The following is a 70,329-nucleotide window of genomic DNA, read 5'->3' as shown; positions in this document are numbered from 1 at the left end:
CATGCTCCACTGTGCATCTGCCATATCGTTGGATGACGGGGCTTTCCGTTCCTCAATAATAGCTTTTGATGTCAATAATAACTGTTTAAGATGGTCAGTGAACTTGGGAAGCTTTCTCTTTGAAATGGTGGAACTGATTTTTTTTTTGGCTTTCTCAACTATTCTCTCCTGCTTGTATGCGCGGTAAATACGTTCACCATTTTCAATACATTTGAGAAGCCGTACAGCATCCACTTTGTCAACGGAACACTGACCGTCCTGTGTATGGGTTCTGCCGTTCAAGTACATAGTCCAACAGCATTTCTACATTGTGGTTGAAAGAGTGAGGACGAGTGGCGCTCAGTGAATGCTGAAGATGACATTCTGTGTGATCCATTCACTAACCAATCTTGATAACACTTGGCCAAAGTTCATCATAGAAAAAACGTGTTACCACTTAAGAAACCACATACAGGACTCAATCATGATAAAACTTTGTAAGAATATTTGTATTGGTAGTATCACGGTATTCTTAAAGTTTGGATTAAGTGAGATAAAGAATAATATAATCAAGTCAACTTTAGTTTGAATGGTTTCCTTCACCATATTATCTCGGCATAAAATAAAACCGGGTCAAGTGAAGTTAAAAATATGGTCACTAGTTTCAATATTGGGCAATTGTTATACCACATGATTTGAAATGACCTATTCAAAATACGCATTACACGAGACTCTTTTATTCAGTATTCACATTTTTTGAAGTAAATCACTTAATAGTTAAGTTTAAAGCGGTCTCAATTGCATTTAACAATGAAACTACTAACGCGTAACGTACATCAAATACTCCATATGCTATTTTAATGCATATTTGTCGTAGCTATATATAAAATTCTAACAATTCAATGACGTCACTAAATAGTGGACATTGTACTAAGAAGGGTGAAGTACTGAAAAATATAGTTCACGTGCTTGAACCAAATCAATCAGAATCGTGTTAGAATCGAAATAATATTTTTCTATGATGGTTTGTTTTCGAATAACCCACAGTAAGTTGTATAGATGCTTCGCACTCGTGATTTAATTCCTACGCATCTATACTCCTTACTGTGGGTTATTCGACAACAAACCATGATAGAAAAGTATTATTTCTTAAGTATACCACCACGGTTTAAAACTCCCAGTACACACTTATGATCGGGTTTATATATACATCAAAGCTATTATACACTATCGAGCTGGCGTTTTACATATAGGAAATGTATAACCATTTTAGTGTATAAAAGACACAAACAAATTCCATGTATACAACAATTTTCTGCTTTACTAATAATATTCACTAAAGATTGATATGTAATAATTTTACAACAATGAAGACTATTCATATCTTAAACATCAATTATATATATATATATGTGTGTGTGTATATATGTTTTATGTACTCATATTTGTACCTTTATATTTAAACTTATACTTCTTAGTCTTTACCTTATCGCGCGAATAAAACACGTACAAACCTATGACTGAGAAAAATCGAGCGTATAGTGTATGCGTATTCGACATAGTTATCAATGTGAACATTAAGCATGATTACGTTTATCACCAATCTATTTCCCATTGTAACTGTCGCTGAACGTTCTGTTTGCTCAACTTTGAACTTTTAAACTTAATTCGCGATATGTAAACATAAAAAGTATTACATAACAGAAATATGATAGCGATGCATGAAGTTATTTACTGGCGCGAAAACAAAAAGGATTTACAGTTATGGGTGGACTCTTAACCATTACAAACCGTTCTTAAACAAATCACATTGCATAACAAATTAAATTAAGACACGCAAATTATAAGTCATATTTCTATGTACGTTTGAGCGAAATGCATTGCTTTTTTGTATAAGTGACACGTTTATGAGATGTGCTTGTTTTAATCAGAGACAAGTATTGTTCGCTTTGGCGCAGATGTCATTTTACTCACACATGTGCAGCGTAGTTAAATTGAATAATGACGCACACAATCTCAAAGACGTTTTCAATTAAATTGTGTTGCTATCAACGACGCTTTGCAAGCGTCCTTATCACCAAGATAACGGGCCTCGCGACAACTAAACAATGTCCATCCTATGTCCAGCCGTTTGGCGTGTTCTGACTCAAACAATATATGAAAATATAAATTCACCTTGAAACACCAGAAGAAGTAGGTTACATAGACGTCGAAATGCGTAACTTGAACAGAAAGAACTCAGCAAATTCGACATGTGATAAAGAAAAACGTATTTTTTAAATAATTAGTCATTGACCACGTTTTATAAATGAATGATGTTTAAATATTGTATCAAAAGTGGGATATTACCTTTCGTGTGTTATTGCGTGTTCACAAAAAGTTGCTCAACGATAATTAACACTGAAGTGACAGAAACGTGCTACAGTGACTAACTAAAATCATACTGAAAAAGGGGAGCTCCTTCCACTCAAAATCCGCACACGGTTAACAAGCTTTAAACGAAAGAAAAATGGACAGATTAGGCGGTGCAAACACGATTAAATACAAGTACATTAATTGCCATTGCATTATTTCAAATAATACTGACGTTAAATTCATATCAGGTTGTATCAGAAAGATCAAACGGACCAGGCGTGAAGATTGTTTTGCTATATATAAAATAGCGACGTAGCATACAATGAACACAACATGTCAACCTCACGAAAGCCCACTATTTCCAATTAAAAACATACGATGCAATTCTAAAATTAATTTAATTAGCAATGTACTGTTCATTAGCTATAATTAAGAAAACATCAACAGGTTGTGTGTTCGCATCTTGAATCATACACCAATCCCCTAAATAAAAGCATTAAATACATATTATTGATATTCTAATAAGGCAAGTAATGCTCAGCGATCGGTCCGATTTCAGCAGCTATAATTCAAAACACATTTCATAACAGTCAAGAAAATGTAAAATGGTGCAATAATGTCTTTGTATGAAAACACATCATTTAAAATTACATATTTAAGTTACGTAAAGAAAGTGTTCATTTCATGTAAATATACTGTCGCTGTACAGTAATATGTACATTACGGATGAAACCATAACCATCATCCAAACATAGTGAGAACGATTTTTTATGAAGTCTGTTGTTGTTTTTCATAGCAAGGTGCACAATAAAGTATGCAGCATTGTATTGCTATTGTTTACAAAACAACTCAAGGATATTAAATTAAATATATATACGTAAACTGTAAAGAGTACAACAAACATTACCGTGATTTAGAACACGAAATGAAGCACACGACAATCACTATTATACAGGAAAAGTTATTAAGATTTAAAATATATCTGAACTAGTTACACTGAATAAAAAAACTAATAATACTAATAATAATATCAAGTATAAAATGTTTCACAAACATTACAAACCATTCTTTGAACAGGTGTCAATACTATATCCGCTTTCACTCGGTTATAGTTTGGACAGTTTCACTTAAAATAAACCTGTAATATTATGTAGCTCACTTATACGTTCGCTTTTGGTGTAAATGTTGCAATATGATAGGTAAGGTTTACGTCATTGTGAACGCAGTCTTGCAATATTTCATAGATCTGTCATGCAATGGTTGAATGGGTTTTACGCATTGATTCAAAACCATTTAAGATCCTACTACCTTGTATACGTAGATAAAACATTAAATACATGTCTGATACTGTTTCTTAATTAGCCTGTTCAAAAGGACGTATTATTGGATCATTTTCGGTCTTAGTCGGGCAGTTCGCGGCGGGCGGCAGCTTCAAGGAAAATAATACCCGCTCAATATTTCAAACAGTACAATCCCGAAATTTGGTGAAAATGCATGTGGAAAAAATAAACTAGGCAAGTTAAATAACCAGGCAGATTGCATGAAGGACTCAATAATTATAACATAAAAAGCAGCATACACATTATCCGCTCTCTATCTTACATAGTTTTAATTTTATCATCTACAAACATTGATACAGTTTGTATGAGCATTATATCTTAGCCAAATCTGTTTACCAGCCAGATCGTATGATGGACTACTAAATTAGGGTTCACATTCGCCAAAATAATGTAGCCAGCTTTTTAATAATTGATTTCCGATAAAAATCTTGTTTGCATGAACGCGTCTTGATGAAACTCTAAATAGTAAGATTGAATAGACTGAATATGAGGCTCGTCAAGGTCAAGGTCAATGTCATTTAAATGTTATTTACATGCAAACCTAGCATTCGCAAGTACTTGGGCCAGTCAACATAATTGTCAAGGTCACTGTTGCTAGAAATAGAATGTTTCTGCCTAATTACTTGAGTTTCAATGGAAGTCTGATGACTAAATGGTAAATTTGGGTAAGTCTGCATACATAACACTGTCATGTTTCTTATAGTCTGTATGTATTTATGTAACATCATTTCTTCAACATAAAAATATATCCTTCCGATGTCTAAGCATGTCTATCTTATTTTTACGATGCTAAGGTGAGCTAACTGGGTTTCGTTGTTAAAGTTATCTGACTTTGTATTAACTTATGCCAAAATGTCTTTCCCACAAATATCATCATATAAGGCATATAAATAAAAACAAAAGCTAATTTGAAATAAATACAAATATTTCCTGAATATTTCCTGAAAGATACTGAACTTCAATATACTATATCTTATTAAGTAATCTGAATACGCAACCTATTGTAGACAGTTTTAGCATACAAATTTGCTACAGAACATAACAACTATTATTTAACAAAAATACTTCGAATTTCGTCAAACAATGTTTATAATATGATTTGTTGTTTAATAACGTAAACCTTCTTTTTGTATGGCAAAATAGAAGAGACGTGTGGAACTGGAATAGAACAAACAAAGAGTTAAAATAGCTAGTGAGAACAAGGGTATAACTCTGCCAGTATGTTTTATATAAATCAACTACGAGTATTGTAACCTTGAAAATGTCGATTGTGTATAACTCACACTTTTATGAGATATGAGATATGTATAAACATCTTATAGCATTTATCTGTCAAAATTAATTTCCCTTTTAAATCACACAAACGCACTATTAACAGATTTCAGTTAACACTTTATTCATGTAGGAAGTGCGGAAACATTCAACAAACTTTAGACATATTAATCTAAGACACAAGAAGTATTAATAAACAAGGCATCACACTCAATTTACATAGAACTGCTTAATCACGTTACAATTAAAAAAGATATTATGACAACATTAACATTAACTTATTGAAAGTTGATATTTGCAAAAGTTGTTCAGCTTTAATGTTTAAATAATCAACTTCAAATTAATGCCCCCTCAAGCGTGAATGACGTAGTCGTTCACATAAATATAGAATCAGTCAGTAAAGTTTTAAATAATGCTAATATTATAGCAATAGCTGATAGCCCCTTTTACTTCAGGTACATGCATACAACCTCCATTAAATCTAACATGTATATACATGTACCATTATACTCTCTATTGATATACTCATTATCTTCATATTTAAATTGAAAGGCGTTAGGCATACTCATTTGTCTCAATTTAACTCAAATATGTAACAAAAAAATACCATCTGTGAACATTTTATATATATCATTAATTTGCTTTTTACGCGTTTTTGTGTAAGAATAGGATTAAATGTATAACCACAAGCCAGAGTAGTGGATGATACAAAACGTAGTTGACATACTAGGGTTGTTTAAATGTGTGTGTAACTCTCATAACTGTCACTTTTTGCATCATTAAAAATGTTAACTTATTTTGTTTCCAATCGGAAGACGATTTGGTGGACGATTTTCCTGATCAAGAAACTTAATTAACAAAATATAAGAAACATTCCGTACTTCTTACAAGTTATCACTCAATTAAAAGACAAATAACCGATCCTGTTTACTGAATGAAGCATAACTGTTCACTATATTCGAATATAACACACTCAATAATATGTACAGGTTGATGTGTACACATTATTATACCTTCTAGTATATCCACTTTTATTAAAACTGTTATTTCCTGAAAATAAATATTATATACAGTACAAAAATGTGTCGTATACATTTACAGAAATATAACAATATTTACATATTCGTTCTAATTAAGTTGTGTAACAATCTGTTGATGTGTAGAATAGAAACGAAAGTAAGTACAAATGGGTTGTTACGGGTATTTCACATGACGTTCACATGCTTATATTGTATCGGCTCTCTTGTAATTACATATATTTACTTGGTTGCTGCGTCACATGAAAAACCGTATTTGTATTTTTTACATTGTACAATTGAAAGGAAAACAAGTAAACGCCCTTTGTAGTAACACTTTTTGTAAAACATATGATCACATTATTTTTTTACATACTTTACCCGACCTTTACGTCAGTTTCAACTCATTTCCGGTAGTTTCACACTGGGAATGTTCCCAAAATAGTTGGGAAAGGTTTTACTGCACTAAATACTGTTTTATAACTATATTCTTTTTCAATTAGTCAATCAATGATTGATTATCATGCATGTTTAACCGTGAATTACAACAAACATGAATGGGTTAAGTTCACCCAAAAATACTTTCTTTATTTAAATGTGTTCCCCTTTGAAAAATGTAGACATGGTCCACAACACGTTATCATAAACTATACATACATTTTAGCTAGCTGTATCACACGTGTTTAAAAACACTGTATTTGTAATAAATATTGTTTCAATTCCTGTAAGACATTACTCATAAATTTGGTAGGTTAAAACCCTACCATAAAATCGTCTATTTAAACGTACGAACTACATAATCAAAACGAGCAAGTGCATATGATCAAAGTTATTGGGGTTAATAATACAAAGAAACAAAAATACAAAGGAATTAATAACACGTTGGATGTGTATCACCCATAAACAAAGATTAATACTACATATAAAATTCAATTTGTAAATGTACATACGTTGCTTTGTTAACTTGTTGGCAAAAAGTCATATAATTTGTTATCAAATGTATGGATTGTTTATAATAATTTCTGATTCAGACACATGAATCATCGTTGAGCATTTGATTTCTCTGTTAAATCCAAATCCACAGAAATAAGTGTCCAAAAAGAAAAATAATAATTATTTAACAGTAATACTCAATTCATTTTAAGAATGTTTAATTACAGGTTGTGGTAATAAAGAAGTCTATGGGTGTTGGAGACGCAGGTGTCAACAACACAATCTTCTTCAAAGCGAACACCAACATGTTGCTTGGAGACGCCAAGAAAACGTGCGACGCGCTACTCCAAGTGTAAAGGTTCACTATGGCGTTTTACGATGGTCTTGAAATAGGAATAATTACTTTTCTATTGAACAAGCAAATATTTTTTGTCGATGATGTCTCGATTTGGATACATTTTATAATTTGATTTGACAAATGTTTTGAACTAAAATTATGTAATAATAAAATGCATTACATTTGAAATGTTTTATATATTAGTTGCATTTATAGAAAGGAAATTTCAGGGTTGTTTTTGAGACAGGACGATGATTTCGGCTGATAAATTTTAATGTATATGACATGAATAAAAGCAAATCTTTTAATAAAATATTTTGAGTTAATTTGAATATATATATATATATATATATATATATATATATATATATATATATATATATATATATATATATTACTTTAATTTGATAATGTTTGATAAATATATAGTAAATACTAGTCAGTTATCAACAAAATGTTAAATCGTATGCCAAATTCGTCTTGCAAATGCTTATTTAATAATTAATCAAGAGTGCCAAACTGTCACAAGATACGCCCGTTTGAAGGTTTTGGACAACTTGATAACTTAACAATGACCCATATTTGAACTTGACCTACATATCATCATATGACCAAAATTAGTGAAGATTAGATGAAAACTACTTCAATTAGAGAGCGGACACCATGCTGAATATTTGAAATGCACTAAGTGACCTCGTGATCTAGTTTTCGACACGGCATGACCCATATTTGAAATTGATCTAGATATTGTCTAGACACAGTTTCTGATCCAATTTGGTGAAGATCGGATGAAAACTACTTTAATTAGAGAGCGGACACCAAGCGAAATGCTTGAAATGCACTAAGTGACCCTGTGACCTAGTTGTTGACCCTGCATGACCCATATTCGAACTTGACCTAGATATTGTCTAGATACAACTTATGACCAAGTATGGTGATTATCGGATAAAAACTACTTTTATTACAGAGCGGACACCATGCTAAATGCTTGAAATGCACTAAGTGACCCCGTGACCTAGTTTTTGACCCGGCATTAGTCATATGCAAACTTGACCTACATATTGTCCAAATACAACTTCTGACCAAGTTTTGTGAAGATCGGATAAAAGCTACTTAAATTAGAGAGCGGACACCATGCTAAATGCTTGAAATGCACTAAGTGACCCTGTGACCTATTTTTGACCCGGCATAACCCATATTCCAACTTGACCTATATATTGTCTAGAAAAAACTCCTAACCAAGTTTGGTGAATATCGGATGAAAACTATTTGAATAAGAGAGCGGACACTGCCGTGGACGCCGCCCGCCCGCCATCCCGCCCACCCGCCCGCCCGCCGCCAAGGTGAAACTATAATCCGTCCCGTTTTTTTAACGGGCGTATAAAAAACTAGGGCCATTACTTTATATTTTATTAGCTTTTTTTCTAAGGAAACAGTTTTGATTGATAAGAGGTCAAAATATTATTTGTATAAAAAATTATTGGATAGATTAGGTTATATGCTTGTGATTATGTATATGGGAACTTAGTTGTTTGTTTGATTTTTGTTTCGTCCGGAAGTGGCAATTGTCATAATTTTCCATCAATAATACATTTGTAAATGCCAGCGTATAACAACACACGTGTACTTGCATTTGCAGTTAAGAAATAATAAATTGGTATAGTTATTGGCTAATGTGTATTTAAAAAAATGCATGACGTTTCTGGAAAAAAGGTATCAGGTATAAACACAACCTTTGTGTGTTATTTGGATAGCTAATAATTATGAATTTCTGACAACATATAGGACAAATCAGAAAAAATAAAAGATATAAAGTACACTGTTTTTTACAATGCTGCATACATTTAAAATGCATTAAGTTCATTTAAAAAAGAACATTTTAGTTTCACTATCATTTACTATAGTAAAAGTTTTAGTAGACATGTTATGGTAATTCAATATTTCCATTTCGTGCTGTGTTAAAGTATTTATGTAGGCCACACACATGTTCAACGAGACTCAATACACAATTTCAACAGATTTTCTTATGATTTTAAGTAAATATTTAATTGCTTTAGTCTTAACTTCATATCTGGGTAACGTTTAAGGGCAAACAATTCAACATTATTAACCAGATTACATGAAGTGTCAGGTTAAGATGCTATTTAAATGCTTTTTGTTTGAAAATTAATATTTCACCGATAAATAATGACAAACATGTCTCGCCTCGTTGCACTCACACGTCTATATCACTCATTCGTCTCGTCTAACTCAATCCACTCAATCATCAAACTTGTGTTAATCACTAGTCTTGTTTCGTTTAAATTGTCTTGTAATACTATCTCATCTCATCTGAGTGGACAAATCGGTTTATTTTGGTTCCCACAACAACATTTGAACCAGAGGCAGTGTGTTGCGTTAACCACTCCCACTCGGTACATGTGTATGCTCCAACTTAACCAGGTCGTGTGAAAATATTATTTATCTTCAGTACTGTGTTTTATATATAACCTTAAATGTTGTGATTTAACTAGCTGTTACGCATCTTACTACGCCAAGCAATGTGCCACTTCTTCAATGTTAATATAAAATCGGTATATGCTGGACAAAGTAACTCGCAAGTTATACCGGTTTATTTCAGAATTTATCACAGACATCGAAACTTTTACCTTGGACCAGGTTCTTGGATGAGACACTTTTTCACCACACCTTTCACTCAAGTATAAGTACAAGTATAAGAAAAAATCATACTGAAAATCTGACCTAGGACCTTGACACGTGAACATGGCATATGTTCGGACGGCTGTATTCTTTCGAGACTCTGTCTGATCATGCAAATAAAAACAATTCATGCTGGACAAAGTTATATTTCAAGCACATTGGTAAGGTTGAATGAAATATATTTTACCTTTGATTTATTAAATGATCAATGCCTTGGACATAGAGACCTTAGTCTTACAAGTGCCAATCCGAGCTATCATGCTTATAATGTTTGCAAAGTAAGTGTATCATGTTGAAAATATATTTGCAGGACAATGTTTTTAAAATTAAAGTATTTGTTTCTATTATGTTACCATTGTCATTAAATATAAAACATGGTATTGGTCGTGACACTCTGGCTAATAAATCCTAGTACTTCAGCTTCAATATTTTAACAAAATTCATCAATTCCTGACAAAGTAATGATCCGAACAAACTGGTAGGATGAGTATCTTTGTAGTTTAAGTCGAAGCGCACAAAACCATTTAAATATTTCTTTAAAAGAACACGACATTCTAGCAATATAAAAGATACGGACGTGAACACTATACATGAGGCACCGTAGCTTACACAGACAGATCAACGCCCCGGGAAAACACTCCCTTCTTGTTTTGCTAATTATAGTATTTATACTATATAGCCATTTGTAAATTTTATAACATCTGCCTATCAGTGTATGATAACAAACATTTTCTTGATCTATACGAGTTGTTAAATGATACTTCCGACATGTGACCACACGATTTACATGTGTATGTTTGCTTTTGAACAATACAAAATAGTCAATTAGTATACCGAAACACGTAATCTACTCGTTCGACGAAAATATAACTGATCTAAATACTTAATGCTCATGATAGTGTTTTAAAATAACTATTGTTTACATGTATCATACTTTATTAATTGTGTCACTTTGTCATATTTTATATTCCATATATGACGTTGAATGATGACTAACGGTATATCTCGCCGTCCTTATTCCCTATAAGTCTGCCGTTTTTCAAAAGTACATACATACCGAAACAACTACAGACTCACGCGCCTCCTCATACCAGATTGCAAAAAATCCGCGTATAACGAATCTCTCGAATGTTTGCATGCAGCAACTGAGTACTCCAATTATCCACGGAAGTTAATCACGGATGACACCTCTTTTTGACGATGCAGTAATAAATGAGCCAAGTTGGCGCTAAGGACCGGATGTATTGATACTTCTATTGGTTAAGTAGATTTATAAGTTTTTTCAACAACTTCAAATCAGGAAATGTATTGCTATTAAGCGAAGATTAATGTATCCACCAATGAACAGAAACGTCATGTATAGGCTGTGCTATAGTGGAGTTTTAAAAAAAAAATTGATATTTTTTGTCCTGTATGACCAGACAATTTCCAACATATTGATACCTTTATTACATCAAACGATTACGCTCAACATATACTAGTATTTACAGGCACAATCATATTTGTCTCTTGCGGATATAATAGGTAGTTATGTATTCGTCCAAAAGAGATGGAGCACATGCCAATGAGGTGGCGCTAAGGACAGGGGTTGGAGCCAATGCACGGTATATGAATCATCACACGATTCTACATTTGTTATAGTATGTTCCTTTTTAATATTTATTATGTTAATATCTAACATTTGTGATCATTACACACCATCGATATCATAATGTTTCATAGCTGTTATGGAGAGAAACATGTGTCATATAACTTGCACTTACACTATTATACTAAAGCATAGCTGTTGTGGGGAGTAACATTTGCGATGTAATTAAATCAGGTTATATTATATTGTAAACTGTTTTGAGTATTGATATTTGAGATGTCAGTAAAGACTGTCGATAGCATATTCTTACATAGCCATTGCGTGGAGAAATAGCTGTAATGCAAAAATATTCTGGGTATATCTGACTGTGAAATAGCTGTGATAGTTATTACAACTGTGGTGATGTTGTTTTAGACTGGCGATATCGTAACGTAGCTGTTTAGTAACATTTGCGATTTCAGCATAAACTGGCGATATAATAATGTAACTTGTGAGAAGTAATATTGTGTAATATTAATATAGAATGGCGATTTCATATGGAATATTTTAATAAGTAACATTTGTAATGTGAGTATAGACTAACGTAATCATATGGAATGATATGGTTTCACATTGTTTAACAGCTGTTATGGGAGAAGCATCATCTGTTATGTCAAATAAAATTGGCGATATCATTTTGTTTTCAAACCGCATTGATGTCTAACAAGCGTAATGCCAGTACAGATACTATAACGTTATATAGCTGGAGCGAGTATAAAAAATTTTGAAGTCAGTATAGACTATTTTATCATATTGCAAACTATCTGTTTTGTATTTTTATATTGGAGCTGTCAGTAAAGGTGTCGATATCAAATTCTTACATTGCTGCTGTGGGTTGTAATATGAATATAGACTGGACAATCTTAATGTTATAAAGCTTTTTGGGTTATTACCATTTTCGTGATGCCAGAACAAATGGCGATATCATGGTGTAACAAAGCTTTGCAGGGTGTAACATTGTTTTGCCGGTAGAGACTCTCAAAATCATATTTTTATTTAGCTCTTTCGGACAGTAGCATATGTGATTACAGCATAGAATAGTAATATCATGTTATGAAATGAATGTATTTCTTTTGGTTGAGTTACATATGTGATAGCAGTATATATTTGCTTCTGTAAATGTGCTGTGTATGGCGTATTGTAAAGCAAACAACACTCATGCATATCTTCTTATAGTAAGATCTCGTGTAATTATAGTGTAACTTATATGATGGTATGCCCGTATTCATCTGCATGTAGCTGATTTTCATGCAGACTTGCTATCGCATTGTCAACTAACTGCTATGGAGAGTGTCAATGGTGTTGTCGGTATGTATCTGCTCCAACTGACTTTGATTAAGACTTTATATATGATAATTACCTAGCTGGTATGGTATTTACGTTTAGAGATATCTCATTTGGACTAAATGCCTTATGGTTACCGAGTTTGTGTTTCATTTGTGCGTGCAGCTTCCTTCATACAATTATTTCTTATTGAAGAAAGATTACATGTACTTTGATCATTTTACCAGTGTTTACTACTCAGCTTATCCGTGTTCTTTAAAAGTGTAATAAAATCTGACAAGATTTAGATCGACGTAACATTCAAAGTATAAACACACAAATGTGACTTAAAAACGTACATGACCCATAACCTTAAACCAATAATCGTGTGAATACTTACTCCTTCTAAGTTCAGTAAGCTGTTGGTTTGGATTATAACAAACACGCACACACTTGTTGAGAAAGCGGTTATTTTTATTATACTGTAATATACCGTAGGAAAGAATGATATTCATACATCCACCGTGAGAGTAAAAACCAACATCTTATATTCCCGAAACAAATTATCAGACTGATAAGAACCTGTAAGACTTTTAAGAAAGCATCAATTCAAACAATATACAAACGTCGAAATAATAATAGAACATTTAAGAAATGATTATATAAACATTAAGAAAAATACTAAAAAATGGAAACCAATTAAAAATAAAAATAAAACGGAAGATATAAACAGTTAACATGTGGTTGGGTGTTAACAACAAAAAAGTCCAACAAACATGATCTACGTTGTTTTGTTTCTTTCTCAGAAAGTTATTGTTAATTCAAGTATATGTTCATAATTATAGACTATTGTAAACTGGCGATACTAACTTTAGTTTTTAAAATGTGTATAATACAGCTAAACGAATTTTGTTGGCATAGACGCTTTGAACAAAATATACATAATTATTCCAATATAGACAATAAATACGGTAAAGGGACTTAATCATCTGATACAAAACACTATGTACAATATATACGCAATATTCATAAAGAAATACGGTTTATATTTTTATCTAACCAATCTGTTAGTAAAGTGCAAAAGATCAGCAACTAAAAAAAGAGCACGCAAATACAAAGTATATGCTTGAAAACATAGTAACTGTGCTGTTGTCAAACCGTCAGATTCGGAAAAATGTCTTTAAATAAAAGATTGATTCGTAAAATAAGACGAAATATTGGATGGATACATTGCATTGTATACATATCAATACTATGTAAACGATGAATGCTACAATTTCGTATACTATATGTAATTAAGTAAATCTCTGACATGATCTTCAGTTTGTATTATGATAAGTATAAATGACTAATTAATTGTTAGAATAAAGAAATTTAGTAATCGCGTTACGCAAGTTTATTCCATGCTTAATGAGTAAAGTGAAAAAACTGAGATTATGATTATATTGAATTTAAGTTCAGTGTAGCTTAACATAAACATTATATAATTATATTATACAATATGTGTGTGTACACACACAACAGTGCTCATAACCAATAACAGCTATAGTTAACCGCCAGTCGGCATTTTGCAAGTTGACTTGTAAAAAATATAGTTAAATACATAATAAATAAATCAAATGTGTAGAGCAACTACTTCGACGTGAATCAAAATCTGTCAAAATATGTTTGCGAAGTTCACTTGATACAATTGCCATTTTAAACAATTTAAGACAGCAAAAATTCGACGGGCTTGTAGTTTGTTGGTGGAATCTTTATGTCGAACACTTGCACACATATTTTGTGTCAACCTTATGACATTGTAAGTAAATCTTCACAAAATAAAACAGATCCTTATTGCAGCAATTCGGCTAAATAACGTTATTGCCACCAGCCTGCTATTTTGACTTGTGTTCAATAATATGTTTTTTAAATATCCATGCAATGAGTTCGTCAAGTTTAAGGAAACTGCTGTTATGTTAGATTAAGCAAACATTATATGGCGACTTATAATCTTTATTGACATAACAAAATAAATAATGTCTCCTACTTATATTGTTTTTTAATATAAAACGTGTGAAGTTTAATATTTAATGATGAAATATCGAAGAACATTATTTTATCCAAGAAGACTGACAGTTATTCATTTTAATGTTATCGAGTGTCCGCCATTTTGCATTTTGTGCAATGCAAATTATGGTCAATGGCGATTATAAAATGTTTGCCTTAAGTATATCACATTTTACGTTAAGCTATTTTCTAATTTAAGCACAAAATATGTCACGCAATAATACTCCCTTCGAATAATCAGCTTTTAACAAATATATACATGTAGATGAAATGAAACTTAAGAATCATAAACAAGATATAAATCCGTGTCCGCTAGTTTTTAATTAAAGACATATGACCAATTGGCTATGCTTTACAAGACAATACATATAATACAACATTAAGCACAAAACATGATTGACACTTGTTATACCGAACAACATTAAGCAAAAACATGATTGAAATTGGATAAACACAATGGAATGACCAGTGTAACCATTTGTTGTTTAAACCGGTTCATCAATAGCTGATCAAAACACTTAGTCCATACGTACTCAAGCACGATAATAGTGTAAACAAACAATAACAACATCATAGCATCGTGATTAAAAATGAAAACAAATAAAAGCATATAATTTGATTTTTAAATTAAATCACTTAATAATGTTAAGATGCCCCATAGTAAAATACTTTAAACATTTTGAGGCGTAATATATACCACTCACTCATGTATATTCAAACAAAACACCGTTATAGTTAAGAAACATAAATACTCAAAACCAACCAAAATGTCGTAAAATATTTCATAGAATAGAGTTAACCTATAACAATTAAGTATTTCTTATAGCAAAATCCGAAATTTTAGCGATATATGTGATCTCGTAACATAGATCTAACGAGATACAAAATTCCCGTTTTTATTTTTTGTGTGATAATATATTTCATGTGAATTTCCCGCGGCGATATCCGAATATTTACCAGCGAACACAAGATGGGATTTGGGCAGTTCGTGAGAATCACGTCCTGGTTCCTAAAATAGAAGTGATTCACAAAATCGAATTATATATATTTACGCCACAAACACTTCGACGTTAAACTTGATATTGTTCACATTATGAAATCGTTGATACAATTAAAGGGCAACATTATTCTTAGTGGTTGCGGACGAAGCGTGTTCAAATAACATATTTTCTTTTCTCATTGATATTTTGACATGCTAGCACCAAACGAATAAGTTTATTATATCGTCACTTGCTTTTAACTTAAGAATCCAAAACAGTAATGATTAACTTTAATTCTTAATTCGGCTACGCACAAATTAAGGTGAACAGAATTCTTACACATAATAGAGCTGAACCAGTAAAAGGTACGCATTCCATGAGTAGAGTTTGCATAAATATTTGGAATAAGTGTTTTCTCACTCTGGGTGTTCGAAATGGCGACACAAAATGATACACTGCTTCAATGAAACTACGCATGTTTTCAAACAAAACACCTTCACCCTTTTTATCGCAAATGTTTGAATTTGAATTTGACAGTGCTTGTTTACTTCTAGTAAGTTGAGTTTTATGAAAATAGGAGACTAACTATTATATAATAATCTTATGTATGGTATTTTAATTTTGATTTTTGAGTGGCTTGAAATTCGATCGTTAGATTAGTTAAAATAAGAAAGTCGATCATCCAAATGCATTTTTTGCTGTATTCCCTTTAATAAAATAATTGGTATCAGTAGTGAGTATATATATTTATTTTAATGTCTTACCTCTAAAAAAGCGAACGATAAACATACGTATATGCTACATAGTCATGTAAGGTAAAAAAGTAACTTCCTCAACATTTGTAAACAGTAAATGAACTGCACTATAAGTGTATTTGTTTTTCCTAGTATAATTTATACATTTTCCCTAAGAACAAAACAGAATAGATTCAATGTATGTGAAATCAAAATATCAAAATGTATGTGAACAATATCCCGTACTTTTAAGACCGAAAATAATAAAATCGATATACATTTGCACCATTTACAGTTATAACATATCAAGGAAAATGAAACCAATAATCTAAACATGCGATCAATATACAATAATTTAGTTGAAGGAAGAAATAAAGTAAACATATGTGTACGCAATATACATTTCATTCATTTCAGAAGCAACAATATACGAGTATAAGTTATACAGTTATGTTATCTAAAAAAATTAATACATGTTCACAATATAATGTTATATCTGTAAACAAACAACTAAACAAAATCAAAATGCATGCATTCAATATTTGATTCATCTCAGGAAAATTCAGCCAGCACATATGTAACTTTGATTTATCTCAGAAAAACATCACAATACTTACGCTAGATATACATTCGTTAAATTAATATATAATATTCAAGTGCATGTGCTCGATATAGATTATTTATCTCATTAAACAAAAATATTGAAATCGAATGTCTCAATATAATATCACTTTATGCCTCATTGATATATAACAAACACAGTATACTGCTAACCAGTTCATTGATCTCAATGATAAATAACATCGAAACATATGTTCAGAGATCTTAGAAAAACTAGCTTCGAGATGTATGCGCACGATTTACAGTTTTTTTTAAGGGAACATTATAACAGAAAAATGTGTGCGTGCAATGTAGGTAACTATACTGAAAGATATATGTAACATTGTAATGATCTGTATATATATATATATATATATATATATATATATATATATATATATATATATATATATATATATATATATATATAAAAATATATATATATTTATATTTATATATATCGAAGTACAGAAACATGATATCACATTCATCATTTCGGACAATACACGCATAAAAATATTAACACGTTTAAACTAGCGGAACGCATTCATCCAATGTAAATAACAAACAAGAATAACCCATGTTATGTAACACTGGTAGTTAAATTGAATTAAGTATACTTGATATGATATGTGATTTCAAAGTGAATTAAGAAGGGTCAAACTAATTTCTTACGCCATATAACTGTGTGTTTTGTCCAACACCTAGCACTACGAATATTAAGCCAACAGTCTGTTAACTTGAGTTTTCCGAAATGCAAATACAAAAAAACGGTTATACATTATATTTTTTACGTTATTCAGTAAAGTAGTGCGTTTAATTCGCATTCTTTCAAAAGAAGAAATAAACCAATTCAAATGTCTTTGTGAACTTAATATCATAAACATGATAAAAACAAAACTCATATCATGAAAGAAAGCGTCAACGAAATAATTTACTGTAATAACATCCTGTAAGGACATTAAGGACACACACACACACACACACACATACACACACACACACACACACACACACACACACACACACACACACACACACACACACACACACACACACACAGACACACACACACACACACACACACACACACACACACACACACACACACACACACACACACACACACACACACACACACACACACACACACACACACACACACACACACACACACACACACACACACACACACACACACACACACACACACACACACACACACACACACACACACACACACACACACACACACACACACACACACACCACACACACACACACACACACACACACACACACACACACACACACACACACACACACACACACACACACACACACACACACACACACACACACACACACACACACACACACACACACACACACACACACACACACACACACACACACACACACACACACGCACGCACGCACGCACGCACACACAAACAAACAAACACACACACGCACACACAATAAGTCGCAAACATCTACACACATATTCCTGTTTAAGAGAATAGTATTAATCTAAACATTTTCTTCACAAATAAATGTTTATTTGGTATTGTGATTGTTATACATAATGTATATTTATACGAATGTTACTAAGAAACATTGTTTTTTTATTTTTATTAAACTATTCCTCCCCACTTTACAAGATTGCAAATTATGAATAGAAAAATGTAATGTCATTAATGTTCTGTGCGAAGGGACAATTGCTTGTCTTATTTTAAGTGGGGCATGTATACCCATTGAAAGCTCTGTTGGCACTGGTGTCATGTTGCAAGTGAAGCTCGTTTAACGTAACGGTTAGTCCTTTGGTTTCAATGGTATTGGTATTGCCCTTGAAAGCTGTGCCGTCAATGGTTTTAATTAACCATTGATCGTGCTACTAGTGGCTTCCTTGATTGCGGGTCGTTAGATTGAAGGCTCGTTGTTGTGACATTCTCTTCGTCAACAAAATCACTCGAATTATATACATCATGGTCTGCAAAGCGTACAAAATCTCTGCCCATCTGAATACTCTCTGTCCGTGTTTGATTTCCTCTTCCCTGCATAATAAGGTAAGTATGATCTTACTCATGTTCATTACGATGCCATATTATATGAATATAGAAGACATTTATCGTTTCGTGTGTGCGAAATTCTTTAAAATATCATCTTGTATGAATCATTTTCAAATTAAATATTATATAATTAGGATATTCACAACCTTGGTTTTGATTGCAAAAGATTAAGAAAAAAAGTCGATTACTTTACCAATATTCGTCTTTCCCAAATATATTGTTGTTTTAAAAATTGTACGTGTGTGTTATATCATAAATATAACGGATCGTCAAGAGCAAAAATTATAAGTAATTGTGTTTGTATCAATGGGTTGCAACGTACTGCATCTATCGGAGTTAGTGCGGGGTCTGCCATCGGAGAGCTGGGGGTGTTATGCCTCCTTCGTCTTTTTTAACAAAGGTTCAATGTAAATTTAAGAATTATAAATACAAATAAATACATTAATACATCAATAAATAAATACATTTAAAAAATTGTATTAAGTACTTAAACATACATCATGCATGTTTTGTCGCATTGGATGTATTAAGTGAAATCGTATACAGTAAACCATTTACGTTTCATTCAGTATATTTTATTTCACATTGAATATATATATATATATATATATATATATATATATATATATATATATATATATATAAATAAATAAATATATATATATATATATATATATATATATATATATATATATATATATATATATATATATATATATATATAATATTGGCAAGTAACATTTAAGCTTACTTCATAACTGCTGCTGTGACAACTAACACAACGGCACCGAGCCCAATTCCGATGTACACATGCGCTTGGGATGTTGACGCCTCTGCATTGTTATTGAAACAAAAATCAATATATGAAAAATAAAAAAGGAGCCTTTTAACAGTTCATATTGCTGCAAATATAAACCAATTTATATTAGTCATGAATAGTGCCTGTCTACGGCACCCTTGTTGAGCTTCTCATTTTTTCAAAAAATTAAAATAATTAAATGTGTAACAAGCGGACAGAGGGTCAAATGTGATGAAGACAGTTGAAGTTGAAGTAACCGATCCCGTACTGGACAGTTTAATGGCATACCGTCGATTTTATAAAGGAATCTCAACGCCGCATGGTTGTGTGTTTTTGTAATAAACAATATGTTGGTCACATTAAATGGTTTCATTTTGAGATCGTGGGGGATATTACATATATGTAAGCATATTGGTTTTAAACCCCGTGGCTGAAGTGTTTAGTGAGTAAATACAAATATTGATTTTGACTATATTTATCTGCTGCTGGAAAAGCACGAAAGTAACAACATAGCAAAACGATTAAAATCCAATCCATGTATTGGGCTTTCAACTTTGTATATATGTTAACAAACGTCGTAAGGGGTAAAACCGCTTTATGTACGATCGTATTGAACATTCCCGGGTTTTGTGTGAATACGGCAGCGAAATATTTTTTAATCTGGTCAAATATTAATCGACCGGCCATATGGTCGTACTTGTGAACGGATTTGCATCCTTCTTCTTTGGCAATAATAGCCGATTATTTAAAAGAATTATTAAATTATAGAATTATCCTAACATTGTTTTAAAATAATGACGTTTTGCTGCATACTGTGATTACTACACGACGATCAATCAACGTACGTCGCTATTAAGATGTGAATCAATTTTTATTCCGGCCAAATAATAACGAATTCGCATAGGCACGAACACACAACCTTACATATCCATACGAATTTGTTATCTTAAAGCGTTTTGTACAATTTGAAACAAAGTCAATAAACAACGATAATTTAGTCCATAAAAGTCGATAGTACAGAGCATTAATCTTGTGCGACGGACATGGTTCAATGAACTACTCGTTCACTCGTTCATTTTAATGCAATCGCTAGGATCATACATTTATATCATACTTATAACGACACAATGTGGTAGACGTTTTCTTTTTTAGATGGAACTAGACTGAGCGTAATGACCTAATCCGGGACATTTATATATTCACCAGGCCATAGATTGCCGGCATACGTTCCCAAATCGAACACTTCGACAAAATATAGCTTAATCTTGTTTACAGCGGATTGTCACAATATGACCTTGAACGGATTACACTGATGGTTGTTGCCAATAATTGCACTATTACATGGATACTACAATTTAATTGCTAGATAAGCGATCGTTTTTTTTAAAGGCAGTATAAATCGTAAATAAATATTACGTTATTAACCCATGTAGCCATGATCATCGGAACAGATTGTCTTTAGTCCACTTCAAAATAAATAAGTAAGGTATGTTAATGTAAAGACATTTTTTAACGAAAACAATGGGTAAACACATTTTACTTTATACATAGTAATTCTGAAACTCAACATAGACATTTTTATTTACATCCACTCTTTTTTTATTCTAAACAGGTGCTCAATATTCCATACAATGCATGATTAAACCGCAGTTCATATAAGTATTGAGCATTTATTGACGTTTTTCTCTTTGTTGAAGTACGTATATATACAAAAGGTATACTGTTGCTTTACAAATATTATTGGAAGGTTAACATCAAGCGATAATGAGGTTTACAGCGGTAACCTTTTGTTAGTTCCATGCATTTGAAAACGTTAAATCGATGTCTATAAGTAAAGTATTTCGAAGTATAACTGATCGTCGTTCAAACCTTCTTGAATAATTTCATGAAATAGTCTGTAATCGTAAGTGTAAGTATATTATATTCAACTTTTAGCACTAAATGTACCAATACAATACCACGTTTATTATCGTTAAAGAATCAGAAAACGGACACGAGAGCGTTTCAATAAGCCTTAGGCTTTCGATGAAATCGAGCTAAAATAAATAAAAGCTCTTTTGGTTTACAATTGCTCATGAAATACAAAACACCAAAAATAACAACCACATTGACTTAAAACCAATTCAAGCGAAACAATTGAGTTATACATAGGTGTGTCACAAGGTAAAATAATGTATATATTATTTTATTAAACGATTTCTGCACGGTCTGGACAGACGAGCTTTTTAAAAAATATGTTGCGACCCAAATAATTGTATAAATCATTCAAGGTATGTATTGTTGTGAAGTACTTGTATGTTATGGACGACATCTGATTATCACAACGTCTTGCGATTGGTCACATAATATGTAGTCGATGAATACGCTTATTTGACAGGGATCTCAGGAAAAGTATTTAGCTATGAGTTTTATACATTAAAGCATGGTGAAACATGTAGCCATTAACGTATCGCCCTACGGAAACCTGCACTGACATGGATGTGAAACCGCATTGGCCTGTCACCGCATAGGCGTGACGTGTTTGTCTATGCGGAAATTGTCAATTTATATACACGACCCCGTCTATGCAATCGAACACTCGCTCCGCATAGACCATTCTAAATTAATGCATTCCAGCCACAAAGTTTAAATCCGATAAAGTTCTGAATGAAATAACAAATGGATGTATACAGTTATACATGCATACTCAAGTTCTTTGTGAACATATTTTAATAAAGATTATCATTGTTCAACACATGTTATTTCAACGTCAAATATTCGTATGCGTAACTTGAAATAACACTCATTTTTATTAAAACAGCAAAGTGTGGAATATCAATTAAGATTATATGCATAGTCGCGTCAATTTACACAAGTTTAATGATGCAAAAATGAAAAGCTGGAATTCAGATATAAGGAGGATGAAATACAACCGTGCAATATTAAAAAAAAATGAAGTCCTACTTGTTTTTTCCAGCTCCTTTCCTTTTACGGTGAAGTTCACCACTCGATAGTCAAACTTGTGGCTGATATTGATGGAGAAGAGCCTGTCATCCGTGAGGTCCTGGTAGAGATCATACTCGGCCGTATTGTCCGCCATTACAGGTATTTTCACGTCGGGTATGGTGAAGGTCAGCTCCTTGCCCGACAGTGACAGCTTGAAGTACTTGTCATAGCGGGAGGTGGGTGGGAGTGGCTGCTTCTCTGTAAGGTAGTTATATCAGTGAGTAAAATTCAATGAACATAGCGATTTATCAAAAACAATTTATAGATGTATACATGAAGAAATCATCTTTAAGCCACTACATGTAAACAACCAGAAATTATTCCACTCGATGGTCAGTGACAGCTAGAAATACTGATCAAAGATGGAAGTGCTGCTCATCTGAAGGGTAGAAATATTGGTGATTTACATAGATGGAAATTCAGAATAACATTCTTTTCTAAAGAGTAACATTATTGGTTAAGCTACGAAGAACGAAATTTGGAATTATGAAATTATTTTCTCAAGTGAGATATATCATTTAAGTAACAATGGAATTCAGAATCCTACAGTGCTAGTAACACATCATGAAGTGTTTAATCTAGAAGGGCAGAGGGGCATGGCGAATGGCTAAAAAAAGGCATTGCACACGTCGATTCTCTTACAAAAGACACATAAGATTTGTTCAACTTTTTAAAACTTTTAATCACAGCTTTAACTGATCATGGCAGAACTTATTTGAAATTAAACTGTCCGGATGTTTATGTTAAGCGTACGTCGAGTTTTTGCAATGACATCACATTCATATCGAACGCTCTTGTCGTTTTCAAATGAAAAGGTTGCATGAACCAGGGACGTACATGTGTTGGTATACGTCCCTGAATGAACAAAATAACACATGTTTCGTAATGCCTTTACTAAATGCAATGTTAAACAGTAATCATGTCAGAATTCATAAATTAATGAAGCATTGAACAAAGAAAGTTTCAATCAGCGTTAGATATCCGCGTGTCCCTCGTGACAATGAGAGTTAAACAAACGGCGGTACATGTATATGCCGGTTTGCCAGTCATGAAATAGGTAGTCATTACATAATAAAACAAGAGCACCGCCTAGCGGGTGCAGACTGCTCATTTTTTTTGTTTTTAAATTGTAAGGACCTATCTCAAAACTTCAATTAAAAATGAATGAGGTGTGGGAATGGAGAGGGATGTATAGTGTGGGGTGTGGTTATTTATTACATTATCTTCCACAAATAAGAAACACACTAAAAAAATCATCTTTTATGTGGGGGGGGATTCTTGGGTGAAATGGTTAAAATGTCTTTCAAAAATACAATAATGAAAATAGTTTAAAAAAGAAACAGTATTTATGTTGGTGGGTCGAAGTGGTCGGGGGGTTGAGAGGGTTGAATAGTGTGAGGTTATAGTCATTTATTAGATGATCTTTCAAAAATAAGAAAACATGGGGAAAAAATCATTTTTGGTGTAAGGGATTCTTGCATGGAGCATGGGGGATGGTTTGGGTGGAGTCTATTATGGTATGTCCGGTTATTGTTGTTTTGTCAAAGTATGAATCAAATCTGATCATAAATGAAGAAGGTATGGCAATTTTAGCAAAATTTAATTGATTGACCATGAGAGTCAAGGTCATTTAAAGGTCAAGGTAAAATTCAACTTTTCAGGTACAGTACCCCCATGGAAGTATGAAAGTAGTAAAAGTTTGAAAGCGATAGCCTTGATACTTTAGAAGTAAAGAGGATCTAAAAAAAATATTTAAAGTTACTTAGTAAAAAAAGGGTCATAATTCCGTTGAAATGACAACTTTACTTTGTCTGCCCAGTCCCCTCATAACAGTTAGTAAGAGTACTAAGTTTGAATGCAGTAGCATGGATACTTCATGAGAAAAATGCACCTAAACACAAAACTTAACATGACGCCGAGCAGACGCAGACGTAGACGCCTTCGCCGACGCAGACGCCGACGTTCATGTGATGACATTAGCTCATTTTTTTCCAAAAAATAGATGAGCTAAAATTGCGAAACATGTAAATAAGAGTTCTTTAAAATTTGCGTGGGTTTGACTTGTTTAATACAGTATTTGAAACTCGGCTAAACTCTAAGTAATTACAATCTATACCGTTGCGACCTTGCGTCTTACGAATATTCTGATATAACCAAAAGATGTCGGATCATTTTAGTTTGAATAACACTACGTAAAGTCGCAGATAAATCAGATAAATAGTCTGTGCCAAAAATTTGGGTCGTCGAAGTTTGTCGTTAAGAAACGTGAGTGACTATCATTAATTCGTTGACACAAAACCCACGCCGTTTTATTAAGAACAAACTGCTTTTTCTGATTGGTTTCTATTGATAAGGCCGCTTAGCCAATCAGAATGACAGATGCATCACAACAATGCTGTAGGCAGGGTTAAAATATCATATTTGGAGCTCATACCAACTCGCGCAACTAAATGCTACGGGGTGAATATTGATTTTTACAGCACTTTTCGGGTCATAGGCCCTCTTTCATTGCATCATACGCAGTCATGCATTAATATGCATGTTTTCGGGACACCGAGATAACCAACGATTGTAAAATCAGATAAGACTTTAAACATAGGGATCTAGATAAAATGGCACATCGCGCTAATGGGCTTTGCAAGGGGTAGAGTGGCACTCCGAAAACTTAGGCATGGCGGGGCGCCAGTTGATTAGGCCTTGATACAACACTACAACATGTCATAACCAACAGTGAAAATGTGTGGGAAATAAAATTATAATTTCCCAATAAATGATGAAGCCCATACATGTTTTGTATAATCATCTTTTATTTCACCTTTAACCTCTAAGCATGACCTTTACCTTTAAGCATTATATATGTTTTTATGTGATCGGCACTTTCCACAGGGTGAAGTCAGTTGCAAGCTATTCAAAATTGTAGATGACAGAAATAACAGTCTAGAAAAGTTCTGGGATACCGAGTTTGATGATCCTTTACCACTTGGATGCATATTTTGACGCATGTGTAGTCCCTTAGAAAGTTTAATTTATTGGATTCAAGTTTTAAAGGTTTTGTTTCCAACCATTTAAAACTCATGAGCAGCAAACAGCATAAAGCCGTTACCGACTTCAAGTTACTCTCAGGCAGTTATAGCTTTATACTAATTGCAAACAGCCATTTTCATTGACCTTCTGAGTGGGAGAGGGTTAATTAATTATTTGCCCCCAAAACCTAAGCATAGACACACATATCATTAATTGTAAGTCAATACTTGCATAAACAAAACTTCCCAGTAGTCCGATTTGTGTACACTTTTCAAATGATATTAAGTACATCCTACCATTAAGGATCAGTTAAAAAAACTGTTGTAACAATTGTTTAGGGTTCAAAATGAACGTGTTGTTGACCTGACTACACTGACCTATAATCTGGTCACCGGTCGCCGTGGTAACTGGCAAGTACCAGAACCATTTGTAGCTAATCTGGTGCTGCCAGTCTGGGTCCGTGACGACATCTATGGCAATGACAATCTTCATGTTGGGCTCAACATAGTATGTGGCATTAGGAGCCTTTAATATCTCAATCGTATCTGCAAGAAGCGGCGAACCAAAAATTAGTAATACATAGGTGTGAAACAAGTAAACATTGTGTATATTATTTTATTAAACAATTTCTGGACGGTCTGGGCAGACGAGCTTTTTCAAAAATCTGTTGTGACCAAATAATTGTATGAATTATTTAAGGTATGTATTGTTGTGAAGTACTTGTATGTTATGGACGACATTTGATTATCACAACGTCTTGCGATTGGTCACATAATATGTAGTCGGTGAAAACGCGTATTTTACAGGGATCTCAGGAAAAGTATTTAGCTATGAGTTTTATACATAAAAGCATGGTGAAACATTTAGCCATTAACGTATCGCCCTACGGAAACCTGCACTGACATGAATGTGAAATTGCATTGGCGTGTCGCCGCATAGACGTGACGTGTTTGTCTATGCGGAAATTGTCAATTTATAGACACGACCCCGTCTATGCCATCGGACACTCGCTTCGCATAGACCATTCTAAATAAATGCAGCCAGCCTGTTTAAATCCGATAAAGTTCTGAATGAAATAACAAATGGATGTATACAGTTATACATGCATACTCAATTTCTTTGTAAAAATATTTAAATAAAGGTAATTATTGTTCAACACATGTTATTTCAACGTCAAATATTCGTATGCGTAACTTGAAATAACACTCATTTTTATTAAAACAGCAAAGTGTGGAATATCAATTAAGATATTATTCACAGTCGCGTCAATTTACACAAGTTAAATGATGCAAAAATGAGAAGCTTGAATTCAGATATAAAAAGAAGGAAACACAACCTTGCAATATTCGAAAAAAATGAAGTCCTACTTGTTTTTTCCAGCTCCTTTCCTTTCACAGTGAAGTTCACCACTCGATGGTCAAACTTGTGGCCGATATTGATGGAGAAAAGCCTGTCGTCCGTGAGGTCCTGGTAAAGATCATACTCGGCTATACTGTCCGCCATTACAGGTGTTTTCACGTCGGGTATGGTGAAGGTCAGCTCCTTGCCCGACATTGACAGCTTGAAGTACTTGTCATAGCTGGAGGTGGGTGGGATTGGCTGCTTCTCTGTAAGGTAGTTATATCAGTGAGTAACATTCAATGAACATAACGATTTATCAAAAACAACTAACATAGATGTATGCATGAAGAAATCATCTTTAAGCCACTATATGTAGACCAACCAGAAATTATTCCACTTAATGGTCAATGACAGCTAGAAATACTGATCATAGATGGAAGTGCTGCTCATCTGAAGGGTAGAAATATTGGTGATTTACATAGATGGAAATTCAGAATAACATTATTTTCTAAAGAGTAACATTATTGGTTAAGCTACACATAACGAAATTTGGAATAATAAAATTATTTTCTCAAGTGCGATATTTCATTTAAGTTACAATGAAATTCAGAATCCTACAGTGCTAGCAACACAACATGTAGTGTTTAATCTAGAAGGGCAGAGGGGCATGGCGAATGGCTTAAAAAAGGCATTGCACACGGCGATTCTCTTACAAAAGCACATAAGATGTGTTCAACTTTTTTAAACTTTTAATCACAGCTTTAACTGATCATGACATAACTTATTTGAAAGTAAACTTTCCGGATGTTTATGTTTAGCGTACGTCGAATTTTCGCAATGCCATCACATTCATATCGAACGCTCTTGTCGTTTAGAAATGAAAAGGTTACATGAACCAGGGACGCACACGTGTTGGTATACGTCCCTGAATGAATTAAATAACACATGTTTCTTAATGTCTATACTAAATGCCATTTTTAACTATTAATCATGTCTGTATTCATAAATTAATGAAGCATTGAACAAACAAAGTGTCAATCAGCGTTACATATCCGCGTGTTCCTCGTGACAATGAGAGTTAAACAAACGGTGTTACATGTATATGCCGGTTTGCCAGTCATGAAATAGGTAGTTATTACATAATAAAACAACAGCACCGCCTAGTGGGTGCAGACTGCTCATTTTTTTAGTTTTAAATTAAAATGACCTATCTCAAAACTTCAATAAAAAAGAAATAAGGTGTGGGGATGGAGAGGGATGTATAGTGTGGTGGTGTGGTCATTTATTACATTATCTTCCACAAATAAGAAACACAATGAAAAAATCATCTTTTTTGTGGGGGATTCTTGGTTGAAATGATTAAACTGTCTTTCAAAAATACAATAATGAAAATTGTTGTGTTTTTTCAAACACTGTTTAAAAAAGAAATAGTATTTTTTTTTGGTGGGTCGAAGTGGTCGGAGGGTTGAGAGGGTTGTATAGTGTGAGGGTATAGTCATTTATTAGATGATCTTTCCAAATTAAGAAAAACATGGGGGAAACTCACTTTCTGTGGAAGTGATTCTAGCATGAAGCGTGGGGGATGGTTTGGGTGGAGTCTATTATGGTATGTCAGGTAAGTGGTGTTTTGTCAAAATATGAATCAAATCTGATCATAAATAAAGAAGGTATGGCAATTTTAGCAAAATTTTATAATTTGGCCTTGAGAGACAAAGTCATTTAAAGGTCAAGGTAAAATTCAACTTGTCAGGTACAGTGCCCCCATGGTATTATGAAAGTAGTTAAAGTTTGAAAGCAATAGCCTCGATACTTTAGAAATAAAGAGGATCTTAACAAACAAAACTATTCAAAGTTACTTAATAAAACAAAAGGTACATAATTCCGTTTAAATGACAATTTTACTTTGCCTGCCCAGTCCCCTCATAACAGTTAGTAAGAGTACTAAGTTTGAATGCAGTAGCTTGGATACTTCATGAGAAAAATGCACCTAAATATAAAACTTAACCTGACGCAAACGCAGACGCAGACGCTCAGGTGATGATAATAGCTCATTTTTTCCAACAATTGGATGAGCTAAATTGCTATACATGTAAATAAGAGTTCTTTAAAATTTGCGAGGGTTTGACTTGTTAAATACAGTATTCGAAACTCGGCTTATCTCTAAGTAATTGCAATCTATACCGTTACGGCCTTGTGTCTTACGAATATTCTGATATTAAAAAAGATGTCGGATCATTTTAGTTTGAATAACACTACGTAAAGTCGTTAATTTAGGTAAATATTATTTGTACCCCATGTAGGTGAGCGAAAAAAACAGTCATACGCAAGGACTGTATAATTATTGCTGATTTATTTCAGATAAATAGTCTGTGCCAAAAGTTTGGGTCGTCGAAGTTTGTCGTTAAGAAGCGCGAGTGACTCATTAATTCGTTGACACAAATCCCAGTCCGTTTTATTAAGAACAAACTGCTATGTCTGATTGTTTTCAATTGATAATGCCGCATTGCCAATCAAAATGACAGATGCATCACAAAAATGCCGTAGGCAGAGTTAACATATCATATTTGGAGCTTATACCAACTCGCGCAATCAAATGCTACGGGGTGATTATTGATTTTACAGCACTTTTCGGGTTATAGGCCCTCGTTCATTGCGTCATACGCAGTCATGCATTAATATGCATGTTTTCGGGACACCGAGATAACAAACGATTGTAAAATCGGATAAAACTTTAAACAGATGGATCTAGATAAAATGGCACATCGCGCTTATGGGCTTTGCAAGGGGTAGAGTGGCGCTCCGAAAACATAGGCATGGCGGGGCGCCAGCTGATGAGGCCTGGATAAAACACTACATCATGTCATAACCAACAGTGAAAATGTGTGGGGAATACAATTATAATTTTCCAATAATGATGAAGCCCATACATGTTTTGTATAATCATCTTTTATTTAACCTTTAACCTCTAAGCATGACCTTTACCTTAAAGCTATAGATATGTTGTGTATGTAATCGGCACACTCCACAGGGTGAAGTCTGTGGCAAGTTATTCAAAATTGTAGATGACAGAAATGACAGTCTAGAAAAGTTCCGAGTTTGATGATTCTTTACCACTTGGATACATATTTTGACGCAAGTGTAGTCTCTAAGAAAGTTAAATTTATTGGATTCAAGTTTTAAAAGCTTTGTTTAAAACTCATGAGCAGCAAACAGCATAAAGCCGTAACCGACTTCAAGTAACTCTCAGGCAGTTATAGCTTTATGCTGATTGCAAACAGCCATTTTCACTGTCCTTCTGAGTGGGAGAGGGTTATTTAATTATTTGCCCCAAAAACCTTAGCATAGACACACATATCATTAAATGTGAGTCAATACTTGCATAAACACAACTTTCCAGTTGTCCGATTTGTGTACACTTTTCAAATGCTATTGAGTACCTTCTCACATAAAAGATCAGTTTTTTAACAATTTTTTAGGGGCCAACATGGACGTGTTGTTGACCTGACTACACTGACCTATAATTTGGTTACCGGTCGACGTGGTAACTGGCAAGTACCAGAACCATTTGTAGCTTATCTGGTTCTGCCAGTCTGGGTCCGTGATGGCATCTATGGCAATGACAATCGTCATATTGGGCTCAACATCGTATGTGGCATTAGGGGCCTTTAATATCTCAATCGTATCTGCAAGAAGCAGCAAACAAAATATTAGTTTCCAACAAAAAACAATTCACTGCTAAAGTTCAAGAAATAATTTTAAAAAAATCAGATAAAAGAGTTTCTTTGTCAAAACAGGACAAACTCATTGTAACCTGTTTAAATTAAGTATAATTTTCAAGAATATGAGCCTACATTTAGGAAAACCGGATTAAATACATCTGAGTAATTTTATCCCAGATTAGCATGTGCAGTCCACTTTCTGCTTTCATGGATGTTTTCATTAAAATAATGTCTCGTTTTCAATAAATATTAAGTCATTGGCAAGTGTCATCTGTAATAAGCCTATGCTGACCGCAGAGTCTTATATAACACGACACTTTGCACACATGCATTAAGCCTAGTTTTCCAAAATGGAGACTCATATTTTCTACTATGTTGTCCAATCGCTATATGTCATAGGAAACCATTAACATATCATTGTTCAATGTATTACATTGTTCACATTGTTTTCCTTAACAAAACATATATTCATTGTATCGAACAGCATAACTTTCAGAAACAAGACCGGTACTCTGGTATTATGATTTTGGAAAGATCGTTATAATACTCTCCAACTAGGGGCCACAGCAAGGACAGGATATAGTTATACCTTTCTATTCAAGCTCGATTGAATCAAAAGCCTAAGGCTTATCTGACTCTTGGGTTCGTTTCCTGGGTAGAACCATTACTTAGAGTCATTCGGAGGAGCTCAAAGAATGCTACCACTACGGTTATCAAACTTGATCTCCCGGTCCCTGGACATACACCATTTACACTACCCCACGCAAATCTGTTGGGAAAGCCAACACATCATACAAGACTGATTCTTATTTGACTGTAAGTCTGACACATTACTCACTACATCTTTCAATACTGACTCACCAAGAACTGTAAGTCTGACACATTACCCACAGCATTCAATACTGACTCACCTATGACTGTTAGTCTATAAAATTACCCAATACATCATACAAGACTGAAATTAGTTGTACACATTTATTATTCTAAAGCAAATTTTGGATTGGATCCTGGTTTACGCAGCAAGTTTTTAGCAGGTATCTTGATCTCGGCAGCCATTTTGACGTCATCTTACTCATTTTATAAAATATAATTTTCACTCCGTAATTCAAATATATCCCCTATAATATTATCAAAATGACATGTTTAAATGAACAACTCGTTTACATTATGCATGGCATTGGAATAAATAAATATGTATCTAATTACTTTAAATAACAATATTCATTTTACAATTTACATAACTCAATTCTCAAGATGTGTATGCACACGCAACGATTATACATTGATATATTACTTATTACGACACAAGTTGATAGACGTTTTCTTTTTTAGATGGTTTACTAGCCTGAGTGTAATGACATAATTCGCTAACTTTAAATATTCGCCAGTCCATAGATTGCCGGAATCCGTTCCAAAATCGAACAATTCGACAAAATATAGTTAAACTTAATTTAAGCGGATTTTCATAATAGGACCTTGGACGGGTTACACTAATTTTTGTTGCCAATAATGGCACAAGTGCATGGATAATACTATTGAATTGCTAGATAAGCGATCATGTATCCATGCGCGTGGAATAGATTTTATCCTTTACCAGATGAAAATCGATTATATAACAACGATCGTATAAATTCAGCTTTATACAATCGCTATTTTATATCAGGATATTTTCAGGATATTCTCCAATTGCTATTTATAGACGGAACACTTTTTTACCTCATTCATAAAGTTCATATGAAACTTATATTTTCAGCGACCTCATAGCCATAAACATACTTCTATAATTATTATTAATTCAGAATCAGAATAATATTACATTAAATAAAATTAACAAATAAATAATAAAACACAACGTTAGCCTTATTGTTATATATTTTATTTCATTTATTTATGATGTAAATATTCTGCACTAAAATTGCTGTCTGCAACAGAACACAATTCAACAAATATGTCTGATCATATTGAGTATCCAAATTTGAATTTAATACTAGAGGATAGTGACTTTGAAACTGAACTCAATTAGCAAACTGCAAATACACAAGATGTTGTTGAAATTTCATATGAAGACTTTCAGGCAAGTTTGGGTTTGATGCCATAGTGTTGTTTGATTTTGACCATGGACTGGAAAAACCTGCTACTGACAAACTAGCTTCTGAGAACATTCCCATCAATGATCAAAATAAGGATTTAATCAGGCAAGAAACTTCAAAAAGCAATGAGTTTAAGGATGTTAACATTGAACATGTAAATATATTTTTCACTGACCAAGAAAATAAAAAAACAGCAAAAAAACATTAGCTGATATCAACAAATTGCGCAGATATTGTGCACAAAAAGGCGAAACAAAGCAAATACATGAAAATCCCGTTTATCAGTTAGATCACTATGTGGCAAGATTGATCCTCTCTCTAACTAAACGGATGGGTCGGACTATGAACCGAGTTCATTGAGAGGCTTTTTAAGCTCGTTGGATCGGTATTTCCGTCGACATCGTTTTCCACACAGCATTATGTCCGGTTCCGGAACAGACTTCGCACTGACTCGTGAAATCTTCAATGCAAAAAAAAATAAAAGCCTAACGAACGAGTTTTACTTCTGTTCTTAATATATAATTATATAAAAACATGAAAGTAAATTTATCCAAAAAGTGCAAAGCCTATCCAAATGAATGCATAAACTATTGGAATTAGTCATAGCATTTATAACAAGACTATTGCCAAGCAATATCTGTCCCCTACCGGCTCCTACATTGTCAGATTACTTGTATATATTTGTTGCCATATCAACAAACAATTTTGACGTAGGCACAAAATGAAATAACGTGCATTATAGCCATATCGCCATCTATCAATGTTTCAAGTTTCATGAAAAAATATGAAGAACTTTGTAAGATATCGCAGGATCCAGAAAAGTGTGACAGACTCACAGACTGACGGAATGACGGACACACAGGGCGAAAACCATTAGGCCCCTCCGGTGGAACCAGTAGGGGGCAATTACTAGCATATATTCTGTACTTCTAGTTGTGTTTTAAACATGTAAATAGCACAAATACGTATATTTTACTGGATTATTTAATGAAATGTTTATACAAACAATTTAAGCTATTTCAGTTGTCCGATGGATGTTTGCAATGTAAGGCAGAACACCACCTCTAAAATGCATACCTTCACATTATTGAACAGTTGAACATTGCTGTATACAGGGCTAAGGCAACCGAGGGAAGCTGAACCTCTCACGGTGAGGACATAGACCAGATGTCGGAAACTGCTTGGCTTGGTCCACAAACTCAATGCTCCCTGCTAAACACAATGTGGCTTAATAACAGTCTCCACACGGGCTTAAGAGGGACAACTGAATAACACATATTGAGGTGGGTAACTCTATTTTATCAAATGAATCGTTTCAATCATTAGTAATAGCTCAAATTACACGTTTTTTTATTATTGAAAACCTACTCTTTTTTTAACAAATACAATTTTCGATAAAAAAATCCAATGCAGAAAAACTTGATTCATATAAAATTATTAATTTATGATACTGTTAGTGTGACAAATGATTTACATGGGTTTCGCTGTCAATTGTCAGAGTCCATTGCCAGTAAAATTGACACATTTTTAAATTGTTGAGGTTTTAACAGTTTGTAAATTCAAATTTGTAGACTACGTCATCTAAATTAATTTACACATATTATCGATATAGTATTAAAATGGTAGCTAAAAGAACTCTTGCGAACAGATAAGTGTACTGACAGACACATTAAAAGGCGCGCCATTCACAATAATAAAAAGCAACTTTTTTAATTTATAGAAGCCTTAACTATTAAAATTGAACTGTTCGGGGCTTTTTTACTTTTGTGAGAATGGCCGTTTTTTTACAAATTTATTACAATCGCTACTCAAATTTTCACAATTTCAAGAAGTTCGCAACTCAAATTTTCACAATTATAGAATGTTCTCGATTGAAATTCACACAATTTTAACAATTTCGCGACTATTTTTTTTATTTTGAACAGTTCGCGACTTATTATTTCACAGAATGGGGTGGCAAAGGCCGCTTCACAAAACTGGGAAAAACTGTTGTTTCTTCATTTTTGTGTGTATTTTTGTGTATTTTTTGTTGTTAAGTTTAAAAAAAGCAATAGTAGAATAAAATACTTTTATCATAAAACAAAACACATAGCATACCTTATATTTAGATGGGGAGATGTGAGGCTGAGAACCACTGCAGAGGTTGATGAATGCATAGAGTTTTATGAGAGGCAGACAAAAACTCGCACTGGTGAGAATCAGGTCGAATAAAGGAAGGTCAACCCCAAAATGTTTGGGGTAAATTCTTCTCGTGACCCAATTGCCATGTACAAGGCTTATTCGCCAAAGCGACCAGACTGATTCTCAAAAGACGACGATCCATTTTAGCTAGCGCCGCGCACCAAAGATCGTTGTTCTAGTCAGTGTTTTTTGAGACAGGGCCTTGGAGAGGTCAATCTAGAAAAGATGCTCAAAAACATGTCGGTGGCAGCAAATTTTTCTGAGGGCAAACGTTACACAAACCAGTCTGCGCGAAAAATCATGTCCAGAAGCTGCAAGGCCATGAAGTTCCTCCCACATAAAGCATGGTTATTACAGGTCGTAAGATTGTTCAGTCCATCTTGAACTATTTTTCAGTAACTGAAAAACAACTTCAACGATGTTCAGCCATATTGTCGACGTCCTCAAAAGCACAGTCGATGTCTGAACACGCCATCAGAAAAAAACACAATATGTACAGCAACACTAATCTCACAAAAAAATCCAGTGTCTCTTACAATTCCTCAATATACTGTAAATTCAGATTATATGTTCCCCACCCACCACACAACTTCCACTGTTAAAACACGGAATTCAATATTTCAACAGCAAGGCTTTTAACATCACATTTTTTTTTAGAAACCTTTGGCATCCACAACTTTAATGTCATCAACTCTTCGAGTACAAGATCACTCATAGATCTAAATAAATAAGTATTGTATTTCAAATTCCCACACGAGCACATGTCAAATGTTCGCTTTCTAACCGATTTTAAACTATATCTGGACGGTCTTGACACACGGGCTTTTTCAAAAATCGTGTGTTACCCAAATAAGTGCATTAATCATTTAAGATTTGTATTGATGTTAAGAACTTGTGTGTTGTGGACGACATTTGCTCATCACAACGTCTTGCGACTGACGAAAGACGGACAAAACGTTATCATAACCCCCCCTTGAGCAATATGTGATCAGGTGAGCTTAAATACATGCCATTTCAAGTCGCGCTTAGGACAAGCTTACAAGAACGCCAGAAATAGGGAATGCCATTCTGAGACAAACCAAAATATACTTCAATAAAAAATATTACATATAGTTGTGGTTGTTACATATTAAGATGTGGAGGTGGCACATTATAACAGGCAATTTCATTTTGTTGTTTAAATGATTGCGCTACTCCATTATTCGTATGATATTTTTAAGACGAAGGATACTCTTGTATTTGAATTTTTCTGAAAAATGGTAATATTAGAACTTGCTAAAAAGTGTGTTTGTTTGAAAAGGAAAGTCGATTAAATCCCTATGGATTTCATTTCAAGCATAGTCGCGACATCGTTCAAAATTACCTACATGCGAGAGTGTGTTGACTCCGTCAAAATAACATCGCAACATTCGCATTACCGTATTTCATTATGTTGTGCCAGTTATGTCAGCCATACTAGGAAATGTGTAACTGAGGTTTTATTCTGACAAATGTTCTTACCAATAAATGTAGCCATAAGATCGTAAACATGTTTTTACTTTAGCCATATAATGCATACTAACCCGCAACATGGCGGAAATATTTTGCAAGGAACCGGAACCATTTAAGATATTCGGCCAAGAAATTCATTAGAACAACTGATCTAACAAATGTTTCGTGAATATTGGACTGTACTTTAACTTCAAGAGTTTTAATAATGTTTTAATAAAGCCACTTAAAAAACTGACGCGATCCCGTGTGGCCATGTTTTTCAAAGCGGCAGAACCATGTTTAAACCCTGCCCAGATACCACATGTTCTGATCAAGTGTAATGAATAGAGGACCAACCAAAGAACGTCTTCAGTGTAAACAAGGTTTCACTGTAGCCATTAAAGGGATACTCCCTCGCTCCCTGGGGACCATGCTTTTCAACGGACCGGAGCCTTTTCCTAAATAGGTTGAGATATCGTTTACAAAAACTGTTCTGGCCCGGTAAAATAAAGGTTGGACTAAAATGTGAATTGTACAATGTTAACAAGGTATAGCTCCAGCTACAATATACATATATTAAAACTGCCCGTGAACCTGGCGGCCATGTGTGTCAACGGACCATAATCAATTATTAAAACACGGCCAAGATCTTTTGAATGAATGCACCTTCCATGTTTCATTGAGATTGAAAACAGTGTTTTTCAAGGTTAATATTTACTAAAGTCATATAAGGAAGACTGCAATGCCATCCGGTGGCCATGTTTGTCAACAGACCACAACCACTTTCAAACTCAGCGAAGTTAACCTTATAACAAATGTTCCTACAAAGTGTAATGAAGATTGAACTAAACAGTTTACTCTACAGTATAACATATTTTTTCTAATGTAATTTATTAAAAACTAACCAGCATTCTGGTTGCCATGTTTTTCAACAGACTGGAATCATGCATAAGATTCGCAAAGATAACATTTGGAAAAATTGTCTGAATAAGTTTCATACAGATTGGAAATGATGTGGCCTCTTAAAGTGTTTTAAAGGACTACGCACAATATACGAAGGCGACGCATGACGGACGAATTGTGACAAAACAATTCACCATATACACAAAATGCTCAGATGAGCGTGTGACTTTAATGTTAAAACTATGAACATACCGAGCATGCTGCACTTGAGATCCGCTAGGGAGACGATCCTTATTTCACGCCCCTTCAGGTGCACGGGTTCACTACACACAGCGCCATATACGCCATATACTGTGAGATTGGAGACGCTGACCTGAACTGTCACAATGAGCCATCGCAGATGGCAGTCGCAGACGAGCGGATTATTGTTGAGATAACTGGCAAGACAATATATTTTAATATAAAACTGTTAAACTGATACCTACAGATTTACTAATAAATGAAAACCTTTAAAAAAATGACTGATTGAATGTGTAAGAAAACAATTGTTTGTGACTGTGTTTAGCTTCGTTGTTGGAACTTCACAATCACTTGACAGTAATTCACTGATTGTTTAATTAATGAAATAATTGTTGGTCTAGTATCGGTATAATAAATAGTTATTGTGTGTCCTCTTTTTACCAAACAATAAATGGGAATTTTGAACCATTATAAAAGTGACAACAAATATCGCCCTGTGATTAAACATTAAATCCAAACAAGTTAACACATTTCAAGGTTTTCCGGGTAGATTTACAGAACATCAAGCGAGCCCCAACTAAATAAAAGATAGGCCTGTTTGTTGCATATGTGAAAAGCACTGCAATCTAATAAATATATGTAAAGCTGACATTTGTGTATGAATTTAAAGACATTTTATAAAACAAACTTGGTTAATGGTAACATACTTCATTTATTTATTAACTATTGAATGTATTGTTTGCTTTTGTCAGTTAATTTAAAAAAAACCTTACATTCTAAATATGATAATATAGTAATACAATAGGAAATATAATCGATGTATTCGTGTGTATCGCATTACTGTTTCAGTTTATTTAGGCATAAAATTGAAAAATGAACAAACTGTTTTTTGTAACCTAAGGTAGACATGTTTGGTTTAATGATACTATCCAGAAAAGTTGGTGGAATATTATGGGTGGAATTTGTAATTTGTATTGCGAAATACAAACAGGTAGGCAAAATCAATGTACTGATTTTATTTTAGCCCAGTATATTGATTTGTATACTAAAGATTGTTTCCATTCTATAAATAACAATTTTCCTGTAATATATTTGAACACACGTTTGCTCTAGCAAATATGCTCTTTGTTTTTTGTCGCAAATAACAAACTTATAAGGTATCACACAAGTTGTTTAGTTATAATATGCTAATAAGCAGTACAAGCGTTGACAAATAAACACACACCATACACAATTAGTACTTGGTTTAAAAAAAAACATGAATTGGATACTAAAGAATTAATAAATACAATAGTTATATATCACAGCTTCTCTCGTCATGAGTGTACAAATATGAATGTATTTATATGATTTACACTGAAGCACATCCAAGTGTATTTATATGATTTACACTGAAGCACATCAAATATGAATGTATTTATATGATTTACACTGAAGCACATCAAATATGACTGTATTTATATGATTTACACTGAAGCCAAATATGACTGTATTTATATGATTTACACTGAAGCACATCCAAATATGAATGTATTTATATGATTTACACTGAAGCACATCCAATATGACTGTCTTTATATGATTTACACTGAAGCACATCCAAATATGAATGTATTTATATGATTTACACTGAAGCACATCCAAATATGAATGTATTTATATGATTTACACTGAAGCACATCCAATATGAATGTATTTATATGATTTACACTGAAGCACATCCAAATATGAATGTATTTATATGATTAACACTGAAGCACATCCAAATATGACTGCATTTTTATGATTTACACTGAAGCACATCCAAGTACACGTTCTGAATACATAACTACAGACCTCAAACTACTTTTAAGGTTTTAATCCTTGCAATACGGCACTTTGATTTTCCATTTTTTCGTCGCGTATGTTCTAGGTCTATTGTAGTATGCATTCACATGAACGTTAAAGAAAACATAACCGTACACATAAGTTGTCATACCCATTCCATGTTTACAACCCTCAATCGGTTTTATTTTATTTTTCCGGAACCATGTATAAAAACATCCACTCTTATGAATATATATATACAGTCTAACCTGTCAATAAAGACCACTCAAGGGATTTGGTCGTTGTGGTCTTTGTTCACAGGTGGTCTTTATTCGCAGGGTCGACTGATAGGAATTGAAAGGATTGGGAGGAAATCGTTGTGGTCTTTATGGACAGGTGGTCTCTATTAAAAGGTGGTCTCTGGGACAGGTTTGACTGTATATTGAACAAGCATTACTTTTTGTTTTATATGTATTCACGCATTCATTAGTAATGCATGTAAAAAGTTAATACGATGATAAAGCCGAATAAAGACTTTCATGCACACAAGTGTTGTTATCTCCCTCTGAAAACCGGACAAAATATCAAACTTTAGTTAGCAAGTCATTTCGGTTGTTTATTCGGGAAAAGGAACCATGGTTGAACGTGTACATTTAAACTTATTAATTAAATGCTTTATATCGATAAATGTAAACATTGGATCGTAAAAGCTCCAGTAAAAAAACAAGAATACAATTAAAAAAAGCAAAAGAACATTGCCCGGACCAGGTTTCGAACCAGTGACCCCTGGAGTCCTGCCAGAGTCCTGAAGTAAAAACTCTTTGGACTACTGAGCTATTCCGCCGAGTACATATATTTGAAGTATTTTATACCTTATATAAGCAATCTTCGTAGTTTCACAAAATTTAACGACAAAAACAGAACTCTCCAAATTATTCAATCGTTTCGCGTCGCTTTATAATTTTTAGGTTTTAAAATCGTCAAAAGATGCATATAATGGCTATATTAGACCATGGTAAATGTTCAGTATTACTGTTTCCTCACAAAAATCATAACTAAAACGAAAATTTGCGAATCTGAAACAACTTTTTTCAATTTTGTCAATTTACCAAAGCGTGAAAAGATCCCTTTAATATAATTTATCCGTTTTTGAAAACAGAATTTCATTTTGACAAACTTGTGTTGCATAAACTTATAAAAATTATCTTAATTAACAATCAAATGCCAAAAACTGCTCACAATTGTGAAACATATATTCAGCCCATCAATTGTAAAGAAAACTAATCGGGCCCCAAATATCCAATATCACTCATTTCATCTTGCTCTCTTAAGCTATGATATTCAAAAGTACCTAGTTTTCACATCGAACGAGTCTATCATACAAACAATTGTTTGAATAATGATAGGTTATGACTATTTTATAAACAACTCAAACTTTAAGAAACACTATGTTGACCTACGCATATTAGGATGAAATAAGTCAACTAAAACTTGTTATTTTGAATAGGTTTGTCATAACTTAAAGCAGAATAAATAAAGCGATTGGCTAATAATTTGTGTATGTAAAACAAATGAAATGTATTTATAATCAACACTTTAATTTTGGAATAGTCCAATGTCATTTTACTAGAAACTTAAAAAGAAAATTCGATTTCGGGATTCGAACCCTAAAACGTCTAAGGCGAAAAAATATTTCTACGCAACAGAGGCCTTATATTGAACTTGTTGCTTACTTGTGTACAGTTCAACACCGATTCATTGAACTTGTTCGGACTACGGTCATTTACGAAATAAGGCGAAATGAAACACATGTATTTACAGCTTAGGAAATTTACTAAACATATGTTTGAAGAACAGACGGACCGAAATAATTATCAACATATTTAGTTATTTACTCATTGTAATACACACTATGGTATACTCACCTATGGGTTACTATAATTTAAGCAAAATTATGGAATACCTGTATGTAAGTTTTTGTACAATGCGATTTGATGATCATTCGTTTTCAAAATTTGTGAATCGTAAAACAATCTAACAAACATTTTTATAACATATACAAAAAAGATTCCATTTCACAAAACTGTAATACTTTACTATTATAGTCATGAGACATGAGAAAATCATATCAACTATATAAATTATCTCATATAGCTACTCATTTATATTTATTTAAGCAGCAGTTTCTCTATGGCGGCTGAAAAATTAATAACGATTTATTCCTTATTCAAACCGAATAAAGAATTGGATTTTGAAATTAAACAAATTGTTTAACATGTACATACAGTACCAAACAATATATTTTAATGTTTACTGTATTTTTTATCAAAATAGTTTTATGTCATATTTCAATTAGTGTAACTATTTATACTATTGTTTATTATAACTTATTCAAACCAAATAAGCAAATGCATTTTCTCCCTAAAGGAATGACTTCTTGTGTGCAGCACTGCTTGACATCACTACAACAATCATTATGCATCTAGTAATACGTAAAAAGTATGCAAACACGGATTAACTTTATTTTATGTATTAATTAACTAATAAAGAAATTTCGTTTTCGTGAGATAATAAGGAACACAGCATTTGCATTATGCATTATTCGAACCATATAACGAACTGATAATTGTTAACTTAAACAATAACTTTACATATACCAGCCATAATCAATTTATTTCACATGTACTACACTGTGATACATAACTATAGATACCATTCGCTATCGCAATATGTGTAATAAGTTATTTCTTTATTGATAAGAAACTGGAATTTTCTGAAAAGAGCATATGTTCATAGACGTCACTTTAACCCCTTGTATATCAGTCTACATGTTAGTGTGCTTATTAATAAACATTTCAAATACTTCCAATAATTTTTGTTTCCAGTTCCTTCTTGCAACATTAATGAAAAATAATAGTGAATATGCCGTATGTCTTATTGTAGCAAAATGACGATTGCTTTTGTTCTTAACTTAAATAATAAGTGAACGTGTATAAAACGTTACTTCAGAAGTAAAACAATGTATGATGTTAATATAATAAAATATGCATTCCAACATATTGATTGATTTATGGATTTATTGACGTATTGCTTTATTAATTTGTTCAAACACCATCCCAAGTTTTCATAAATTTCAAATCACCTTAATAAAAGAGTCACGTGCATTTAATGCCGTAACATAGTTTATTAATGAGAATATGCTATTATACATATTTATTATTCAGTCGGACAACTCACTTCAACTTTAAATTAGTTTGGTAGTATCTTTATGATTGTGTATTCCAAATTTAGTTTAAACCGATTTATTTTCGCTCGATTGCATAGAAAGCCGCAGGCTTATTGAAACGCTTTCGAGTCCATTTTTGGTAGAACCGGTACTTATTTTATTATGGGGAACTAAATATCTAAAGAACGTTCCCACAATGGTGATCGAACCAGTTGCCATCCTGTTGCTACGTGGACAATATATCCTCTACCTATTCTAAAGTTTATGCTTCATTATTCGTCTCTACTGTAAATACTTACTTTTCAGAAACACACACACGCGCTATTGTAAAAAGAAAGCATTTATTGGTGTTTAAGAAATTACCAGCTAACCTTAAGTCATTTGTTTTATAGTCAGTAACACTTTGAAGTAAAATTTGTACCACAATGATAATATTAAATATAAACAATGATAAAACTAAATGATATTTGTGTTTCATTTTTGCCACTAAGTTTAATATCATCTAAAAAATAATCGAATGTTTATATTTGATAATTTTCAAAATTAACAATAAAACGATAAATATACATAGGTTACACGCAAAGGATGTCGCACTTGGTATCCCATTTGCCAACCTGTAAAGTGCAGCATTCGAATTGTGCCGTTTTCGTTTACTTAATTACTTATTAAGCTCTGTGAATTAGATAATACCATTTTGATGGTAACACTTAGTAAGCTAGTGTTACAAATTATTTCTTCAACACCTAAGTTAACAACCAATTCCTTATTGAAGAAACAATATGTTTGCCTACACAAATCAGGATAAAATAAGTCACCTAATTTTTTTAATTTTTAATAAGTTTTTCATGACGTAAACCAGCGTAAATAAAGGAACTTTCCTCAACTGTTCTTATTTACATAGAAAAATGTCGGATCACTTTGGGGACTTTATATAACAAACGCGCGGTTGCATTTTACTGAAAAATACTTATTTGTTTAAAAATATCATGATACCTATAGAAAACTCTCACGAATGAGCGGACTCTCCAATTTATCCAGTTAAAAATGGTGAACAATTTTAAAAGACATCATTAAAAAAGTTAACTGGGTCGCGCTTTATTCTCCAACCACATATCTTAAAAAGTCACGTGGTAAAGGCACCGTGAATTTGAGACAAATCTGTTTCGATTTCGGGATTCGAACCAGGGACCTCTGATGATCGAAATCAACGCTTTATCTCTATACCACATAGGCCTTTCATTTAATTTGCGCATAATTTTGTAGTTCAAAACCCATTTATGCAAATGCTCGTACAGACGGTCATTTACAAAATAAAACGAAATGATACGAATTTATGTACAGATTAAGATATTTACTAAACATATGTGTGAAAGATACGGATGCCTCCACATTATTATTTTATCTCTTGAACATTAACCTAAATACCAAACCTTAACACGGTAAGTAATGTAATTTAACTTGAGGTTCATTTCATTTTAAGTTTAAAAAATGTGAAATAGATTTATGTGCCACACACAAAACCGACAGACAAAAGGAAGGACAGATGTAATGAAAAGAAGTATCAATAATTTTACTCATTGTACTAAAAACATGGTATAAACGTCTATTTGTTCCTTCGTTCTAAGCAAAATTGTGAAATATTTGTTTATCATATAGTATTGTCCAATGCAATTTAAATACATTTCGTTTTCAAGATACTGGTATATCTAAACACATTTTAACCATCTTTTTTTCATAAGAACTTCAATACCTAATATTGTACAAGACTGTACCACGGAACTATGAAACTTATGAACGTGTGGTTAAAATATGAAACATATTTATTGATCAAATAACTACTCAATTTTACCATATATATATATATATTTATATATTTATATAAAGTTAAGTTCCTTATCGCGGTTGAAAAAGGGAAAAAAAGAATTGGTTAATTATTTCATATTCAAACCCGGTAAAGAACTGGCGTTTTCAATTTAAAGGTATTGTTTAACATGCAAACACTGTACCAAAAAACTATAAAAGTAGTGTTACTTGAGTGTTTACATCAACATATGTTTATGTCACATTTCCATTAAATTGTACCTATTCATACTTCTGTTACTTACTGCTTATTAAAAACCATTTACGCAACTTGCATTTCCTCACTAAAGTTATGACTTCTAATGAACCACACTCTTCAACATAACTATAACAATCATTAGGCATGAAGTTATGATGTTAAAAACAAGTATACGATTGCACTTAATTTCATTTATTAATACTCTGGAAATCAATGTATTTTTCGTGATTGAATAAAGAGCAAAAAAACAATCCCTTATTCAATATTCAATCCATATAAAGAAATGAAATTTGCAGTTAACTTTCAAAATAATTTGACCTAAATACTTATTTAATAAATATAAAATGACCTGTCTCACTATCAAAAATATTTACATAGACAAAACTGCAACCCCTTGTAAATCATTTAACATGTAAGTGTAATAAACAATGTTCCAAAATGATTATAATCATTTGTTTATCCAGTTATTTTTGTGCAGCAAAATAAAATGAACAATGACTTTGTATGTATTCTTTGTTAGGATGTCTGTTAGCGTGCCTGCCCGGCGTTAACCCGTCCTTCCGTTCGTCCGGCTGTATGTCTGTCTGTTTGTCTGTATGTATGTCTGTATGCGTGTCTGGCGTCTATCCGTCCGTCCGTTTTTCGATCCGTCCGTCATTCCGTCCGTCCGCCTGTATGTCTGACTGTTTGTCTGTATGTCTGTATGTCTGCGTGTCTGTGTATCTGTGTGTCTATGTGTCTGTGTTTGTATGTATGTCTGTGTGTGTGTCTGTATGTATGTTTTCTGTCTGTCGGTCTGTGTATGTGTTTGTCTGTCTGTGTCTCTCTGTCTGTCGGTCATTCCAGCCATCCAGCCAATCATTTAAATAGTTATATTTATTGCAAAAACCATTAAACATTATCAATAACATTTACTATTCAAATGACCGCGTTTTTAAATCTCAATTTATCAAGAATAAGTAGATTTATGATTTTTGTTTAATATTTGAGATTTAAGCCGGTGATTTTATTAATACTGCACACTTTTAACACAAGAGTTTCCAAGTTCGTTCTGAAAAGGCACATTCAGAACTGGCAGAAATAACCGAGCAATCATGTCTTAACCGAACGAAAATGGGAATGAAATGAGTGCTGACCTGCTTATGATCAACACATATTCCATAACAACCCGTATAAATGGATTTCTTGGCGATAAGTACACGAAGTATCGCTGTTCTAGCCGTGAAATATCGAATGAATTTAGACAGATCGAAGTTTACAATTTAAATTCGTACCGATCAGATTCATCAAATTTTGATCATACGTTCATGTGATCCAGCGCAGAAACAACTATCGTTGCAAAACGAAAAGTGTCTTACCACAAGATAAAGGTCAATCATCTTTATGAAAATATGTTTTCTGAACCATTGGTATACAGTTTTAAATAGGCTTAAATACATGATGTTCAATGCAATATTGCAACAAGCTCTTAGTAGTACTGTCTGAACATAACAGACAATCAATAAAATTAAACATACAATTGTTCATCTGTACTAAAGTTCAAGTCTGAGAACGTTTTACAGTTCTTCTATGTTCGGCACTCCTTCAAATATGCCGACGTATATGGATTCAATATCGTAGTTGGATAAAACTTGTGAAATAATTCGGATTTCCCATATAAATTTCTCTTCTGTCCCGATGGAAGGACATAAGGACGGAAAAATATATAAAAACGTGTAGTCCTTGTTATAAACACCATTGTATAAACGCATATTTGTTCCTTGATTTTAAGCAAAACTATGGAATACCTGTATGTTAATTATTGTTTATTGCAATTGAATGACCATTCGTTTGCAAGATTCTGGCGAATACTAATACATTTTTACTAGCATGTTTATCAGAACTTCAATCACAACTTACAATGTACCAAACTGTACCACATACATATGATAATCATCAAACAAGTTGAAATTATATCATATATGTCATTTATTAAATATAACTACTCACTGATATTTATTTAAATTCCAGTCTCTGTATTTCGGCCAAAAATAATAACAAATTTGAAAAGTATTCTTTCTTCAAACCGAATGAAGAACTTGCGTTTTTAAATAAAGGCATTGTTTAACATGTAAAGACATTATCAAACATATATATATATTGATGCTAACTTATTTGTATATCAACATATTTTTCTATCACACTTTAACTAAATTAAGCTATACATACTATTGTTCCTTATTACTTATTTACATTAAATAAGCACCTTGCATTTTCTGCTTACACGAATGACGTCTTATTTACTACTCTCTTCGACCTAGCAGTAGCAATAATTATGCATTTAGTTATTATGTTTAAAAATAAATAGCTCAACACGTTTTTGCCAAATTTTATATATAAATAAACGTATAAAGAATTGTCCTTTCGTGTCTAACACAACAAGTTTCTATATATCATATAACTAACTGGCATTTGTTCACTTAATATATAGCATAACATATACCAAACATAAAAAAACATTTATTTTACATGTAATACATTGCACTATAAAAACTCAGATTCTATTAACTTTTAAATCAAAAGGATTTTTTTACGAAATTATAAGAAACTGGAATTTTCAACTAAAATAATATTTTCATAGACGAAACTACAATCCCTTTTGAATAATTTTACATGTAAGTGTGCTTAAGAATAAACATTATAAATACTTATAATCATTTGTTTATCCAGTTCCTTCTTGCAGCTAATAAACAATGAACTTGAATATGGCATATTTCTGATTGTAGCAAAATGAAGAATGCTTCTTTTCTGAATATGAATAATAATTGAACATGTATACAACCTTACTTAATTAATATGTATAAAATTGCGGTTGTTAAAATAATAAACTATGCATTCGAATATATTTGATTGATTTATAGATATAAGGATATAAAGATATATTGATTTATTAATTTATTGATTTATTGATTTATTGATTTATTGATTTATTGATTTATTGATTGCTAAATTGATTAATTGATTTATTGATGAATTGATTGATTTATTGATATATTGGTTTATTAATTTATAAATTTTTGATTAATTAATTTTTTATTTTTTCATCAATTGTCAAGCTCCTTTTTGCCGCTGAGAAGCAAGGGCCCATATTATACACTTTATTGTTAAATATGTGTTGCTTTTTGTAAGGGTTATTGCTTGTGTGAAATGGGGCTTAGGCGTAACACACACCATTGTTAGTTGGCATGAGTTATAATGGCATTGAATGTAATAATGGGCTGTATCGAAGTCATGCAATGTAACTCGTACCTCAAAATGGTTAAATTGTCTACATCATTGCACTCTTAATGTTATCCTTTCGTCGCTAAATACAATGATTAAGACCATGATACAATACAATATCAAATGTAAAGTCCTTCAGAACGTTTCCGAACAGAACAATAAGTTTGGTCGTCTTATTCAACCAATATATAGTCAGACATACAAAGGGAAAGCATTGAATTTCCTATTTACATTACTGAAAACTGAGGTCGTCTTGAGATTATAATACAAGCATTAAACTCTTTGAAAATCATTGGAGTGGATTCGCATGTATACTATTTACTTTCATTACGATTAAAACAGTTTCAATAACACTTACTATTCACATTAACGCGTTACGCAAATCGCAGCTAAATCAATAGTATGTCGATGTAGGTATTTATAAGATATCCAAGATATTATCCGGAGATAACCGAAAGCGCTGCGAAATAAAGAAGATTTAGACACAACGTGTCACTGCGTGATACAATGATTTTTCATTCAGAACGGCGGAAATGTTTAAGAAAAACAAAAATTCCAAAACATCCCGCATGAACGGATTTCTTGCAAATTAGTATTCGAAATTTCACAGTCATAGCGACGAAAAATCGAATAAATGTAAGTAGATCGTAATTCAATTCCTAATAGAAAGTATGCCTGTTTAGTTTCATCACATTTAGATAATACGTTAAAAATATATGAGATATAATGCAGAAACAAACACAATATCTGCAAAAGTATTACACGTATTAGACTTTTCATAGATGTGTGGTCACACATGTGTAAGTAAAAACGAAAATATATCTTATCGATACATCATTATTGAAATTGGTATTCTTAACCGCTGGTATTCATGTTTTATACACTAGGGTAACTAGTTCGTATTAGTAAAGCCTGAACAAAATAGACACTAATTAAATTATAACTTCATATAAAGTTATACATGTAGTTGGCAATACAATATTTGTTAGAAAAGATGCATATAAAAAAAATCACATTATGATATTATATTTGCGAAATTGGGGCATCACAAATTAATTGATGTGGTTATTTGTATATTTGTGTTTGTTATATTGTCTCAGAAGGGCTCTCGCCAAGCTATTCAAAAAAGCCATACATTTGAGAGATTATGCTAATTTGTTATTGATTTTGAATCATTAAACGAGAAAGAGCTCAATTTAGTTGTGTGTGGTGACTTGAACTCCCATTCTTCAGATTTGGCAGATTTTATTTAAATAGCAATTTAGATTTTTTGCAGGGCGACTATATCCTTGACGTATATAACCCGCGCTACTTGCAAGATGAAGGTCGGATAAATAATAATTATTCTTAATAAGTATTCAATTCTGCTCCAGCAGCCGGAGTTTCCCTTCTTTATATTGATTTGTGTTAACAAAACCGGTTTGCGTATAATGTATGGTCGAATTTATAAAGATGTGCCTGGAAAATATACATATGTTGGTATCTCTAGATCTAACGTTGTTGATAATGTGTTAACTATACCGTATTTATTTGACAATATATGTCAATTTGTGTGCATGATCCAACGCTTTTATCTGATCATTGTTTGTGTGATTTGATATGGTCTTTTTAAAAGTCTTATAATATAAATTCATGTTTCGAAGTTATTTAGATAATACACATATATATGTTTGGAATGGTGAAAATAAGCGTAATTACATAGAATTTTCGTAATCTGCTTATGCCATTGATCAAATGAATGCATGGCAAAATGCTAAAAGTGCATGTAGTTGCAGTTGTGCAAATAATATAGAATGTGTGTATTTCAAACTGTTAGTGATATTTTTACGAGTTGTTTCTCCTTTATTCAAGCGAAAACTGAAAACACAAAACATAATTTGTGTTGTCTCATGCCAAATGTATGGCTGTCTTCTAAGTATTCAGATATTCAGAATAAAGATCGACTTTTTAAAAACATTTAAATGCATTTAGGAAGAGTAAGACAGATGAATATCGGTCGTTTGTTAACTAACAGTAGAACTGAATATACAAATTGCATTAAGCAAGCTAAACACACTATGATAATAATCAAAACAAAAACAAGTGGTATATGCAATATTTAACAAGATGTGTTTGTGAAAGACTATGTCTCCCCAATATAGTTGAAATTTGACATTGAAAGTTGGCCTTGAAGTTGATCTTTTACCACTATAAATGTGCAGCTCTATGAGATACACATGCATGCCAAATATCAAGTTGCTATTTACAATATTGCAAAAGTTATGACCAATGCTAAAGTTTGACGCAAACAAACCAACAAACAAACCAACAGACATGGCTTACGAACATGAAACATAACCACAAAATAATTTGCAAATTACTTCAAAATTATTTATACCCCGGATAGCTTGATTTTTACTCCTGGTGAAGACGTTGTACACTAAGTGCAAAGGTATAAACAGCATGGTAAACATTGTGTTTGAATAATTAAATATACCTATATCGATTCAGGAAATTAACAAAGCTATAACCAAAATAAGCCCAAACAAGAGTGCAGGCACTTATTTATATTTAAATATAGTTTTTATACACGGACACAGTACACTCATGTATACTCACACCGTATTTTCGTGTTCTTTTTAATAAAATATTTACGTAAGGATATTTTCCAGTGCAATGGTAAGATGGCCTCGTGATTTCTTTACACAAAAAGGGCAGTTTTAACAAAGTCAATAATTATCGAGGTATAACATTGCTAAGCACTATAGAAACACTATTTACCAAACTTTTTAATAATAGATTGCCTGTTTGGGCATACATTTACTGTGTATATATAGAGGCACATGCGGGGTTTAGGTCTCACATGAGAACAGTAGATCATATTTTTGTATTCCATGGACTTATAGCTCACATTTTAAATCATGCATTGCACTTTTATAGAATTTACTACTTAAGGCAATTGACTCTGTGGTCCGGGATAATTTAATGCTATACATTGATAAAATGCGGTATTCGAGGTCTTATACTGGATATAATACGGTCGATGTATACTGTAATAAAGTCCAAAGTCAAACACTGCAACGAGTTAAGTGATAGCTACGGATGCATGCTTGAAGTGGGACAGTGTGAATGTGTATCTTCATTTTGATTTAACATATAGTTAAATGACTAGAAATCAGAATGCTATACTTAAGGAATAGTAGTACATGTATTTATGTTATTGCGTTTACAATGTTTCTTGTACGTACTGCTAATGATATGATTATTTTGGACAACACGGCAGAATAAGTTGCAGAACGGCTTAAATTTACTTCAAATTATTGTCAGCGTTGTAAACATATTGTAAACACTGATACAACTTAAATTATGAGTTTTATAAAAGGTGGGTGATAAACTTCTGAACAGGTTTATTCTAGTAGTATACTGACTGAAAGCGAATTTAATTATCAAGGAATCGTTTTCACTTCCGGAGGTTTCTTTTCGAAAGCACACTCTACGCTTTAAGGACAGGCATTAAAAGCATTTTTAGAATGAATCAGTATTAATTTGAATTTACTGATATTTCTGTGAGCCACAAACTAAATCTCTTTGATAGACTTCTAATTCCAATTTGAACTATGGCAGTAAAGTTTGGAGATTTGTTAATGATATGTCCGCAGAGCGTGTTAATGTGCAATATTGTAAGCAAATCCTCGTTATAAAAAGATGTACAAAATGACTTTGTATACGATGAACTTTCTCGTCTTAATTGTCAATCTGCCAGATAAATTAACCTTATTAAATGTTGAATTGAATTGATAGACAGAAAACAAGTTTACTTAAAAGTTTCTTATGTTGGTATTGCAATATTCTTTCTAATAGATCATCTGATGTTCATTACTTAAGGTCTTGCTTTATAACTTAGGGTTTTACGAGGCTCTTTTAAGATGTCTGAAATTATATGGTATTTATCTCAAATATAAGACAAAGATAAAATATTACTTTTATTCAAAAGTAGAATGAGGCATTGTGCAACTCAAGCATATTGCCACGTTTAAATTAAAGCGTTATTTAGATATGTGCAACTCAGGCATATTGCCACTTTTAAATTGCAGCGTTATTTAGATATGTGCAACGCATGTATATTGCCACTTTTAAATAGCAGCGTTATTTACATATGTGCAACTCAAGCATATTGCCACTTTTAAATTGCAGCGTTATTTAGATATATGCGCTTTTATTCCACTTTTAAATTTCAGCGTTATTTTGATATGTGCGCTATTGAAATAGTTCGTACATGTTTTTCTAAAATATGATGTTATTCACATTTACTGTAGACAGTGGAAGATGAACTAAACCCTCTCCCGTTCATATAGGAAAAAAAAGTGTAATGTGTGTAATATATCAGAAGATTAATTTTACATTTTCTTAGAGCGCATAATGTTTTCAAAATTAAGATCTCAATATATTCCATTTTATAACATATACTAACCTAGCATGCACAAGTTTATTGAATTAGTAACAACTGAAAATAAAATGTTGCTACACAAACTATGATGTTGACATATGCATTTGTTAAACGGCCGCGTTTAATTTACCGTACAAACTGTAACCGAATACTTTTTTTTGTAGTGTTTTATCAATTGCCAGCATTATCAATTTATAACAGGAACGTGCCTGGTCCAAAATATTCTAAGAAATTATAGTTGTTTAATAAGTATTGAATTGCCTTGTATTACAGCTATTCATTAAGATTTAAATATTTAACTCAGATATACTATCATTTGAAATGTTTCCGGTGTTGATTTGAAGAGTACGAAAACTTTTACGAAGTTTACTGATAGTACAAACAACACATAAAATATTGTAAGTGGTAAGCCATTATAATTATCTTCAACGAGCCCCTGCTAAACAACAGGTATATTTGCCTGATATTTGCCATGTGAAAGCACTGCAATCGTATATTGATCTTTTTAGATGGGATATGTTTATAAATAAAGGAAAGGTATTTTGTAAAGGGCAATATGCAAATGTGACTTTACTTCATTTATTTAATAAACATCGGATTGGTGCGTGTATGTTTCCGTTTAATTAATTTGCATACAACACATTCATATCTTTAGAATTATTGTACTTTCTATAACCATAAATTTTCGGTAACTAAAATATGTGTATTAACAGCCTTTAACCATCTATACTATGTCTAACTGGTATATTTAGATTATGTGCAAACGATTTAATATGTATTCAGGGCTACGGTTAACGTGGTAGCAAATAAAAGCATGCATATGGAATTTATCAGTGCATCACTGAATAAAGTGTTAAGATTTTAGCACTGTACTAAATCATTTTAAAGTTAGTTTCATATTCCCAATAGCCAAAGTACTCTACATCCAAACACATCTAACAAATAATGATCATGTAGGAGGTATTGGCGATACTAGTACTGAAGATGATACAGATAATGGCGATTATTATTGTGATAGTTGTAATCATAATGTTAAATATAACAATGATCACTATGCTGATCAATATGACCCCAAGCTAAGCGAGATAAGGATGCGAATAATGATAAGTGTGACAATTCCAAGGAAACTAAGACACAGAAATTATATAATAAACGAAAGCCTTTGATAAAGTTACAGTATTGATAACCGTGATTAGGCTAAATGACTACTTTCAACACTGATCAGATTGCTGTAACCACAGAAAACAGTGATATCTCCGATTATTAATTAAAAAACAAAAGATGGAAGTTTCTTAAATTTTTGATGAGATATCGACTCGATAAATCAACACTTTTCTATTTAATGTGTAGCACCAAAGTAAATCCACACGTTTTAAAGTCATACAATTCAACCAATTTAATACTCATTCGGTTACTTTCACAAATCAAGACGATCAACAATTCTAATATGTAAATGCGATCATTAAATATAAATGTTTGAATGAAATTTAAAACGTCATCCATGTTGGCTTATCGTGCAATTGTTTTTTTATGGACGATTGATATACAACTAAAATTATTAACATATCAAATTCATATAAATATGTATCGTGTATTTTCAAATCATCTTATGAAATGGTGTTTCGTTCTTACAAACCGCTATGCAGACTATATAATATATATTTATAAAGGCACTTTTCATTCTGATTTAGTTTTTTATATAGCGATCTAGCTACTTTTATAATATTTCTCCAGACACAATTACATACCGATAAATGTTTAATAGACAACGGCACGAAGTGATTAGACCAACGTGTTCCATGATGATGCTGTATTATGAAAGTCCTTTATATCAATTATATATTAAAGTCATTTAGATATATATTTAAGGACAAAAGTCGTTCCTGTATTTGTTTACTTTCATTTGCAATTTTCACCCTGAACATAAACATATTGTCGAAGTACACGTATTAATTAAATACAATATACAATGTTTACTATCATTTGCGAAACATTGAACAATATTTTAGCATGTTATGAATATAACTTATGTATAACGTTATGGCTTAGAGTATTTTCTCCCTTTAAATAAAGAAAACGGAACCAATTCCTTATTCCCTGTGCAAACCAAAATATGATACAATATAGTCTAATATATATATATATATATATATATATATATATATATATATATATATATATATATATATATGTAATTCATCTGTACAAATCTGTAACAAATAAATATACACATATTGACATACGTTCTTGTTATATACCATTTTATTCTGAACATAATTGTTTTAATAATACTCCAGTTCCTGTTCTTGGACTTAATAACAACAATGATCTTCAGCATGCTTCGGATTCAATGTAGTTACATTGTTGCTTTTTTCACGACCAAATTTCGACAAGAAAAAAGGAACGGGTTCATTATTGTATCCTTTAACCGAATAAGGAATAGTAACAAACTATTTCACATTGACAAAACTGTGCCACATTACTCTGAGCATAAATATACGTGTAGATGAGCTATACAGTGTATAATCGTGCATATTCCTAGTGTATATTCCGTCACTTAGCCAAATAAACAAATACACCGGTCCCATTCAGTATTGAAGCAAGTTTGCACGAATTTTTATATTTTAAATACTGTTTTTAAGTTATACCGGTATATATAAGATGAACAGTAAGTTCACTATAGCTTTGATACTGTTTTTATGTTGCTTTGAAATATAATGCCTTTTAGTATCTTTCTACTTAAATGTATTTATTAATTGATAATCTTTTTTCGGCACTGATTCCAAGAGAAGGACATATATTCTTATTCATAATTCAAGCCGAATAAGCAAATGAAAAGTTCTAACTTTACCCTGAATCTGTAACGACTGCTTTGAATACACAGATACGAAATTTGTAAAATGTATTTTAATACGTACCTCATCTCATTTGCACATACATTTCCCAAATTATTTCGACCATTATTTGCGTATACGTGTCAGTTCACCAAGGTTAGTGCTGAAGTATTTTTTAGATTCATAAATGCGCCACTTAACATTTCAAAACGTGAATGTTAAATCCGTGAAATTCGAAAAATTATCACTAAAACTCCTGCATTTTCGATGTTTTTTGTGTGATTCATGGCGTGTCTTTAAAGGCGTGGCACCACGCTCTGTTGATATGTATTGTACTTGCTTTGAAGGCAATTGTGTGATGAACTATATCGAGGTAATGTAGTTTACTACGGAACTAAAACTGCATTCACCACTAATCACATTCAACTATAGCATTGAACCCCCAATCGTCTCCTTTCGAATACACGTTTCATATGGTTAAACAATCTAAAAGGAAAGATCCATTAGAAAAGGTTGGAACATTTATATTTATTTAGTATAGTCGTCGTCAATTAATAATAACAGTCAGTGTGCTAGATATAATTTAGCGTTGTGCTCTGTATCCGTTGTCTCTTTGTGTAGTGCAACACAACTTGGGCCTATTTCTCACACTTTAGATTGTGAGCATGATAGAATGAAACAGAGGCATTGTATTTATAGCAATATTTCAATGTAAGAAATGCATTCACCAGCAGTTGTCATATTCACATCATTAATGTGCCGGTGCTCCAACATATCGTCATGAAGAATAAACACGCACGTGGCAAGTTATTCTACTAAAGACTAATACATTTTGTATTTTATCTTAATAAGAACACATATTATAAATATTTTGTTATTTGTATCGATGCATTTACCTTATATAGTATTAAAATAAAAATTGACAGATGCCCAATGTTGGTGCTGAAGTCTTTATATATTCATATATGTACCGTAAATAACTCCTTCTTAAAATTGTATTGAATCCGTGAAATATGAAAATTCATTCTAACAAAACCTTATGAATTTTTAAGTTGATGTTATATTTTGCATTCATGACGTGTGTGCAATGTCGTGACATAACACGCTGTTGATATATAACGTGCTCGTTATAAATGCGTACCTCAAACTTCTTTCAATATTAATCGTGATCGTCTAAAACATTGAGCACTAAATCGTATACATTCGTTACTAAATACAATGATTCAGACCATTGTGCAATACAATCAAGAATGTATGCCTCATCAGAACGTTTTCCAACATATATCGAAACACAATTGTATTCATATTTTGATTCATACCTATTCAAACTACTGTTCCTTATTTTTTATTTACACCAAACACGCAACATGTATTTTTGTAGGACACCTTTTTTGCAAATTGTACTTTGCGTTATATATAGCAGCCAGCGCAGCTCCTAACCAAGCTGCGCAAATGCACAGACCGGGCTTGAGCTGCGTTGGCTGCATATGACTTAGGACCCATTATTTATGACGCGGGTCTTTAACGAATCTCTCTGTTTCTTACAAATGGAACATTTAAGCGGAATACGTTTTGATAGTAAATTGAAGTCAAACTGTTTTATTATTAGCAAACGTTCGTGCTTCCGACGCTGTCTGAAGCCAATCTAAGGTTCACTTTTAAATGTTCCAATATCGTCGCGGGAAATTCACCTTGTATATATTTTCAGAAAAATAATAAAACCGAGCATTTTTTATGAGTTAAAAATGTGTAACAATAACAAATCTAGCTATGACATGCTTGCAATTTCAATAAAGATCACTTATTTTAGTGGGTAAAATTTATTCTAAGACATATTTAACGAAATATTCGTTGATTTTGAGTGTAAAAGGGGCTTAAAATCACGAGGTCAATTGTTTATTTATGATTTTGGAAGGTTAAAATAAACAAAGAATACATTTATAAAACTCTTGTATTCTGCTTTTTATAAATTGCCTCATTCCAAAAAAGATATATTTCTCCAAATTGTTTTAAGTCAATTTTACGGCCAAGACGTGTTAAATATACATAAACCTGTGATGTTGCCATTATTTTGCGTTATTTAAAAACGTTGACACCAGTTTCACCTTTGACTTTGAAGATGTTTTGTTGTAAATTAGTAACTCTAATTGTGCTTACTCAAGCAAGTTGTTCACATTCAGTTAGTCGATTAACTTTAGATGATGATGATGATGATGATGATGATGATGATGATGATGATGATGATGATGATGATGATGATGATTATGATAAGATGATGATGATGATGATGATGATGATGATGATGATGATGATGATGATGATGATGATGATGATGATGATGATGATGATGATGATGATGATGATGATGATGATGATGATGATGATGATGATGATGATGATGATGATGATGATGATGATGATGATGATGATGATGATGATGATGATGATGATGATTATGATGATGATGATGATGATGGTGATGGTGGTGGTGATGATGATAATGACCATGATGATGATGTTGATGCTGCTGCTGCTGCTGCTGATGATGATGATGATGATGATGATGATGATGATGGTGGTGATGGTGATGGTTATGACTAATTCTGTGATAAGAGATCCGCTCAAATAATAAAATTATATCAAACTCTACCACACACATCGTAAAATTTTGTCAGCTTCAGTTGTTCTTTAACAACCAAAAGTGTATGCACCATTTGAAGTTTTGTTCAATCGGTACTATCAGAGTTAATTGATATGTTTTAAATCCATGAAAATGAACCGATGAATTCCGTACTTTTCCCGAATACAGACAATCAACAGTTCACATTTATAAATGCGAACACACAATTATAAATGCAATGTTTGAATGCAAACTGCAACGTCTTCCAATTAGGGTTCTCATGTAGTTGTTATTTAAGGTCAACAAAAGGATTTGTGACGATTTTCACCAAATGAAAAAGCAAATAAATAAAACAACGCATCGTGTATTTGTGAATCAATTCATGACATGGTATTTCGTTCTTACAATCCGCTAAGGTGACAGCAGAAGATTTAGATTATCGACAATAACGCCGAGGTTATTTAAAAACAACACCTGAATATGTTGCGAATCTTTTTAAAACACGCATACATTAATTTTTACAATGTATTTTAATCGTCAAAGATTCTCACATCAAATTCTCAAACTATTTTTATCAGTATTAATTTATTTTTGACTGTTTCCCAATGTTAGTGCTGACGTTTTTATATATTAATACATATATTGTAACTTAATCTTACTTGTAGTCTATACATGTTGAAACCGTAAAATGCGACCACTTCACAACAAAACACGCTGTTGATAAGTATTGTGCTCGCATTGAAGGCAATAGTCTGTGCCTCGTGTGAAATGGCATGACATCACACGCTGTTGATAAGTATTGTGCTCGCATTGCGGGCAATAGTCTGTGTATCGTGAGAAATGGCATGACATCACGCGCTGTTGATAAGTAGTGTGCTCGCATTGAAGGCAATAGTCTGTGCCACGTGTGCAATGAAATGACATCACACGCTGTTGATAAGTATTGAGCTCGAATTAAAGGCAATAGTCTGGTGAACTGTATCAAATACATGCATTTTCATACGAAACTCAAACTACGTGCACCACTTATTGCAGTCGACTATAGCATTAAGCCCGCAATCGTATCCTTTCGAATAACAGTTTCATATGGTTAAACAATCTAAAAGGTAAGGTCCATCAGAACATTTTCTAACAAATAGCGAAAAACAGGTAAAGTCGTTGTCAATTAATAATAACAGTCAGTGCTATCTATAATTGATATATTTACAACCAACTTGAATATGCCGTATTTCGTATTGGTCCAAAATGACAAAGTTTTTTTTCTGATTTTTTCAATAATTGAGCATGTATACAACTTTACTTCATAAGTATAAGAGTGTATGTTGTTAATATAAGATAACATGCATTCCAACATATTTATTGATTTATAATCTTATTGATGCATTGCTTTATTTATTTATTGCTATATTGACTTATTGACTTATTGACTTATTGATGTATTGATCTATTGATTTATTGATTTATTGATTTATTGATTAATCAAATAACCAACTCCGTTTTTTCCGTTAAGGGGCGAAGAGCCGGATGCTTATTTTGTATTCAAGACAATTACTATTACGTCTTGTAAAAATAATTGTAAAGAGGTGTTGCTATGTGTTGGCTTGTCTGAAATAGGGCTTAGACGTGCCAGTTGACATGCGTCAACAATAAATCGCATTTATCGCATTAAAAGCAAACATGGCTGCACCGAATTCTACCTCATAAATATCACCTAAAACTGTGTTTACTCTTAATTCCATTTGTTTGAAGCCATGCTCTCTCAGTGTTATACATTAGTTGCTTAATATAATTATTATGATCACTACAAAATATTATCAGAAATGTGAGATCAATCACAATATTGCCGAACAGGAAAACTAAATTGGTCGCCATATTCAAGCAATACATGATCGGAATGGTAAAACTAAGGAAAGTTACATAGAAGTGTTGTCATCTTCCTAAGTTATCAAATTAATGCATGGCGAAATGCTATTAGAAATTGAAGTTCTTCACATGATATACATTTGTGTATTTCACGATTAAGTGATATTATTTACAAAGTTGCTTCACCTTTATTCAAGCGCAAACTAAAAACACAAACTACAAATTGATTACAGAAAACAGAACGACATTTAAATTTATTTAGGAAGAATGAAACAGATGAATATCTGTCGTTATTAACTAACAGTAGAACTAAATGTAAAAATTGTATAACGCAAGCTAAACTAAGAAATGATAATAATCATACCAAAAGAATTGTGAGATGCCATGTTCAAAATGCAAAATTGTATTCGAAAATTGTAAAACAGTCTGCTGGCTTTCGAATATCACACATAACCACGAGAGAGTTTGCGAATTACTTCAAAATTATTGATACCCCGGATAGCTTGTTTTTACTCCCGGTGAAGATGTTGTACACTTTGTAGGAAGGTATAAACACAAGCAGTTTAATATTATGTTTAAAGAATTAACAACCCAATATCACTTCAGGAAATTAACAAAGCTATAACCAAAATAAGGCCCTGATTTATTTTTAAATTACTTTTTTATACACGGTACAAGTACAATTACGCCGTATTTGCATGCTCTATTTAATAAAATATTTACGTTAGGGTATTTTCAAACACCATGGTCTGATGGTCTCGTGATTCCTTCACACAGGAAAGGCAGTGCTAGCAAAGTCAATAATTAGCGAGGTATTACATTGTTAAGCATTCTCTTAAATTATTTACCAAAATATTAAATAATATATTGTCTGTTTGAACAAACAATTAGTGTGTATATATAGAGGAACAGGCGGGATTCAGGCCTCACCGGAGAAGAGTGGATGCTATTTTTCAATTACATGGACTATGTTTTCCGGGATAATTTATGAAATAAATTGATACAATTAGGTATTCGAGGTCACATATTAGATACAATAAGGTCGACGCATACCGCAATAAAGTCAAAATTATAATCCTGTAAGTTAAGCGAAAGCATGCTTGCTTGGAGTGAGGCAGGGTGAATGTTTGTCTTCATTTTATTTTCCATGTATTTAAATGAGTCAGCGTTTTATACGTAAGACATATAAGGTAGTGACGTAATTGATTTTAAAATGTTTCTTTTTGCTAATGATATGATTGTTTTTGGCAGCACGGCAGAAGAATCATTAAGAGGATTAAATCTGCTTTAAAACTAATTTTAAATACTGATATAACTAAAATTTTGATTTTCAGAAAAGGTTGGCAAACAATTTCTAAACATTTTATTATAGCGGTAAACTGATTGATATCGGACTCGTTTTTACTTCTGGATGTTTCTTTTCAGAAGCACATACTACGCTTTCAGGACAGTCATTAAAAGCCATTTTAAAAATGAATAAATATTACTGTAAATTTTCTGATATGTATGTGAGCCACAAATTAAATCTCTTTTATAGACTTATAACTCCAATTTTGAATTATGGCTGTGAAGTTTGGTATGTGTTAATGGAATGTCCGCTGGGCGTGCTCGTATACTATTTTGTAAACAAATCCTCTGCGGATGACTTTGTATGAGGCAAACTTGGTCGTCTTAATTATCAATCTGTCAGATATATTAGCATTATTAAATATTGGATTACATTGATAAGAACATAAGACAACAAATGTACTTAAACATTTTAATTAATGCTGGTTAATGTTTGCAATAACCAGACTTGCTTTGTAACTTAGGGTTTTACGCGTTATGGCTCTTTCAAGATCTCGGAAATGATAAGGCGTTAATCAGAAATCTTAGACAAAGATCGAATGCCAATTTTATTCAAAATTGGAATAAGAGATTGTGCAACTCAAACACATCACCACTTTAAAATGTCAACCTTATTAAGATGTGTGCACAATTTAAAAATCGTATACGTTTTTCTAAATTAAGATGATCTTCACATTGATTGTATTTGGAAAGTGGGAGATGAACGAAACCGTCTCCCGTCCCTATAAGCGAAACAATATGCAATGTGTGTAATATAGTAGAAGATGAATTTCACTTTGTCTTAGAGTATAAAATTTTCCAGATTTAATATCTCAGTATATACCATATTATTACAGACACCGATCTTACATTCACACGTTTATTTAATTAGTTACAACTGAAAATAAAACGCGGCAACACAAACGATGCTGTATCATATTCAACTCATTTTAGCAAGGGATATAAATACATATGTTCCAAGTTGACATATGTATGTGAAGAAAGGTCGCTTTTAATTTAAACAATTTTAATTGTTGTTGTTTTTATCAATTGTGTATCATCTTTGCAGTAAAGACGTTGCTATAGGATCGTGCCTGTTCCTAAATACTTCTACGACCTTATTGTTGTATTATTACATACATTAAATTTGATTCAACTATTAGACTCAGAACTGATGTATTTGTATTTATTTATTTTTGATGCATTAGAATCTGAAAATATCACACATATCTACTTGCATATAAACCATCGATAGCTGTTAATATAAGCAACTAGTATTAAATAATACATTAATGTATTGTTTTAATGAAATATATTATTGCTTTTTTATATCATAAACTATTTTTGCAAACACTGCATGCTTACTATGTCAACTTGGGCTTTATACCTTCTGAATACCTTGTTCAATAAACTTGTGATAGTAATGTGTACTTAATTTCCAGTCTAAAAACGCTTACAGTGTGGTTAGGTTCGGCACTCCTTCAAATACATCGGCGTCCATGGATTCGATACCGTTTGACGATAAATCCATTAAACAAAAAAAAAGTTAACTAAAGCGATACCTATACTAATAAGAAACATTTTATCCAGTTATCTTAAATAAGTTTAAATGTTTAAAATGCATTTGTATGCCTTTATATTGGAAAGACTAACAGGTATCTTTATTCAAATATGACAAGTAACAACATCGCATGATGTCATAGTTTCATGGATAAAAAACATTCTTACCAGAAAGCAATCATATAACAAAGGAACAACAATAAATAAGGGTATATCATTCGTGCAAGCATACATTGGACTTGCACAGATATAAATGGCCAGCTGAGCGGTATGTATTTAAATACAAATCATGCGTCTAGTAAAACTCACAGTTCTTTTAGTTGAGTCAAGCCTTGTAACGCTGCCCGAGGAATAGTGCCTAATCTGTTCATTCCCAGCCCCCTGAAGTAAAACCAAACATCGCCATGTGACTTAACATTCAAACAATACAGGCAAAGCATTTGAAATGTTTCCGATGTTGATTTGAATAATACGAAAACTTATGAAGTTTACTGATAATAGAAAACAAAACATAAATACTGTAAGTGGTAAGACATTAGAATTATCTTCAACGAGCCCCTGCTTAATAACAGGTATACCTGCCTGATGTTCGCTATGTGAAAGTACTGCCATTGTGTATTGATCTTTTTAGATGGGATATGTTTATAAATAAAAAAAATGTATTTTGTAAAACACAATATGTACATGTGACTTTACTTCATTTATTTAAGAAACTTCGGATGAGTGTGTGTGTGTTTCTATTTAGTTTAGTTTATTTGCATAAAACACATTCGGATCTTTAGAACTATTGTACTTTATACAACCATAAATAATCGGTAACTTAAACAAGTGTATTAACATACGTTAAACCATTTAAACTATTGTTAACTTTTTTCTTTAAATGTCGTGCAAACGGTTTAATATGTATACATGACTACGGTTATCGCTGTAGAAAATAAAAGCATGGGTATTGAATATATCAGTACATCAATGAATAAACTGTTAAGATTTAAGCACTGTACTAAATCATGTTCTTGTTTTTTGCATATTCGCAATAGCTATAGTACTCTTCATCCAAAAAATGATAATGTAGGATGTATAAGTTGTAGTCATGGTGTGCAATATAACAATGATCACTATGCTGATCAATATGCTCCCAAGCTGAGCGAGATAAGGATGCGGATAATGATCAATGTGATAATGCCAAGTAAAACTAAGATAATGAAAGTAGCTGATAAACGAAAGCCTTTGATAAAGTTACAGTGTTGATAACCGTGATCAGGCTGAATGGCTACTTTTAACACTGATCAGATTGCTGCAACCATAGGAAACAATGGTATATCCGAATATTAATTGAAAACAAAAGTAGGTTGTGTCTTAAATTGTCGATGAAATATCTACTCAATAAAGCAATCTTGATTTGTTTAATATGTTGCATCAAAGTAAATCCACACGTTTTAAAGTGATACATTTCAACCAATTAACTAATCATTCCGTTACTTTCCCGAATCCAGACAATCAACCATTTTAATTTGTAAATGCGATCATAAAATATATAAATTAATGTTTGAATGCAATTTTAAATGTCATCCATTATGGGTTCTCGTGCAAGTGTTATTAATGAACGGTCGATATAAAAATATTAACATACACATTCATATAAATACGTATAATATATATAATGTACGCACTGCTAATTATATTTGAATAGAAAATAGCAACAATCATTGTAATTTAGTATTTGATATAGCGATCAAGCTACTCTTATAATCTCCCTCCACAAATAATTTGTGATCAATAAATGTTTATTACACAACAACACGAAGTGATACAACCAAAGTGGTTCCATGATGTGCTGTATTGTGAAAGTCTTTTATATCAAGAATCAATTAAAGTCGTGTATACACATTGTCAAGGAACCTGTATTTGTTTACTTTCATTTGCTATTTTCACTCTGAAATAGAACATATGATAGAAGTACACGTATTTATAAAATAAAACATCTAATTTGTACTATCCTTTGCGAAACAATGAACAATATTTTAGCATGTTATTAATATTGCCTTAACCATACCACAACAAAGTGAGACATTTTAATAACTGTTCCCATCTTATAACGAATAAACACGGTATGCTTAAATTTCTCATTAAACATATATGAAGAATAACACAAAAACATTGTAAACGTTTTTTTATAAATACCAAAATACCAAAAAACTTGAAATCACTTAAGTATTATGAAACGGCTTAGAGCATTTTCTCCGTTTAAATAAAGGAAACGGAAACAGTTCCTCATTCCCTGTGCAGACCAAAATATGATACAATATAATCTAACTTATATTTAATTCATGTGTACAAATCTGTAACAAACAACTATACACATTACCGTAGTAACTCTATGTTTTCGGTAACTCTTAGTTTTCGAACACCCCTTTTTTAGAAACAAATATTTATTTTTCGTGACTCTTCATTTTCGAACACACGAGTTTTTCGTCCATAAATAATGTTTCTAAGTTTTCGGACATTATATTTTGCAGCGCTATTTTACCAAATTTCGGTTCTGTTTTCAATATCTAATGATCATGGTGTTTTACAACCAGATTAACATCATAAAACATGGCGCGTGCAAGCCTGAGGGCAACGGACCATTACATTTGCGTTATTGGTTAAATTACCTTGTAAACCGGTATTAAACAATGATTTTGCCCGATAGCATAAGCGTTATGCCAATTATCAGGGGTAGTGCCAATTAACAGTTCAATTATCTACCGCAATGGTACTACCCCTTCTCAGTAAAATAGCTGTGACAAATACTCAACGCTTCAAAGTTTGATGCAGCCTTTTGCAAGTTTTACGAACATTGGAAGGTGTTAGACAACAACTATCGGAAATGAACAAACAAATAATTCATAGTTGTTTTTTAAATTCGTTAATACTAGCGAGTATCGGTACATCACATGTTGGTCAAAGTACAACCTTGTAGTTACTTTCTGTCAAATAAAAAAAGCATTTTAAATTAATAAAAATGCAGTGCATACATATATAACTGTAATTTATGCTGAACGGCATGGTATTTTACAAGCGCGTGCTATTACCGGTAGTCTTTGATACAATTGACGCTATTTTCTGACACTTCAATATTCGACTCTAAGTTTTCGGATACCTGTATTTTGTGAATATTTTTTGTTTTTAAGTTTTCGGACACAAAACACATTTTTTTTTAATTGTCCGAAAACATAGAGTAATTACTGTATGGTATACAATCTTGTTGTATATTTTTTTCCGAACATAATTGTTTTAGTAATACTCCCGTTCCTGTTCTTCGAATAAATACCAACAATGATTTCAAGCATACTTCGGGTTTAATGTAGTTACACAGTTCCTTTTTCACGACCACATTTCGACATGAAAAAAGGAACTGGTTCCTTATTTTATCCTTTGACCGAATAAGCAATAATAGTACAAAATTATTTCACATTGACAAAACTGTGCCACATAACTCTGAACACAAATATACGTGTAGATTACCTATACAATATAAATTCTTACATATTCCTACGCAAGTCTATATCTCGTCACTATGCGCGGCTAAATAAAATAATGAACCGGTCACATTCTGTATTGAAGAAAATTTGAACGAAGTTTTATATTTTAAATAATATGTTTAACATAGACCGTTATATATAAGCTAAACAGTTTGTTCACTATCACTTTGATACTCATATTGTTTTGAAAGATAATTATTTATTTTAGTTCCTTTCTACTTAATGCATTGATTTATTAATAATCTTTTTTTTCGGCACTGATTACAGGAAAAGGACACATATGCCTATTCATAATTCAAGCCGAATAAGCGAATGACATGTTCTAACTTTACCCTGGAAATGTAATGATTCCTTCGAATACACGAATACGATAATGTTAAAATTTATTTTAATACGTCAAACATTCGCACATACATTTTTGATGTTATTTCGACCATTATTTGCTTATACGTGTAAGTTCACCAAGGTTAGTACTGAAGTATTTTTAGACTCATAAATGTACCGCCACTTATTTTTTCTAAAAGTAAATGTTGAATCCGTGAAATTATAAAAATTCTCACAAAATCCCATGCATTTTAAATGTGATGTTATTTGTTGGATTGATGGCGTGTCTTCAATAACGCGCTTATGATATGTATTGTACTCGTATTGACACTAGTGTATCGAGGTAATGCAGTTTACTTCGGAACTTAAACTGTGTTTACAACTAATCGCATTCAGCTAAAGCATTCAAACCTCAAACGTATCCTTTTGAATACAAGTTGTATATGGTTAAACAATCTTAAAGGTCATGTCCATCATTGGTTGCGGTGGTCTAGTTGGCATTTGCGATGGTTTCGATGGTTTTCATGGTGGCAGTGATGGCGGTTGTGGCGATGGTTTGATTGGTTGCTGTAGTGGTTGTCATAAACAAGACTTATACAAGATAGACACATTCAATGGCTTTAAATTATTGCATCCGTTGGTAGTATTTTCTCAGTGTAGATTCAAAGAACAGCAAAATGCACAAGTTTTCTGCAAATACTACCAACGGCTGCAGTCACGTAAAGCTATTGAATGTGGGAGTCTTGTCTATGACAACCACTACCGCAACCAATCAAACCATTGCCACAACCGCCATCACTGTCACCACCAAAACCATCGAAACCATCGCAAATACCACCATGACCACCGTTACCACTGAAAATATCGACACAACGGCCACCATCAAAACCACTGACACCGCGCCATCATAGAAGCCACCGGAAACACCAAAACCAATGACAACAGCGCCATCACCGAAACCACTGTCAAAACCTCCTCATTGACACCATCGCCATAACAGACAACACGAAATAACCGCCATCACTGAAATCACCAAAACCCCCGCAATCACCGAAACCACCAGAACTAATACCAACATTGCAATTGCAGTTACCAATGTCATCAAAGCCACCATCACCAGCACCACCACCACTGAAACCACTGACATCAATGCCATCACAGCTACCAAAGCCTCAGCCGAAACCACAGAAACAACCAAACCAACGAAGCTTCTGATACCAACGCAATCACTGACACCACAAACGACACCGCAACCAATTAGAGTACAAAAAACATCGCCATCAACGTCATAAATGGAATAATCGCCACCACCGCCAACACAGCTATTATCGCCTCCAGACCATCACCGCCTCCACCGCCATCACAGCCAACAACGCCACAACTACTACAACCGCAATCACAGCCACCATCGCTACCACCGCCACCATCTAAACCACCGTTATCACCAAAAGGCACCACCATCATTCAATCGACTGACAGCATCACAACTCACTGAAACCATCGCCATCACCGCAACCACCTCAACTCTCGCCTCCACCGCCACAATCACCATCACCATCGCCCCCAAAGCCACCACCGTCATCCTCCTCATCTAATACAATCATCATCAACAGCAACATCATATTCATTAGCATCATCAGCTTTGTAATTTTTATCATTATGGTTATTATGATATCGAATATGATAATTATCAATTTGATGGTAATAATCACACTGCGGGGGTTGATGATGCAGATAATGATGATTAGTTTGATGATGGCGATGAAACTTAAGAGAACGAAGGTGCAGATAAAAACCCTGAAAATATGATTAAGTTACAGAGCCAATTACCGTGATAAGTCCACAAGGTTTTCTTTAAACACTGATCGGATTGTTTGAAACATAGAAAACAATGTAATCTCACGAACACTTATTGAAAACACAAAAGTGAAGTGTCTCAGTATTGTGATGACAGATGTACTCAAGTCAACCGATGTCATACCCTATCCTGAAGAACTTGAAACTTGCTCAGTTTCAGTTCTCATTAAACATAAAGTATTTAAGTGTATACGTGTTGACTGATGGCTTCATACATGATTGTAGTTGAAAATTTCAAATATGGTTCTTTCACGAAACACATGTCTCTGTTAATTAATCATACTTCCTAATAAAGACAAACATGTGACGTTTCATATTACTTGTTCGACAATGTGGGAATAAATACGTATACTAATTGTTATTATAGTTTTGGAAATAAAGCGTATGTATTTTCTACGCGCTAAACATCCACGTAAATATTAACATGCTTACGCTCTATTTGTATCATCGGATATATTGTTATCGGCGATGTTAGATGAGCATCGATGAAATATATTTATCTTAGTATGTCAGGGAATATGCCCTGACATTGTATCCAAACAACCGTAAACATATTGCCAAGATATAATGTCTGGTTATATAAAATCCAACAGAGAAACAAGACATCATTCAAGACACACGGTAATGCCTTGTGGAAGAATGCTTTTCTTTAAACGCACTCAGAGTATTCAGAGTCTGACATTCCGCGACACAGTGTATGTGCTGGCTTCATATTGTTATATCATGTAAATACCATACAGTGGGGTTAGGGATTTTGTTCCGGGAGAAATCTCTTTATAATCACTAAAAAATAATCCACATTCACCCGATTTAAAGGGATTTATCCGTTTTCACCTCGTTTCATCCGAATTCATCTGTATTAAAACTTTTTCAGCGGTTTTGGGGGATAAATTGCGATGAATTAAACCTTTTAAGAGATGAATTCATCGCGAGGGATGACTTCATCCCTTCAAGAGATGAATTCATCGCAATTCAGCGCAAATGATGAATTAATCTCTTCAATGGATTAATTAATCTCTACGCATGCGCAGTCGATGTCAGCGGGGATTACGGATGAAAGGCCGAGTTCATTACTACAGTAAACGAGCAGGCGGGGCGTAGACAGCTACATTTAGATGAGGATTAAATTCGGTCGGTTTTATGTCTAGTACAATTTATTAATTGTATACCAGTGCACATGAAGGTATCGTTGGCCATCGCGCACTGGTCTATTTTGATTAAAATTATTTCTTTAGCGAATACCCGGGAAGCCGAGGTAAATTTGACTTGTTTTGGCTCAAAATGTAATATTTCCCCTGAAAGGGCACATAATGAGTCGTGAAGACTCAGCGACGACCTGTTAATAAACTCTGAATAACAAATACAGACGCATAATACAATTTGTCTCATAGCCTAAAATACACGTCATTTGTAAACTCAACAAATAAATTCTTTGTATTAACACGGAAGAATCGAAAACGAAACGGTGTGTGCTTTTAACAAGGTACAAGTTTGACTATACGTTATATTTGCCGTTACAAAGATTCGTGTCATTGCGGCAACCGATATTTCGGTCAAGTGATAAAGATGACGCATCTTATCGTTATAATCGTATCTACACATGTGTCGCAATGTGTTGTCATAGGCATACCAGT

General features: G+C 32.8%; 1 protein-coding gene across 1 annotated transcript; it reads right to left on the bottom strand.

Annotated features, from left to right (window-relative positions):
- Nucleotides 1–20,004: 20,004 nt before the first annotated feature.
- On the bottom strand, nucleotides 20,005–38,638 carry LOC127865606 (uncharacterized). Its single transcript, XM_052405478.1, has 6 exons — nucleotides 38,022–38,638; nucleotides 30,922–31,089; nucleotides 27,433–27,672; nucleotides 26,443–26,610; nucleotides 23,000–23,239; nucleotides 20,005–20,090 (listed from the first exon to the last, which is right to left on the bottom strand). The coding sequence occupies exons 1-6, from the start codon at nucleotides 38,026–38,028 to the stop codon at nucleotides 20,005–20,007; spliced, it is 909 nt and encodes a 302-aa protein (XP_052261438.1). The 5' UTR covers nucleotides 38,029–38,638.
- Between the last annotated feature and the right edge of the window lie 31,691 nt (nucleotides 38,639–70,329).

The sequence above is a fragment of the Dreissena polymorpha genome, chromosome 1 (genome assembly GCF_020536995.1).
Source record: "Dreissena polymorpha isolate Duluth1 chromosome 1, UMN_Dpol_1.0, whole genome shotgun sequence".
Lineage (NCBI taxonomy): Eukaryota > Metazoa > Mollusca > Bivalvia > Myida > Dreissenidae > Dreissena > Dreissena polymorpha.
This window is presented reverse-complemented; position numbering and strand designations above follow the sequence as displayed.

Coding starts and splice junctions, on each gene's coding strand:
- LOC127865606 (XM_052405478.1), bottom strand. Junction 23,240..26,442: donor GACCGGTGACCAGATTATAG/GTCAGTGTAGTC, acceptor ACTACCTTACAG/AGAAGCAGCCACTCCCACCC. Junction 20,091..22,999: donor AAAGGAGCTGGAAAAAACAA/GTAGGACTTCAT, acceptor ATAACAATGCAG/AGGCGTCAACATCCCAAGCG.